The following is a 72,089-nucleotide window of genomic DNA, read 5'->3' on the forward strand; positions in this document are numbered from 1 at the left end:
CAACAAGACAGTATGGTATTGGCACAGAACCAGTCATGTAGACAAGTGAAATATGTAGAGCACCTTAATAAACCCACACTTCTGGAGCCATCAACCCTCCACAAAGGTACCAAGACACGCGTCAGAATGGCCTCTTCTAGTAACCTTAAAGCCAAATACAAAGATTGACGCTAGACTCTTTCCCAAACTAAACCCAAGGTGGATCAGAGACCTTGATGCAAGACCTGAGATTTTCAAACTACAGGAACACACCAAGATAGGCACAGGCAGCGATTTCTCAAACAGGATGAAAGAATCAAAGATGGATTGAGGAGCTTCTGCACAGCCAGAGAGCGAGGAGAACATGCAGGATAGAAAAGTCTTTGCTAGCTATTTACCCGACAGAGGGTTCAGATCTAGAATATGTAAACAAGCAGTCCAGTCAGTAAGTATGCAAGTGATCTGAACAGACTTCAGAAGTAGTTTGAGTGTCTAATGTGGAAAAGAATGCTCAGGTTTGATGAGGAAAATGCAAATCTAGTTACTTTGAGATTCCATGTTATCCCAGTCAGAATGGCTGTTGTCAAGAGAATGCTCGATAGGGAAGAGGGGACCCTTATATACCACTGGTGGGAATATTAGCTAGCACAGCCTCTGGAAGACAGCTAGTTCTTCAAGTCGAGAGTGGTTGTATCATGATCCAGCTATTCTGCATCTGGGTATGTTCTTAAAGTAAACAAAGTTAGCATACAGGAGAGAGTTTACCACCGCACTATTCACAATAGCTACGTTGTAGAATTGGCCTAGGTGCTCGTTGATGGATAAGAAAATGCATGTGTGCATACACAAAACGGGATTGCTGTAAAAAGTTAAGCGTCATTTGCAGAAAAGTGAGTAGAACTAGGTCATGATGTTGAGAGAAGAGAGGAGAACACCTGGTACTTGTCTTTGGCTTATGTGGAAGAAACTGACCCAGTGTAGGAGGGGGGCAGATGGGGAAGGAGACCAGGAGGTAAGGAGAGGCAGGAGTAGGTGTGATTGGCACATGATATGCACGTCTATGGGGATGTCAGTGGACAGATAGCCAGGGGCTGGACGCAACTCGGTGATGGTGCACTTGTCCAACACGTGTGCAGTCCTGGTTCCCATTCCCGGCACTGGGGGAAAAGGGTCAGTTTTAAGAGGGGATGAGCAAGACTTCAGTACCAGAGAAGGGCAGCTGTGGCAGGGCTAGCCTGGGGAATGGGACTGAAGGTGGCCACTGGGGAGGCCCAGCTCACAGTCTCCTCACCCTTGGGCCCAAGTGCCTACTTGGATTAGTACCCAGGAGACCTGGAGGGGGGAGAATTACAAGCAAATGTTCAGTTTCTCCTTCCGCAGCAGCTTGGGGCTGGGAAATTGCTTCCCCCTGCAGCCTTTCTACACCCGCAGCTGTGACTCTGCTCTGTCAGTGCCTCACCAACAGGTGGGAAATGAGTGTGTTTCCTGCAGGTGGCTGTGGGAAGGTCACACATGTGTGCTCACCCCCCTGCACCTAGGCACTGGCTGACCAGGAGGAGGCAGCCTCAGGGCTGACACAGGAGGCCCCTGTGGCCATCTGCCTGGTGAGGGTGTCCAATGCAGATACAAAGGGATGCAGAGCCCCTCATGTGCCATGGCAGGCAGTGCTAGGGTCCTTCATGTTGCGGAGGGAGAGGGGGTCGGACTATCTGACTTGTGGCTGTCCTTTTGTCCCAAGGTGAGCTGGGACAGTGGCACACCCATGCTGTGGCTGCCTTCACCTGTCCAGGGTTAATGATTGGCCTTGTTCTACTCCTGCATAGTCTGGGCGTTGCAGGCTGGGTGTGCAGGGGAAGGGTCAGTCTGTCCTGACCTTCCCGTCTGTCCAGTAATACTGCCCAACGCTTCAGCAGCAACAGAAGTCACTTGGAGCAGTGACCCAGCCCATTTCTTGTGTTCTCAGACAGCACGTCTCTCCCATTCCTGGGATCGCTGAGGTCTCTTACTCCTCTGCTGGCAACAGGTTGAATCCTGGTGACAAGGAAGCTCATCTCAGCTCGCAGGACACTCCGTTTTGATCCCTATGGCATGTACGACAATGTAATGCATTGATCTGGCTCTCCAGGGTACTGACTGGGGGGACAGCAGGGGCAGGCCACAGGAACTGCAGAGACCCCCCACCAATCCTTGAAGTCCAGAGCTGGCTTGTCCCCGCCCTCTGTCAATACAGAGGTCAGCCACCTGAGGCCCTATGAAGGGTGTGGAAAGGAGGGGAAGAGCGGATGGGGAAATGGTGAAGGCTCAGAAGGTAACAACTTGTTCCCCACCCAGAAAAGAAAAACAAACAAAAAACCACACCCAAGCAGGATGAATTTACTCTCGACCTAGGACCATGAAGTTCACATTGTTCACAGGGAACTTGGCTCCATAGAGAACCACACTGCTGTGAACACACCAAGAACTGTCCCAAGAAGTCCCCACCATGATGTCAAGGATGCTGCCCGAGTTCTCCCCTGTAAGGGCGAGTGCCAAGACCTGTCTCCACGGCAGTTTTTATAGTGAAAGACACCAAGGTCCTAAAGCAGTAATCCCAAGTAAAAGATCCCACGAAGCCACTGGCAAAACTTAGACAACCTACGTTCATGTTAAAGACGTGCTCAGGACGGAACAAAATCCTGTCCTAGTCTCCATTTAAGGCTGTTACCCCCTTGCTGTCCAGAGTTGGTTGTGCTGGACGTTAGAGCAGGATTAGGTGTAGCTGGTCTCGGGCAGGGGATCACAGTGGACTTCAGCGTAGCTAGCAGAGGGAGACGAAAACGAGTTTCCTGTCTAGGGACAGATCTGGGTTCTTGGGGCGGGGCACGGTCCAACACTCATGGAACTATGGATTGCACCAATGACCCATCCCATGTGGGATTGGTCGTCTGGGTACTGGAGTCTGATTTCTTCAGATCTACACCAATAGGCACAGAGCCATCACGATGTCCCCATCTGCTCTTCCTTCCTACACCCTTCACGGGGCCTCAGGAGGTCGATCTCGTGAGCTGCCTCCATCCATCTTCTTGCCCCCCCCCCCATTTGATCAGCAGGAATCAAGACTTATGAGAGGAAAGTCTGAGACCTTATTCCCCCAGTTCTTTTTCTAGCCTTCAGTTTTGGCAGGGACAGAGGACATTCTCCTGTCCTTGCAGTTATAGCTCTTGCTGGAGTCAGCCTAGGGGTGGCATTGCTCCCTGGGGTGCCAGCCCTCGAGTCTGCCACTCTGCAAGTTCCTCAGTCACTGCTTGTGTACCTGCACATGGTCCATTCACTACGCTGTCATCAGTTAACCCCTGAACGAGGCAGGCGCTTCTCAGGACCCTGGACTTTAACGTTCACTCAGGTCAGGTGTATAGCTCATGGGACCCCTAACAAAAGGGGACATGGGCCTCTTGCTCAAGAGGTAACATTAAGACACCAAGACAAGCAAAGGTGCCTTTGTGACTACACAGGTTTCATGTCCACCATGCGGCCTTGCACTCGAGGTGAGAGTCCCCCTATCAGCCCAAGGCCAGTCAGTGCAGCAACATGTGCAGGGTGGCCCCAGGCTCCACCAAGACCTTGGTAAGACCCACCGCGTGTAGTTGGGATTCCTTACCCGAGACTACCAGAGCTTATGAATTGGCCTGAGAGCCAAGATCTCCCCAGTAATCGGCTCACCTCACTCAAGGTGGTTTGAAGAAAAAAAAAAAAAAGAAAAAGCCATATGCCCCTTCTACAGCAGAAGGATTTCTCAGATTCACTGCCAGCAGCGACCTTGGTGGTAATGGCCAACACCATCCAGCTACAAGCTTTCTCTTCTTGCTCTATGCCATGCTGAGAACTTGGTAGGCATTCCAGGTTTATCCTGGATGGAAAGGGTAGTTCCATTATAACCAGCAAGAAAACCAAGGAGTGAGGGGGAGTGATGCGCATGGTTTTGTACAGGCTGAAGTGCAGCCTCTACACAGCATCCCCAGAATAAAAAGCCTTGCATAGCAGGTCTTTCAGTTTGAAAGAAGCATTTTATACACCATGTACCAAGTCCTAATAGCTGAGAATTATGTTGTAGCAATCTTAAACACCTCCTGGGTCTGAAGGGAGGGTTCCCAGCTACGAGGTCTACAGGCCACCCTGTGTTTGCATCATGGCCTGGTCTCTCCACTCAGCTCCCAACAGCGACTCCACGGCAGAGCTTCAGCCTGCCCCGCAGTCTAGTGTACCTCCCACTCAGTTTCCTTCTCTTCAGGCCCACATCAAGACCCGAGGCTCTCCTGGCCTCCTCCAGCATTTCCCCCGACATGTTAATCTCTCAACAGGTCAAATCCTGTCCTAGATCCAGATCAAGATGATTGGTACTCCCACTTTGGTCCTGGAGAACAAGACTCGGAGACCAAGCATCTATCCAAGGCCACAGAGCAAGGGGGTAGTTGAAGCCAGGCTTGGATCTGGAGCCTGTGGTTCTCATTGCTGTAGTCAGAGTAGTTCTCACTTAACCTCAAGCCATGATATGATGTCCAGGCAAGAATTCAGTGCTATGCCCGACTAGACCTAGTCCTCTAGGTCCTGGGAAGCTTAAGTTCTAGAACGATGGACGTGGTCATTCATGCAGAGTGGTAACGAGGGCTCTCATGTCAGCCTCTCCACTCCAGGTGCACAGGTGTGTCGAGACTTTTGTCTGATGAGGCCTGTGCTGCTCAGGAGTCTGTCGAGTAGCCTTTGTCAGTGTGCTATCATCTCATGACCCGCGAGTTCTGCAGAAGATGCCTGGCCCAGTCTTCACACTCTTTAGGGCCATAGACGCAACCGAGTTTTAATCCGTTTGCAAGTCTGGAACTGGTATAGGCTTTTGGTGTTCTCGTGTGGACTTTGTCACGAGTTTAATTTACTGACTTTTCCCCTGGTGTCCAGGACAGTTGGGCAGTTCAACCTTCAAGCATTTCCTGGTACATAATTGGGGAGCACCTAACGTAACGGGTTCATGGGCAACGGTCTCTTGATCTTTCCTAATCCTTTGTGAATGAGAAGCCCGCTTTTAGGTTCTAGTAACTCATTGCAGAAAGTCAAAGCCATTAAGATGTTTCCCAGAGAGGGGACACCTCTGAATGAGGATCCCACGCCAAGCATACATTCATGCCCGGTATCCAACCATCCCCCTTTAACTCCTCAAAGTTCTTTGTACTCCGAGATTCCAAGAGGGGAGGAAACTTTACACCAAGTTTTTCTTCAAAAGCCAGTTTTGAACAGAACTTTCTCCCTGCTTCAGTCTCCCAGATTTTCCAAACCAGCATCAAGCAGCATAGACCCATCACCCTGGGAAGGGTTGGCAGAGCCAGCCAGGAGCAGCAGCCAGCCCCAGGCAGCTGGAATTTAGCTGGGAGAGGGGACTCGACTGCTTTGGGCTGCGCCTGTGGTCAGGACTCTAGGGACATCCCAGCAGCAGCTGAGATCCTTCATATCAGGTGTTTCTCTTCCCCACCCCTCCATTACCAGCCTAGAGACATTCTCTTTAGAAGGAAAAGGTCTCTGGTTTTGGCAGAAGGGTGAGGGGATCTGTCAGTCCAATCTGGAGTCCAGTACACATCAGGGATCTTCTGTGTCCACTTGGTCCTTAAATAGTCATTTGGATCTTTTTTGAATCCTTTGAGTGCTGGTGAGGGATGAGATTAGGAGAGCTAAAGGTCAGTGCCCAGAAGGTTGGGAGTTTGCTCCCTTTTAAGTAGAAGCTCCGAGCACCTGAGCATGAAGATGCCAAGAATAAGGCCCCCTGGGTTGGAGGTGGAGTTGTCTGAGGAGCTCCCCTAGATACAGAAGGGCCTCACAGGGAGCAGCCCCTTGTGTCAGGAGGGACTTTGTTGGTTCGTCTGGGTAGATGCCTGGAAAGGTGCTCACCCAGGACCTCAGACCCTCCTGTTCCCTGAACATGCAGCACAGAGTAGGGCACAGGAGGAGGTCAGTCTGGGCTAGAACTGGAAACTGCCTCCATAAGCAACACCAAGCTGATCCAGAAGTGAATCCCACCAGCAAACACAGAGGGTTAGCCTTTGCAAGAAAAGCTGGGGAGTTTTATTGAGGATGACTTGGCTTTATGTTAAGCTTAGGAGAATTTGATGTTCCCGAATTGGTGTCTAGACCTAGAGGCAACTCCAATAACCGAGGTCTAATGCTCCCTAGGGTCGAATGGGCATGAAGATTTTTCTACTCCTTGAGGAACTACATCTGATCAGAGATCAGGTTAGAGGACCACACATGGCCAAAACTCCTTAGACTGTTCAGGACCAAGCAGCAGAAAGTTCTCTTAAAAAATCAATACCCTACTGTCTATGGTCTTGGTCAAGTCTTTACATAAGACTTGAAAACTAAGAACCTTAATGGTAGGCAACTCCAACTTGTTTGTCCAACAGAATTTGAATTTAGTCTGATTTATGAACCTGGTAAGTTTGTGTTGCTCTGTCCTGTGATTAAAATGTTAACAGATGTTAGTAAGGCAAGAAAGACATCTTGTTAGTAAGGCAAGACAGACATCTTAAGTATTTAAGATGCAGGGCCCTTTGCTTTCCGGACCTTGAGTACGGCAATATTTAAGTCGTTTCTGTGCCAAAGTGAAAACCCTGGAGTATTGACTATGCATTTGAATCATTTCCATTTCTGTGGGTGATTTGAAAATAATTTAGAAATAAGGCAAGTGTAGATTGGATGTTTATAATTATAGAAAACATCTGAATCTTCCTAAGTCAATTTTAATTGCCAAGTCCAAGTACTCTTGGGTTCAAATCTAAGAAGTTTGACTGTTCTGTAAGTTATGTAACACATACCACAAAGATGTGATGTTTGACCACTTCTACGTATGTTCTCTAGAAGAGATCGTGTAGAGTACATTATCTAACATAGGCCAATAGTTTGGAGGATGAGCTTTGGAATATAAAATAGGACCCCAAATCATGTTTAATACTCTGAGAGCAACAGCTTGTGTAGGAGGATCTATTTGAGTTGTAATGAGTGGTCACCATCTTAGATGGCGGTTTGGGGGAAGTCTTTCCTTTTCTATGAAGGTCCATTTGTAAGTTATTCCAGGTATAGTTGGTAGCCCACGGGCCTAGCCTGTCCACGTGTATCAACACCAACAGCTCAAGAGACTGGGGGGGGGGGGGTTGCCCGCTTCTCTGCCTAGGTGGGCTGCCCTTTCCCATCATACCCTGGCCTAGATCAGATTCCAGAGTCGTTAAAAATCATTTCCTGCAGGGAAAACTTGCCAAGATTCAGAAACAATTCTCAGCATTGTCACACTTCAATGTGTCCCCTTCAAGACTCACGTGTTAAGCAATGCCACAATGTTCAGGTGAAGAGATTGGGTTATGAGCTCACTTCAGTGGATTCATCCATTTGAATGGACTAACTAGATGACACTAACTGGGCAGGGGGTGGGGGTAACTGGAGGTGGATTGGCCCTGGGGGTGCAGCAACAGGACCCTATCCCTGGGTCGTTTCCCATCTGCCATGACCCAAGCATCTTTCCCTCCACCATGATGTCCTTCCTCACCTTGGGCCTAGAACAATGGGGTTGGCCAACCATGGACTGAGATCTTTGAACAGGCCAGTCGTAGAGTTGACCTCCATGTTATTCTTGTCAAGTACTTTGATAAGACAGAAAGCTGGTTAACATGCCCACGAGGCAAACTAGAAGAGTTGTGTGTCAATCCTACCAAAAAGTGATCGACACCAGGAACAGCGTCCCTGTGCATCATCACCCGATTCAGAGATCATGTCCTTCTAGGAGGCCCAAGCCTCCGTCTCCTTTGTAACCACACAACGGCCGATTCATGTGAGACTGAGCTTGGCCTTCTCATGTACTAGATTTCCCCAGCTGGAGAACCATCAAGCATTCCCAAATAAGCAAGTCAAGCCCCTTACGATCAAGGGAGTTACAAGGGGGAACAGTAACAGGGTAATTTCAAACTGTCCCTTGTCCCCCTCTGTGCCATCCCATTATCGGAGGCCTGTGTGCAAGGAACTCCACGGACCTCATGGAGGAGGCTGCACCCCTTTCCCTAGGTGATGGGTTCTGTCCAACAGTGTGCTACGTGGGTCATTTCAGCTCCCAGGAGGACAGTCTTCCCCGGACACTCTTGCTCTTGGCTTGTGTGGGGGATGGGGACAGTGTCACCTAGGAATCAACACAGGCACCATTGATGAAGACCCTGGACTCAGAACCCCACTGACCTAGGATCAAGTGGCGATTCTGCCATCCCAGGCTTCCGGGGAGGCGGAAGCTCAAGCTCATTTCCTCCACTGTACAATGGAGGTGCTGACACCGACCTGGGTCTCAGATTAGACAGGACCGGCTCAGTGCCCAACATGCAGTTGTGGTCCTCTTCACCACGAGGGTAGGCTGCGTGGGTCTAGTGAGACCCGTCAGAATGGTCTTGTGCCCAAGCCATCTCAGGTTTACAAAGCTCGTTAGTCACTGGAGACTACACTGTTAAAACTTGATTCTAAAATTCATGAGGAATTTAGTATTGAAGATCTCTGGGTCCATTTGTGCACTAGACACCCTGGTGGCCCATCTTGCTTGGCTTCTTTTCACCTTTCTCTAAATACCAGTTTGAATCTGATGCCTGCAAGCACTTCCAATTCATCTCTGCAGAAGCGTCCTGAAGTACCCAAACATCTTTACAATTCCTAGACTCATGCAGGTGTGGCCGACGGCACCAGCTTGGTGAATATCCTCCCATGACCTTGTCCACTATTGCAAGGGAAGAAAAACACCCCTAGCTTGGCTTCATCAGGAAAATTTAACATTTGGAAACTCCAAGCTCAGCAGCAGTTTTCTAGGGACAGTTGGTCCCTAGAAACCATTTAGTATCTACCACTATGTGTTCAGGCTGGGGTTTCAAAAAAAAAAAATGGTGTGCAGATAGAGAATCCAAACAGTAGCCTAGAGATCCAAGGCCAGTCTTGTTATATAGGATCTCAGGAGAATGACTGCCTTTTGAGCATATGTCACCATCTATAAGGATGACCCTAGCCCAGGTCAGCCTCAGAAGGACTACTCTGAGGAGCTAGAACAGTCTAGAGACCTGCAGGTAGGTCTCAGCAAGTCCCTCCCACAGGGCAAATGAAGAGGGTTGGGAAACCTCGATCTACCCAACAGGATAGAAGTTGTATCTTAAGATTTAAGATAGAGAACAGATGTGAGGCCGTAGGACCATCAAGAGAAAGCGATTCCGACAGTGCGGTTTCCATTTTGATAAGACTAAGGAATGCTCCGGTTTTACAGGGGGCTCCCGGGGACTGGGCCCAAGGAACCCAGCCTCCCCTACCTCCACTGTTTCAGGAGAGACTCAGCAGGACTCGGATTTGAGTCGGGCTGTGCTCAGACCATCAACCTGGTGGGCTGAAAGCAAGGGCGTCCATTACTGTAGGCCTCCCTGGCCATCACTGGCACGCCTGGTCACTGACCAGGGGAGCCCATGTTAGTAGAGCTGGTTCCGAGTGGAGGTCAAACCCTTGAAGTGGGCCAAGTTAGGGCTTGGGAGTGGGGGCCGACACCCCATCCCCAGATCCAGCACGGCTCCAGCAGCCCGTGGGCAACCCATTCCTGTGTGAGCTGCTGTTGTTTTCCAGCAACTTCATTGACCAACTTGGTGCTGGCAACTCCGAGATGTTCTGTCCACACCCCATTTCTCTGGGCTCACAGCCTTTCTGTCCAGTCTCTACTGTGGCCACAAGGGCCTGCTTCCAGTTGTCTTCTGGAATGCTCCCTTCTCCATGAGGAGACTCAACCCCGCCTGCTCACTCCTAGTTCAGTGTCCACCCTGGAGTTGTCTGGTGTCTCAGGCCAGAGCCCACGGCCCCAGACCCCGAGTACACTCATCTCTCATGGGACTATCACCCATCAGGTAGGGCGGGCATAGAGATGCTACCATGACTGGTCATCTGACAGGAGCCAAGGTTCAGGTTCTAACCAGTTGTTACCTTTCAAGCGTCCTAGGACTGTCACTGCAGAGCAGTAGCCGAGGGTCTCTACACAGCTGTGTGGTTCTGGATAGGTGGGGGAAAGACGACCCAGGCTTAGGATACTGCCAGACTCCAAGTCTGGGACCAGCATGCAGTCCCATCAACTAGGGACTCTAGGTTCACATCTATTTCCTCCCAGGGCCCTGAGGAAGGTAAGTGACCGAGACAAGTGTCATAAGTCTAAGTAGCACATGATGGGTCAACTCCAGCCTTTGCTATGCCATTCGGCCCTGGATGGCTTGTCCCTTAAGATCAGTGACTACTCAAGTTAGCTTATCAGAGCCAGGAATCTCGTCCCCCTGAAGACATGGCTAGCATAGTAGGCCAGGAAGTAGAATATAGATCAAGAGTGTTGCACCAGGCCGAGTTTGAGCTTGGCATGGGTCAATACCTCAATCCCCAGTCTCCGATTTGTCATTCTAGAAGTTCCAATGCTAAGGCCCTCCTGTTTGAGCTGCCATAGGTTCCTGAGACCTTCCATTAAGCCACTCCCACTGGGAGCAGCCGAACCCATGACCTGCTCCCCAGGGCGGCTTTTTAACCACATCATTCCATTCACCATGGGGGAGGCCCAAGACCCTTGAAATGGACATGTCTGCAGAGGTCTGAGAACTGACAAGCTCAAGTCTGACTTGAGAAGGTGGAGCTCTTGGCAGCGGGAGGAAGAGGTCTGAGGACTAGAGGGAGAAAGGGAGCCATGTCCTTGGAAGGACCTCAGAAGGGGTCCAACTGAGCCCTGGGGCTTAGTTTTCCCAGTTAAAATCCACAAATCCCTCGTGACCACAGTGAGGACGTTCTGTATCAGAGAAGTCCCTTCATGTCCCAGCACAAATCCGTCCACCACATTCCTCTTCACAGCCATGACCCTGGTACCTCACACTGGGCGTCCACTCCAGCCTCATGTTGTAGGTTGCCTTAGTCAGCCTTTTCATCTCCGTGACCGAAACCCAAGACAAGAACTTAGGATTTAGGGAGACTTGTGGCTTCAGAGGCCTCAGCCCATGGTTAGACGAGTCCCTTGCTTGGAGCCTCAGGTGAGGCAGAACATGGCGGCAGGTGTGGAGGAGGAGAGGCCCTCACTGCAGAACAGAGGCCAGTCAGGGACAGTACAAAGGCACATCTTCAAAGGCCCACTTCCTCCAGCCACACGGCCTGCCTACAGTTACCTCCCGGACAGTAATCCTCAAGTTACTCATTGGTTCAGTGGATTAGCCTACCGATTAGGTTACAGCTTTCATGGTCACTTGACCTCTGAACATTGATTGCCCCCCATGAGGGTTTTTGGGGGGCAACACCTCATATCTGAAGCCAAAACAGGTCTTTATCAACTTCCTTTGTCTTTAGATATAGGAGACCAAGTCCTGATGTTCTCTAGGTTCTTAGTGACACCTAAGAAATGCTATCAGATGCTGGCTCCCGAGTCTCAGAGTTACACTTAGTTGTGTTTAGTAGCTAGTTAGCCAGTGACAACAGCCAGGCATCACACTGGTATGTGCCCCTAACTTGGCCCTCACTCAGCCCTGGCCTGGGGGACCCCTCTGGCTCATGGCATCCCGAGTCTCCCAATAAGCCAGTCTGCCTTCATGGTCTCCGTTTCCTCTTTGGAGTTTAGCCCTCTGTCCTTCAAGAAACAGGCACCTGCCCTCTTGTGAGCATGACTTCCAGTAATGCCAATGTTCTGCCTATTTTTTTTTAACTCCCCTTTTACAGAGAGATTACAGTCAATTTATCTCAGAAAGCTAGTGTCCCCATGAAGATGGCATTGGAAGCTCAAGGGACCTCTGGTTCTTCCCAGAGCCTAAGGCTTTGGGCCTTGGGTTGGTCCCTGGGATTACCCCGAGAAACCCAGATGATAATTCCCCTTACATTTCATGACAGGATCTCCCCAGTTCTGGGCCAAGCTCTGAGGTCGCCTTTCCCAAAGGCCCCATTAGGTCAAGCAGAATAGGAGACTTGAATCGGCAATGGCGTTGGAGCTGCGTCAACCATGACAAAAATCCAGAAACAGACTACAGCATCCTTGGGTGCCCACAGCCACCACATGGTCAACACTGCCCTCAAAATCCTTCTCCAGAGGCCTCTGCATTCAAGGCTATGTTCACGGGCATCTGCCAACAGCTACTGACCCTCTGGGGGCAGGGAGAGGCGAAGGGAGGCAATGGTCACTTGTGTTCACCTCCGTATACCCCTTTTCCTCCCTTAAGTCCAGGGAGACCAGCTCTGACCAACATGGCCATGCCACCAGGATACTTTTCCCTTGAGCCTTTGTTGGCTCTCCAGCAAGACGGACAGGTTGGCTCCACTGGGCACTGCTCAGAATCCTGCTCTACCTGGACACAGCCTTATGGGAAGGGCAGCCCGTAGACAGTTTCCTAGTCATTAGCACACTCCCCCTTTCAGTAAGGGCTTGGGATAGTTAACACCAAGAGAAGGGTCAGAACAGTGGCAGAGGTCCTCAACTGTCACCAAGCTTGGTCCTCAGAAGGGTCAGGCAGCCACAAGATCTAGGAAGTTTGACTCAATGCAACTAGAGCTCGACTTCCCTTTTCAGCGATGAAGTTTTTACCCGGTTCCAGAATCAGCTCTAGGACGTCAGGTTTTGCCAGGTCCATTTTCTCATCTTTTGTGATTCTTGACCCATTTAAAGGGTTCTGCCCATTGTGCAGCATATTCCTCAACTCGAGCCTCGGGAGGGCCACATGTTCCCATGGGCAGGGTTGTGCATCCTGGCCTGGTGGAGGTGGTGCACCAAGGTGGCACCTCACAGCAAGTACTTGAGGGCACTAGCCATTGCAGGTGACCCTGATCACAAGCACTTGATCACAAGTGGTTCCAGACTGGATTCCCTGCTGCCTCTGGGCACCAAGTATTGAAGGGGGCGATGCCCAGACTCTGCAGCTGTCTCGTTTCTGCTTTATGTTCCGTTCACCCTGTGGATTTGGTTATTCAAGTGCCTGGCGAGCTACAAGGCCAACAGCACCAGTAAAGGTTCAGTCTATCAGTGGCTTAGGTCTGCAAGCATGAGCTCCCAGCCTAACCCTGCAGGCTCATCTTCAGACACCACTCCCCCAAGCTGCCTTCAAGCCTAGAAACAAAAGAGGTTAGAAGACAGGTCAGTGATAAGCTTTATGTTGTCCTAGGAAGGTTCTAGAATGCCAGGGAAGCATTTTAGGCAACCATCTCAACTCCCAGAAACATCTAAGCCATAGGAACATTTCTGCAGATGAAACCATTCAAGCATAGCTGGAAATGTGGGTGGCGGAGCATGAACTAATGGAGTCATGTCCCCAGGGAGACATTTATTCAGGCACACGAGAACCAACTCGTTCTGTTCAATATTTGGTCAGCGATTTGGATAGAGACACAGGTCTGATCAATAATGGTGCAGTTACTAAGAGACTTTGACAGTTGTTTTGTTCCAGTCTGCTAATCTTTGACTCCCCCACAACCAAGATTAATTTAAGGTTTGATCAAAACACAAGTCTAAAAAGATCTCAGCAGAAGACACTTAAAATTCAACTCGCAACGGGATACCGTTAGTGTCAGGAAGGCCATGCAAACACTGACTGCCTAGACAGTCAGGGCCTCAAAACAATAAGCCAGAGGAAGAATAAGCATGCTAGGCCAGGGGATGCTTCGTCTCCCCGCTACCAGAACCCCGCCACTGTTGGATCAGGATATTTCCTCAGTCTGTGCAGTCGCCAGCTCTTCATCCCGACTGGCAGGCATTGGAAGCTGGTTGTCCACAGGAGCAGCACAACTTTGAAACCAGAGTTGGGGGTCCCCTTCCCCTTCTTTCCTCCCTAGGCAGCTTTGTGAACTTTGTAGAGCAGGCATTACTACCTCCCGCCTCCCGGTGTCAAGACAGAGCAGCCTGTTGGCCGTACTTGGTGCCAGGGGTGCATTGAGCCAGCACTTCAGACTACAATCGGGTGCCCAGCAGTGGAGGCCCCAGTTTGCAGCTCCCCAGAATGTCCTTTCCACCCTGTGTCCAGGCTGCAGTCAGTGGTCAGGGTTTAAGTCATGCATTTGTATTGACCGAGAACAGTTTCCAAGCAGCATGTGATCCTAGAATGGAAAAAAGCCATGTTTAGTTTAAGGTACCATGGCCACTCTTGGTCACTGGGGTCACCACTCTCACATTGAGACTGTATACAAGGCCACCAAGTCTGCCCAAGACCAGAGATTGTGCCTTGTTAGTGGTTAGGTGGTCACATGTTGCCAAGATCGAGTATTTGTCTAGTGTCATAAGACTCAGGTGGCATGGTGACATGGCTTTTCATGTCATCGTAGCCTTGAAGGCAGGAACCACGAAGATAGACACACTTTGATTTCTTACCAAAAGGGACAGTAGGCCTCCGGTGTCAGGTCAACAGTCATGATTTAGGACTACAGGGTCAGAGTTCTGATGAGGTATGAGACTGGAGGTCGTGTATGCCCTTAACTGATTCAGAGAATGCCCCCATTTGACAGAGTCAAGAATGGCCAGGAAAGTGGTTCAAGGTCATGTAGGGGCAAGATGAATACCCAGGTTCAATCCCTAGCAAGCGTTAGGAACAGCATCTCATCGCTGTGGAGAGGACCATGTGGTACCAGGACCAGTGCTCCAGGGCTAGAGAGACCAGCACTACCAAGTGCTGAGCATCTGTCTGGTGCCAGTGACGTGTCATCCCCGGGAAGCTGTTCCCAGCCAAGCAGGGGTCCTAGGCGAAGTCTGATTAGATTGACATCATTTTCTGGTCTTCACCAGCTCTCTGGAGGCTTCCCATCCCCGGCCCCTGTCCCGTTATCAGCTTTGGGCCAGTGGGTTGATATTAAGGGCTCTGATAAAGCTCCCTAAGTGGCAGCAAGCTGTAAACATTCCCACTGATGCCATTTGATTACCAGCTGGGAAAATTCCTGAAGGTGGTCCTGGCTCATCTCCAAGTGACAGGCAAGAGTGCTACAGAGAGCTGTTGAAAAGCTGGCAGAGACTCTCCCCCCACCCCACCAGTCCCCAAGTAGAGTTCTATGAAGCACCTGGCAACAGGTCTCTGCAGCATCTCATGTGCCATCTGCCCAGGTAGCTGTGGGTGTGGTGTCTGATAGACACATACAGCAAGGATGCACTGGTAATGCAGATAAATTAATCGCCTATGAGCAAGAGCAAGAATAAAGCCCTTGTACAAATCCTGCCCCGCATTTCAGAGCCACAGTTTTAACACTCTGGCTGTAATCATCCGAGTAGCTTCCCTGTTAGTAGGTTGCTGTTTCTAAGTGCACATCTGTTAAGGGCTAGGGTGCAGCAAGGATGCCTGGGAAGAACAAGGATTAGCTACTCGTTGGGCATGAGCCCAGGATGCTAAGGCCTGGGCCTTAAAGGCTCAAAGGAGGATTTGGTAAGGCCAGCCACTGAAGTTCAAGTTCAGGCAATCACCACAAGTTCAAGCATTTTCAAGGTAAAAGTACATCAAATACCAAGATTCTGGTTGCTTTTCCTCCTTGGCAAGCCCAACTTATACAGACATCTTGCAAGGAACACTGCTTAGATACATTGTGCCCAATTTAGAACTTAATTCTAGGACATTGATAGGACAAAGACTGTATTCAGACAATTAACACTTGCCCATAGGGCATGATTGGGTTCAAGGGCTCCTGGTGCCTTGGTTTAAAATCCCCTGGACAATTTCCTGGTTATGTTCCATCTTTGGCTCCAATGACTATGGTGCTACTTCATAGAGCATGTGTGTCCTTTTGGGAAGACTCTTCGGCAACACCAATATGGAACCTTCTTGAAGCCAGCACAAGTGCCTTCTGGAGATCCACACCATAGAGGTGCCAGTTCCTGAGGGTATGTGTACAACAAGGTTTAGGGGCCAAAAGCCTGAGCAAAAGCAGACTGACCTTGGTTTGGTAGTAGGTGAGTTAAGGGCCATTGCACCCTAGTCAGCTGAGCTATCGCCGGTCGGCTTAGTTTCCTTTATTAGAAAAGCCACCCAACTATGCTGTCTACAAGACAAGTCAATACAAATAGATCAAAAAACAGGTAAACATGGATTGCATTTTCAGAAGGGGTCACTGAGGCAATAAAAATTACTTGAAAATCAGAAAGGCCAGTATGGGATCCTCAGTGGCCCCTGACTAAAGAAAAGATACAAGCAGAAATCTGGAAAATGGAGATTACTATAAGATTTAAGAGCTATTAATAAAGAGATGGTTATCATAGGAACTGCTCAATTGGGGATTCCTCAATTGTCTGCTTTGCCAAAAACCTGGTATGTTTTAGTTATAGCTATTAAAGATTGTTTTTTTCCATTCCAATTCATCCTGAAGGATAGTCCACATTTTGCATTTACTGTCCCTGCACTGAATCATGAAGGTCCTGATCAGAGATATGAATGGAAAGTACTCCCTCAAGGGATGGCTAATAGCCCTACTATGTGTCAAATTTATGTTGACAAAGTAATCCAGCCACTTAGAAATCAAAAAAGAAAAATACCAGGTGTTTGCCCATGATGTCGTAGAGGAAAACATTGGGCTAATGAATGCCATTCTCAAACTACTGTAGAAGGTACTCCATTGCCAAAAAACAGACAAGGGGGCCCAATGCCCCGGGGCCCACAACCACAAATATACGGGGCATTGAAGGAACCCAGCAACACCATCAGGGTAGTGCCCAGGACACATTATCCGTTAACTCCCTTATCAGACAAACTAGAGGGAGCACAGGATTTGACATCTGCACCTCCGCCAGAGCACTACTAACTCCAGAGATGGGAGTTCAAATCATTCCCACAGGGGTAAAAGAACCTCTTCCCCAAGGAACAGCAGGTTTATTATTATGAGTGCCCGCTCAGTTCCCACTGAGTTTCCTTGCAATAAAGCAGTTCCCACTTCAACCTTCAAGTTGCTTGTCACCTCTCGGTTATTTTTCCCAGCCGGACTGTAGCAGTTTCAAACATGGACACCCTTCTATTAGCTGTTGGCAGACCCACAAGAAAGCCCATGATGACAGTTGAGTGGAACAGTCAACTTCATCTGGAGAAGACTCGCAGTTCGTTTAGCATAGTGCACATTCAAGTTCACCTGGGACAATTGCCAAGGTAGAGCACATCTTGGTCCATAGGATGGCCAGGCCCAGAGAAGGCAGCAGATGCCTTCTTGATGGCGTTCATATGAGACATGCACCTTGCTGCCCCCCACCCCCACCATGAGCAAAGACCAGGGTTTGTGTTGCACAAAGCATCTGTTAGGACTTTAGGTATGATGCTCCACAAACAAGTCAGGGTTCTCGAGTCAAATGGCCACATCTAGTCATGGCCCTTGAGGCCAGGTACATTGCCTGGTACAAGGAAGGCCCCCTGCTCCTGAGTTTGCACTGTTTAGACACTTACAGGGATGACAGTGTTGAGTATCTTCCCGACTACTCCTCAGAAGATGCTAGGTACAAGTCACCTACCTACTCAGGACTCCTGGAGCCGAAACTGCCTGTATCCCACAGGCCAACCAAGCCATGTCTTCTACCACATGACCTCACCCTCCAGACTCAGCCAGGCATGGCCCAATCTGCTTGTCATCAGACCTGAGACCCTGGCACAGAGGAAGGTGCTGGACCAAGTTCAACATGTGTGTGAATAAAACACAAGGCATCTCAAGGATAGAGGTTGAAAGTTTGTTTTCACTTAGAACAAGCTCAAGGGATTCAAGCCCTGGGGATTTAGGAAGCCAGGCCTGTGTCAAGCTGCTTCACTGGGGTCCAGTTCCCCCAGGACCCTTGACACAATCCCTTCTACTTGCAATTCCGTGCTTAGGTCCTTCCATAATGGAGCCCATTATCACACTTCTGCCATGTGCCACTCCCCTTAACTACAAGGGTCTGCCATGTTGGGAACATGGAGGACACAGCCAGCTTCCACGCCGTCAACCAGGGTGCAGAGTCAAGCAGGATATACATGGAGGACGCTTTTTACCCCTGGCACTGGTGTGCAGTTCCCAGGGAGGGAGCTTGCACCCTAGTTTGCCAAGCAGAGCTATTCTAGCAAGTGCCACATGGGTAATTGAGGACTGAAGCTTACTACAAACCATCCTCAGAGGACCCAAAGTTGCTACTATGTTGGACTGTTTTGAGAGATTGAGCATCTGCAAGAGCTCATGGAGTACTGTGATGGATTAGTAATGTCTGCCATGGATTCTAGGACTGCCCCTAGCACCTCCACCTTGAGGGTCAGAGAGTGGGAGCGGCCCAAGCATCAGACACTGATCCACCTGGGAGCTTCCCAGGAAGGGAAGCAAAGTCATCAGCTGATGAGTTACCATTGCAAGCTTTATGGTACAAAGTGTCATTTTCCCATCCATCATGGAATCATTAGGCCAAAAATGTTTCTTCAACCAACTTTCACCTTGGTGCTTGGCCTCACTGGATGGAGGGAGGGAGGGAGGGAGGGAGGGATACAATCTAGCCCAAGTCACCATCTGACCCACAGGGGGCAGCACCCACCCGATGTAGAGCTTTCCCTATAAGGGACTGAAGGGAATCCTTGCTCAAACTCCATTGTTGAGTTACTCCCAGAGCCACATCCACAGGGGGACAAGCTCTGAGCATGGAATCCGCTGGTGCCTGCAGCGCGAGCTTCAGGTAGCAGCAATAGAGCCTGAAGCGGGGCTTCTGCGCCTGCACCAGACTTCACGCAGACTTGGAGGGAAGGCAGTCAGTCCCCTTGCAGTAGGAACACGCGCCCATCCCACGGCATTTTGAAGCTCCACCCCCACTTCCACAGGATGCAGAATCAAGAAGCAGGTTTCATCCCTTCCCGATTAGTCCAAGGGGTCAAGACTCAAGTCCCCAGAGCTCCACCTTCTCCTATGCGCCCGGTGTTACTGGACCATGGGTACAGTTGGAGAGAAGACCCATCCTCAGGCAGGGGATCCCAGCTGCCTCTGTGGTAGGCAGGACGAGGCTCCCCGATGTGTGCACATGCCCCACGTGGCTTGGGCCAGCACCTGTGCCTGGGATCAATACACGGTTGAGGCAAAGACTGCCCAGGGTTGGCCTGACTTCATCTCAAGATCCCTCTCCGTCTACATGTTACAGGAAGGAAGACCAAGGCCCAAGGAGGCCTAATTATGCCATTGGTGGCTTGAAGGTCATGGGCAGGCCAGGCAGAAGGTTCTCAGGCCTTTAGGGGCTGATGAGCCCGAAACGAGAGCCAGGGTTGTATTCCAGTCATTCATTGCAAGGACCAGATTGCTTAGGAGTGGCATCACCCCTAGATCTTTGAGGCAGCCAAAACACCTCAATTTCATCTTTGGGAGACGAGGTCTCAGCCATTGTGCACCTAGGTTGTACAACCAGCCGAGAGTCACTTACAGAGGAAAGAGGCTCATTCCTCATGAGGTTCCAAGACGTTAAGTGATAGAGGATGAGAGCCATTGAGAACAAGGCTCCAGACCCAGCATGAATCCAACAATACGGCCCACAGAGTGGAACTCGGTCTTCAGTTGCTAGTGTGTGGTGCAGCAAGACGAGGCCAGGGCCGTGGGTCATGTATGCTGCCTCTTTCTCCCCAGCACTTGACACAAGTGACCCCAAGCTTGGCTGTGGAGATTTGAATCCCTTTGTGGTAATACCTTAGGGATAATGCAGATCACAGAAGCTGGGCTTCCATTCTGCTGGAACAGGAACAGAGGCTTAAAGCACAGCCAGGCTTTTAGCTCAGGGGTGAGTCGGGTCCACTCATCCAGGCCCCCGGGGAAAGGGACTAGGTACTCGATACCTCAGTTGACCGATACTCAACCACAACTCCGTCTTCATTCACCCAGGTCTGGGAGACTTGGACTGCACAAACCTTCTTGGTACCAATATTTAGGGCTGGCATCTCTCCGGTTTGAGAGAAGCTCACCCTCTCGTCAGTTCCTGCCATTCAGTGGCTGAACAGACATGAACTTGTCCCCTTAGAAGGACCTGTCCAGTAGGTGGAAACCCAGGGTGAAGGTCCACATTTGTGTGCCCATGGAGCCAGAAGTTGTGAGCTAGTTCAAAGGGCATCCCGATATGGAAGACTCAGAGGGAGGGAGGGAGGGTTCCATAGGGTATGGACCACACCGGACACCACCTGGCATCTCTTCCATGGGGCAAGGGCTGCCTGGAGACCTAGCTAAGGCCTCTAGGTCTCTGGTTCCCCAGAATGCTAGGGTTCTCTTGCGGTCTCTATGCCAACTCTAGCTGACCCCCAGGACTGCATGTGGGCTAGTGTAAGATTTTAACTCCAAACCTAACACAGCAGAGGCACTTGCAGCTGTGGTCTACCCCAAGAGACTCCTTCCATTCTGTAGCAGAGTAGCTGAGGCTTCTTGCCTCTCCTGGAGGCTTGGCACCTCGGGCTTCTCCCTTCTACTCTAGGGGAAACAAGGATCTCCGGCTTGATCACTTTGCTGACATCACTGTTCCTGCCGAGCTTAGTGCTGAGAAAGCCCAGCCAGCCCACCTGTGTTCCACCTGGAGACAAGTCAACACGTGATCTTAAAGCCCATCGCGATCCAGGAAGTGCAGTTGTCCCATTCCACGGAGGTGCTGATCACCCCTGCAGGACCAGGGCATCTGTCCCCTTCCCTGCTCCAGGCTTTGCTCCATCTGCCCCCAGGCCCTCTATCTAGAGAGCGTTCAGCTCTGTCACTTCTTGGGATTTAGTTCAGCAAGTCTTTGGCTAAGAGGGAGGAGGTCATGGAAACCTTCCTAGGTCTCCTATGGGTTCCCAAGTCCTGGTAGACAATGAACCACGTGTCCTCAGGCTAGACGTTGGTCAAAGGGAGGTCTGGCTACTGAGGCTGCGATTTCTCAGCAACTGATGCATGGTAAATGCCAAGTTCTAGAAGACATGAGCAGGGGCTACACTTTGTGAGAGCCTGTAGCAATGCTAAAAAACAAGGCTGGCATAGAGGGCCGAGTCTAAGGCTGGATCAGACTCGACAGATCCCACAGGCTGCCTCTGCCAAGGCCCGGGTGCCTGTGCCTTCATGTACTTAAGCCAGTGCCTTCTAAGTTGGCCAGACAGCTGTTCATCCTCCCTCCCTTCCTCCCCAATCAATGCTCCTCAAAATGAGGAGAGTGCATTATTTATTGCTAATGGAATTAGAGTTACTCAAGGCACCCATCATTCAATGCAGATGCTTCCTCAGGCAAGAGGAAAGGGAGGAGCTATACATTAGAAGCAAACACTGATGAGCCAGGATCTGGGCGGCAGTCCCAGCCCAGACACCAAGAGGCTGCCTCCCCAGGTGGGCCTCGGTTTCTCCTCGTAGTACAAAAAGGGATCAGGCCAGGTGGCTCAAGGACTTTCAGATCTGAGAGACCGGTAGGGAGTCTTCAGGAACTGTTCCCAGGACAGCTAGGAGTTGCTAGGACAGTTGAAACTAGTTAGTTTAACTAGCTCAGGCGCCCCCAGAAGTCGTTTGGGAAAAGCTGTTGCTTTTATATGAATGACTCACTTACCCAGAGGCGACTAATCTGCTTGCCATGATCAGCGCAGGTTTAGACTTTTCTGCCTCGGGTTAGGACTGATCTACTTCAGTAGAAGCAATTCATGCTCATTAAAAAAATGTGTGGGGAGGACAAGAGGGCAGCTCCCCACCTTCTCTACTCAGGATTTCGAGTATAAATCTCAGCTATTTCAGTCTGGGACCCTGCCTAGGAAGGGCTATGTGGTTCAACCACACACAAGTCAGGGTTATGAGACAGCAGAGTATGCCAACCGTTTCCATGACAGGGACAGAACTCTGGAGAGTTCAGGGTGCAGGAGAGTGGCCCACTGAGACCCCCTGCTGGCTGAGGTCCTGATCCAGGCCTAGTCCAGGGACAGTGCCAGGCTGCTAGTGGCCCCCTGGTGTGCCAGGGCTGGGCCTTGCTGGAGTCATGTCTGGGAATGCAGCCCATAGTGTCGGGTAAACTCCAAGAGAAGCAGAGACGCGACCTTGAGCATGAAGCCACAAGTTACAGAAGGACCTGGAGAAGGGTCCCTTACTCTGTTTAGGGGGATCGTTCAACAGTTGAAGGGCCAGTGGAAGGGACTGGAAACTCGGGTTAGGATCAGTCCCTGCCACTTCTCACCCTGAGGTTTCCATCCTTTGCTACTGACCCATCCTAGAGAGATGGGAATGTGCCTCCACCTCCTTGTGGTCCACCTCCAAGAAACCTCTTTTATAAAAACTGGTGCTATCACATGGACTTCTGGGTCTTTTGGGTTCGGGTTTTGCACCAGAGTCTGTAGAGCTCTTCAGTGGCTAGGGGTGAAGTTTCGGTGGTGGGGAGCTCCCTCAGCCCTTACCCCTTTATGGGCTGTGCTCATCCTGGGGGACCCCTGTGCCAGCTATGGCAGCCTGCATGCTCACTTCCTCTGGCCTTCCAGACCCCAATCCCCACCTTTGCCTCAGGAATGGCTGTGTGGTTGGCGTGCAGCCAGGAAGAGCCATCACCTGGTCTCATTATTGCTTCTGGGAAGGCACCCTTGGTGCCTTTGGGCTGAGCAGATGGTGGCAGTGCTGAGTTGTTAGCTACAGACTCGACTCAGTTCCCCACCTGTCACTCATACTTCCTGTGCCTCAGCTGTGTCCTTTGTTCCAGCAGCTTCCACACCTCGGCATCTCTGCATGGGCCGTCTGAACTTTGCTTTTCTGACACCTTTGCCTAGATGCCGGGTTCAGCCAAATGCTCAGGCGTCACTGTTCAGGTCTCCCCGGTTCAAACTTAAGGCTTCCAACAAGGCCCATGCTGGGTGGGTGGGGGGCAGCCCCATGTTCATCTATTCCAGAATTAGTCACATAGGTCTAATTCTTGGAATTCTTTCAAAAATCACCTAGACAGAAGTTCTGAGTCTCTAGGTCACTTTCTAAGGGGGCTGTTAGTTGAGGGATGACTCAAGTCAGCTGTTATGAACGAGGCCGATTCAGAAGTCATCAAAACACAAATGGCAAGGACCACTAGATCTCAGAGCCCCAGTCCAGGCTTAGATGGTTCAGACTATCGCTTGATGGTTCTCCCAGCGAGTCTGTGGCAGGCAGCTGGTGCTTGGGGTTCGACTTTCTGCCCTCACTTTGTCTCTGGAGTGCTTTGCTTCCATTTGAGACGCGAGTTGAAGACGATCCAAGTCAGGTCGAGAGACTTGATAGAGGTCAGCCCTGGGAGAGACCCAGGCTCCTCCATGTCCAGCAATGGCCCTCGTAGGGTTAAGAGCAGCCTGACTCCTGAGTTACTTTTGGTAACTTCCCAGAAGTCCCCTCATCCAGGACTCCAAGTCCCTGGTTGTCACATCTGGTAGCTGAAAGGTTTCAAGCCTGTGGCAGCAACAGAGCTGGTTGCCTGACCCACCTACTCAGGGCAAAGTTCCCTGATCAGAGAACCCAACCACCTGAAGTTGCGCCCAACACCTTGCACCTGGCAATAAGTCATGGGTCCGGGAGTCGGGTCAGCCCGGGTTAGACTGAGGTCAGGTTAGCTAGGGAAGAAGAGGGGGTTAAGTGCCGTCAGCAGGATGGAAGGCAACCAGCAGGTGACACCACCAGGCCAGGTCCCCACGTCAATTGCCCTGAGGAATTGACCGGCCCAGGAGAACCCGTTGTTCAGATGTTTGAGGACAGGACAGAGATCAAGCTGCGATTCTGCCTGGAGATTGACAGACACAGAACTTGAAGGCTAGTGAGGCCATTGAGTTCCGTGCAGTCAGTAGGTCCACGCCTTGCCCATTGCAGATGCAGGACCCAGGGCAGGCAGTGCCGTCCCCAAGCGCCTCAGCAGGACAGTGCGCCTGGTTGATACGGTTATCCTAGGATGTACCCAAGGCAAGTCCAGTGGGGACTAGACCTAGGTTTTCACGAGGTAGGAGTTGAGGTTTGACAGGGCAGCCCCACAGGATCCAGTGCAGAGCTTTGGCCTGACTGTGCAGATGCTCAGATGGGTGGGTGAGGACCTGGGACATGCCAGGTGGGCAGGTAGGGGCTGTGGGTGTGCTCAGGAGGAAAGTCTCCAGGGAGCCTCGAGTTGACTTGTTTTTACTGATTAGCACGGTGTCAAGGGTGACACCTGTCATGCCAGTCCTGCTTACGTCATTCCGTGTGGCTCAGGACATAAGCGATCCATAATGGAGGACTACACTTCGTGTCAGATTGATGTCCTTCTGTGCCCCACAGCTCAGTTTGCCTTCCAGGCCTACTTGGATACCTTTACTTAAAAAAGTAAAGGATTTGGGCAGGGTACTGGGGGTTGAACCCAGGGGCACTCGGCCACTAAGCCACATCCCCAGCCCCGTTTGTATTTTAGAGGGTCCTGCCAAGTTGCTTAGTGCCTCGCTTTTGCCGAGGCTGGCTTCCAACTGGCAATCCTCCTGCCTAAGCCTCCTGAGCTGTTGGGAGGACAGGCAAGTGCCACCGCACCTGGCCAGGCAGGATTTCTGGGTTCAGACTTGAGTGTTCAAGAGCTGATGCAGTACTTGGGGCCACACTCTTGGTGCCATTTGGCTCCTGATGCTCATTTCAGGCAGGTTAGTCTCTGTCCCTGTAGCCTGCCACCCACCCACCCACCCACCCTGGTTACTCATGTAGGTCATCTTCCCAGTCTGCCAGACGCTACCTCTCAGAGTGGTGCCAAGTTGAGAACTCCAGAGAGCAGCTTGGCCACGACTGCACACACACCATGCACCCGAGCACGGATCTGTGGTCTGAAGTCATGTGTCCACCCAGTCTAGTGTGGCTGTCCTGGGTTCAGTTCTGTGCTATTCCAGCCCCTTGAAGGCTCAGGCTGGTTACTACTGGTCATAGACCTTCCTAGGGTGAGCACAGGACAGGCGACCTGGGTCTGCTTCATGGCCCGTTCTAGTTGGAGTAAGGTGGCTACAGATGCCTGGACATGGCAGTCCCTGGTCTTCCCCTTACCCCGTCTGAAGCGCAGTGATTCCCACTCTTTGTCCTTGAGCTTATCAGGACTGCCATTTGGCCAGTCTGGTACCACTTATCACATTGGACTTTCCTGTTCCTGAGGAACTCGGCCCAGTTGAGACAAGGCCCAGAGAACAGGGAAGATGCATTTGCAGGCCTTGGCTCATGTCCCGACAGCTGACCCCCAGGAGACCCGTGTGTGACCCTCACTGGGTCATTGTCAGGGTGCCCTGCAGGTATGTTCACAAATAACTGCAGTAACTCCTCTTTAGGACAGAGCAAGCTGCCCCGGTGCAGCCCAGGTCACTTTACTCTTCCGCCCCTGAAGACCAGAAAGCTCTTTCCAGGGAGCCGCCCGAGGGTGTCTGAGCCGTCTCTTCCTAAATGGGAGCCCCAGTAAGCTTTGCCTGCACGTTTGCTCACCCGACTCAGGTTCGTTGCCATTACCAGCTGAAACCTAGTGTCCAGTATCATTTGTGATTTGTGACTTCGTTCTGCCAAGGACAGGGCTTATCTGGGCTCAAAACACAGATGTAAGCCATCCCCAGATGCAAGGTTCTAGGCTCAGAACCCAGATGCAAGCGGGATAAACGGGTCCTCAAGGGATACACTGGTCTGAGCCTCCAGGTCCTGGAGCCCACTCCTTCCTTTTGCTCTGTAGGTAGGGCCCCCGCACTCAACACCTCCTAAGTGACATCTTCTGAGAAGCCAGGCCCGTTCTTTCCAGCAAGGTTTTGTTTGAGACCACAACAGCTGATGGTCATTCTCCCTTTCGAAGAATACCTACTGGAGAGACTCCTGTGGCATATGCCCCTCTTTCTATAAGATCTGGATGAATCCCTGAAACTAGGCTCGTCTTTCCCCCCTACCTAGAAGGCGGCTAGTCCCAGCTCGTTACTGCACTAGAAATGAGGCCAGGATTTCAAGAGGGAGTTGGCCGATGTGTGTTCTCACCACACCCTAGGTAGCCATTCAAGGTAGGGAGTGACCACTTTAGGCTGTCACTCTGGCTGGACAGCTGTGGGGGTTGTAGGAGTGGCTGGAACCCTTTACCTGCTTAGCTGAAGCTATGCAGGTCTGTGGTAGTGAAGCCCAGGTTAGAGAGTGTCTGCATAGATCAGCTCAAAAGACTGATAGCCATGGGTGTCTTGGCCCAGGCAAAGATGTTTACAAAAGATAGAGAAGGGACAAACTTATTGCCATTCTGGTTCATGAGATCTTTAGGGTATCTAGGAGTGAGCCAGAGTTGGCTGGACAACATTTGGCTGCCTTAATCCTGCCTCCTTGTGGGTGACCCTAGGGAAGGGCCTCCTTAGCAGTCTGGAGGTCAGATAGCCCTGGGTCCCATTAGGTCACCTACTCCTATTGGCTGTCCCTGTGGCTAGGGACCTTCTGAGTGGCAACTCAGGCTAGAGGCCCTGTTGGCAATGGTGAAATATGGTGACTGGAATGGTGGACCCTAGCACCCAAACTGCTCCAGAGGAGGAGGGTGACCTGACAGTCATGTCAGGAAGCTAGATCAACAGTGGAGCCACCTGTTGTGTGTTGACTCAGCCTGGTTCGTTCTTTAGGTCAAGGGTGTTCTATAGCAGTAGGTGGTAAGCTTCCGGGTGATGGCTTCACTTTTCCCTCCTTGCAAGAAAGGGTCAAGTTGTATCCCAGGATGTCTTATGCCCGTTAGAAAAAGGATTAGCTAGGAGCAAGCATCTCATCTGCCAGCCAAGTTCAGATGGAAGTGTCTCCAGGGCAGTCCCTCATCCACTAGCCCTGTCAGGGACGCCCTATGTGCACCCCCAGGAGGTACACTAAGACCCCCCCCCTCCCAGGCATGCTTGTGACACGTTTCCAGGTCAGCTTAGAACCTGAGATGTGTGTACAGATGACATCCCTTAAAGTCAGAACTTCTGACTATGGTTTCTATTGCAAAAATAGACCATCAGGCTTCATTCAAGTCCGTCTCCTTAAACTTCCTGGTCAAGAAGTCTGTGGAACATCCCCTTGTATGGGATCAAGGCCGTGAGTGAGTGAAGCATCCCATCGTCCTGATCCATACCTGGACTCCCCCAGGTATCCTAAGTGATGTCTGAAGGATTTTTAGTGCACCATAGGTGGTTAGACCAGATGGTTTAAGCAGAGATCCCAAAATTAACCCCAAACACTCCACAATGTTACCTTTGGATTTAGCGATTATCGGCATCAGGTTTGCCATTTCAGGTCATTTGCCATTTTACGAGCCGTTTTATCTGGGGGTTCCGAGTTTAGATTCGAGGCAAGGATGCTTAGCTGACCATGAGCACGTGTGCCTGCCGTCAACCCCACCCCAGCTCAGACTCCCGAGCAGCTAGTGAGAGTCCTCTTGTGGCTATAAAGCTGCTGAGTGCAGACAAGCGGCTGCTCTCCTCGGAGGGAGGGCCTTGTCGGTGTGCCTCCTGTTACCCACAAGGAGTCCCTTGGTGACATTCCAGTGCGTGGCGGTCCTTGGACTTTGTGTGGACCTGACCTTTTAGGGACAGTTTATACTCGTTTGATAATGTGTTAGCCTGGGACTTAAGTGACAGCTTAATGGCATCCTGATATATTGATGGCTTGTGGCTCGCCAACATGGCAGAGTCAGGCTTTGACACTGTTTCTTTGAAGTGTTTCCCCCACGGTAAGCTTGCATCTCAAGTGATTTAATTTTCTGGTTAGTTTTTAGCCACAGGGGCTCATGCATTAATCCCTGACCAACGGCTGCCCGGCTACATGATCCAACCAAGTCCAAGACCACAGAGGGTTTGTGGGAAGGACAGGTTCCTATTGGATATGGATTCCCAGATTTAAAGAAAGGACATTGGACAAGGAAAGAGCCTCTTCATGATCTAAGATTAAGGTGTATTTGATAAATTCTGAGCTAGGACTGGCCCAGCCTCCTATACCCCTCACTGAGGCATGTGAGGTCTGGGCTTAGTTTCAGGGGTTCTAACCCAGGTACTGTGATCACAACTAGTCTATTATTTTCTCCAAAAAGAGCCAGTTGTGGCCAAATTTGAGAGCAATAGCTGCGACTACTTTGCTGATTACTAAGGCCTCAAAGTTAACCTTGAAACAAGGTCATGAGGTTCAGACACCAAGTCCGAGCAGTTTATGAAGGGTCAACACGGGTTCACAGGGGAAGGGAGGATATATCAGGCCGTCTTGTTAGGGTATTAGATTGACCCCACTGTGGTCCAGTCCTAGAAGTTACTTCTTTAGAGCTGGGGTTGAGCAGCTCTGGAGATGGGCATTTTGAAGAAGTCTTCAGAAAGGCCAGATGCACAGTGGTTAGTGGCTCTAGTATCATAGAGCCAAGTGCCCTCCCCCCATGACAACACCTGAAAGTTCAACTCGCTGACCTTGTTCAGGTCTTGAAGTCAGGACAGGAAGTCTTGAACTTCTACAGATTAAGTATGTTTCTAGAGAATATGTTCTAGAACATACCATGGTCATGCTATTTGACAATAAACATGGATGTTCACAGTTAAGCACTCTCCATGAAGTACAAGGATTTATAGCTTCTGGAGAGGACCAGCTTCTATCTCCTCTATGGAGATACAGAAACAGGATAAGTGGGGACACTACATGGATTCAGAACGGCTCACAGGTACAAGATTCCCAGTGATCGATGCATACATATCCCCATGACACCACCCCTTAAGGTGCACCCACTGGGACCCAACAAGTGCCACTCTCTGACGTGAGTTTCTGGGACTGTTTACAGGTTCAGTATTTTTCCCCAGGATAGATACTAAGCTTAGTTTGAATTAAAATCCATTAAGTGTCTCAGGACACGATTTCCACTTGGGCTCCCAAAGTCCTCCAGAGCGGTCACGGGCCACCGCTTCTTACAACAAGGAAGTTTTTACAGCTCTTGGAAGTCTTAACTAGTTTGATATCTTGCCCTTGGGACAGGAAAGCCAACTATGTCCTCTAGCATATCCTGGCCACATAGCACCAGGAGACTCGGAGTCCTCACTGCCCATTTAGGCGCCCAAGCGGCCCCAACAAGCAGCCCAAGTCATCCTTTTGGGGTACTTAGGTCAACCCTTCTTAACCACTGCTTGGTTTGGAGATACAGACCATGGCTTATGAACTTGGTCAAGCCCCAGGAGTTTAGGTGGAATTCCCTTTTTTGATGTGATTCTTATGAAAGAATAACCAGGAAGACAGGTCGTCTATGGAGAGTCACCAAGAGACCAACTTCAGCCTGAATAAGGACCCTCAGGGGATACTGGCCCCAACTGCTTTAGAGTTGGAGTTCTCCGGTGGGTTCACTTAAGGGTAAGACTTGTTCTAGAGGATCCTCCACAGGTTTCTCTAGGTTTCCCCAGGCACTGTGCCGAGGACCAAGTACCTCGTCAAGGTTGCTCCACCAGGAGACGCCGCCTGGTGATATAACTCGCAGGGGCCCCCGTTTAGTTATTCAGACACACGGGGACCTTTCCAGTACAGAACTCTGCATCACCCATTGACCCTTCTGGAGCATGTGGGGAGACAAGACTAGGACAGCCTCCCTTTATCAGCATGAAGCAGCTAAAGGTAGACCCTGGCCCGTAAGTGGGGATAGATTGTGTTGGGGGGGAACAGAGGGAAAACCTCATTGACTCATGGCCAGACAGCCGACCCCAGGAAGCCTGGGCTGTGCCACCTTCAGCCACTGTCAGCTTTGCGTCATTGATGCCAGGGTGCCCTGCAGGCGTTCCCTTAAATAATAAGGACTCATCTTCCACGCCCCAGGACAGCATTGAACTCATTGCAGATACCAGCCCACAGGGGACTTGGACAGATAGGCCGACCTGTGCTGACTCCAGGGGAGTGACATGGGTTCTCTGTTCATGGCCCATTCAAATCTGTCTGAGGAATGGCGAGAATTGCAGAGATTCTGGCCACATCCCTTCCCCCATCAGCAACTACCAAGCCTTGTTCTTGGACATTCCCACCTTTGAGAGTGACACCAGCTGTCATGCGGCATTAACTGGAGGGACAGTTTCTGCTTCTAAGGGACTCAGTGCACTCAAGGACGACCTGGCATGATGCATGACATGTGCACCCTCATGGCCATTGTCAGCTGTGGCCAAGACAGGCAGGCCAAGGCAGGGGGACAGGGCCTCCCCAGCCCCTTGGATTCCTGCCAGAGGTGACCTCCTATCTGGAAGGCTACGTGACTTCCAGATGCAGGAGAAAGCCTGCCTCTCCAGCTGTTTGGCAGTGGATAACAGATTAATGGTCCTCGTTGCACCTCTAGGGTACTTGCTAACTCCCAGATGGGGAAGCCTCCTTGGATTAATCCACCTTGTTCTGCCATTTAAGCCACTTCCTCCTGTGGCTCAAGGTCACCTTGACAAACCTGTATGCCTGACCCCTAAATTCTGGCCAGGTTTCACTTTCACAGGTCAAGATTTAAGGACACTTGCAGTAGGAAGCCAGGGCCCTGGTCCCCCTCAAGGGGAAGCACGATTCAGCATGGCAGACATTCTTCCTGTAGCTTGGAAGGTGCAGGTGACCTCGTTTGGTGATTGATGCATTGAAGGGCATCTCCCCTTCATAAGATTGTTCAGTGTTTTAGTGGACTGTCCTGATAGGTAAGAAAGCTCACTTACAGGGCATCAGGGTTGGGGAGGGAAGTCAAGATCAGGACGTCAGATGCCCACTGTCCAGTCCTGGAGGTGTTAACGCCAAGCCCTGAGGCTTTAGGCACACTTCTGCAGTAGCCAGAGAAGCCCTGGTTAGTCCTTTCAATGATCCCAGCTGATTGCTAAGAACTTCAACCAGGAGCTTGCTCAAGGTTAGGAGCAAGGTCAAAGATAATCGTCTTCCTTGACCTTTTGTAAGGCCAAGGGCTAGAGCCTCTTTAGGAGACAGCTCGGTTTAGAAAGATGGCATAAAATGTTAAGAGGCCCACATACCTGCAGATCCCACTCACCCAACCCCGTGCAGCACAGGTGGGGTAGGTATGCCTTCTCATTAAGGAAAAGGCTTCTAGGATTTGAAGCCAGCTCAGCCCAGGACTCGTCCTTACTGCTTGACCTGGCTTCTCCTTTTAGCGCCAGATATGAGATGAACTGAAATCCCCTTTAAGGGCTGCAATTGGGGGGAACTTATGACCTCATAGCTGACAGTCAGGAAGTGTCCAACAAGGACAAGTCCCAGGCACAACCACACCAAGTTGGTCAAGAGGTCCTCAAAGCTCCCTCCTGGCTCTAGGGCCTCTGTGGTGCTCAGCTTTTTCCATTGTCTGAGAGGGCTTATGTGGAACATTTGAGCATCCCCATCAGTCTGCAAGTTGCTTAAGAATGTCCTGTCATGGGCACCCTCATCCACGGGGATGCTGGCTTCCTTCACGATACAGAATAGAGCCCTCGCTGCAGCTGGGCGTGCAAGCCCATTGGGCAATTAACCCAGTACCTCCTGCACTGTTATTTGTTCTAGTTAGGATTGCCAGAGACCCAGGCAGGCCCCATGATGCTGGATGGGCATCATGAGCACCCCATAACACCATCTGCCACATCACCATTCTTGCGGAGACCCGATTCAGAGGGTCAGCCCCATGATCTAGAGCATTTAGAGGTGAAGATGAACCTCAGGGTTCCCCCTTGCCAAGGTAAGTTGCAGGTTTTTCTCCTGGAGCTTCTTGTAACTGGGAGTGATCCACAGGTGGGTGGAGGGGCGAGCATGAGAAGGAGCAAGGCTCCCAGAAGCTAGAGGGTTAACCCACTACACCTGCAGGTTTGTGGTCCCTGATTATTTACTGCATGTGTGGACCTCACTAGCAGGACTTGCAGTACAGGAGCCTTGAGCTTGGAGGAAGGCTAACACATTGACAGTCAACCACACTGCCCCCGGCCCCCAGGCCAGCTTCCCCAGGGGCTGAAGACATGGGGTTTGCAGCCCAAAAAGGCAAAGCTACCTCCTCCCAGAGCAGGTGCCCCGTGCCCAGCCCCCTCCCCTTCCTAGGGGAGACCTCACTTGCTACAGGGTCCCCTGCTGCTTGTAAGTGGAAGCTTTTAGTTTTGAGCCATCTTGGGCTCCCAACTCCCTTTCCAGCATATAAGGAGCCGAGATTGCAAGACGGGAGAAGATATTCAAGTCAGAAGCAAAGAGGCAAGTGGGGGGACTTAGGATCCAGCCAGGGCTTTCCCAGTAGCTGGGGTCACTGTGCAGACCCAGGAGGTGATAAAATGGCCACCTTAGGCTCAGCCCTCTGAGTTCTCCCCCAGGTTAGCTCTTGGAGATGAAGCCAGGCCTTCCCGGCTTCAGAGAGTCAGCCCCGTGATCTAGAGTGGACTATCATTGGAGCAGTACTGTCACTCAGGCAATGAGGCTAGGTACTACAGTCACTGTAGGGCTGGTGGACTGGCAGAGAGATGAGAACTCTCCAGAGGCCCTCGGGCAACTCAACTTGATTCTCCAGAGCAGGCCAGCCCTCCTCGAGCAGAATAAGCTTTGAAAGTTCCCCCAACCCATCAGTCCCTAGGCCAGAACCAGCTTCAAGTGTAACAGACTTGGGAAGAGAGATGCTTATGAAGCCAGCTTCATGGCTTTTAGGACAAACGCTTTTTGAAAAAGAAAAAAACCCTGCTAACTGAAGCCAGGCCAGAATCCTGCCCTGGGCCTTCTCTCTCCTCTCCCACTCACTGGCTCAGAGCCCAGTGTCCCTGCAAGGGTAGAGAGCAACAGAGCTTCAAGGCAAGCTGCATGTGTGAGGAGCCCAGGCTAGGAACATGGTGTTTGTGAGCTTAGAGCAAGTCACCTGGAAGATCAGCCAGAAGGGCTCCTGTTTGTCATCCAGCCTCCTGGGATGCTCCATTATGTCCCACAGGGATCCTGCAGGTAGGCAAGATCAGTAAGTCCCCCTGCAGGTTAGACTTTGAGCAACTAGACTAAGAAGCAGAGAAGATGCTTTTGAGAGTTGAGTAAGAGCCAGCTTTTACTAGCAGAGTGCGACCCCCCCCCCGACGGCTCAGCTCCCTCCCCTCTTGGTCCTCCCCCCTCCCTAGACCTTGGCTCACAAGGATGCCAGAGCCCAGGGAAACTTTGCTCCAGAGATAGACCGTCCCTCGAGTGCTCAATCCCCTGGATTCAGATTTTAAACGTCCCTCCCGTCTCTAACAACCTCAGTGTTCTTTTTTCCTTCCCTGGATCAGAAAATGTTGAGCTTCTCATTTTTCCCAAGCAGTAGAATAGCAAGAGAGAGAGAGAGAGAGAGAGAGAGAGAGAGAGAGAGAGAGAGAGAGAGAACAGCAAGACGACCCACACCCAGTCCCACCTCAGAGCAAGAGCAGAGCAGAGACAGCCCCCAAAGCTAGAGGGGGTCCTTTTAACCCTCCCCACTGGGTGTGACCTTCACGCCCACTGACTGGCTGCCCTCCTCCCAAATGCCCATCAGTTGGTCCCCAGGAGCAGCTCCTGGAGGTATTCCAGTCCAGGTGCTGCTTGTAAGCCCAGCTCCCCCTGTTGCCTGTGATTATCCACCGCATGGCCTTCCACTCTCGAACATATTCCATGTGGACAAATGGCCCTCGAATACAAACAGCAGTTGACTGGGCTCCCCAGAGCCTGACCAGCCCCCCAGCTAACAAAGCCATCTCAGCCCCTGGCTCCTCCCTGTCACCCCAACCATCATCCTCTAGCCACCTGAGTGCTGTTTGCCTCCTTTAACTTAGGGTGCTCTCTGGATAGCTGGAGGTGGGGGTTTTCATCTGTGCTTTGATCTAAGTCCTGATTAAACTGTCCTACTTTAATCCACACCACCCTGGCTCCAAACCCTGGCTCACACTCTATCTTTGAACTCTGGATTGGTCGTTTTCCTTTGCTTGCCTCAGTTTCCCCATCAGGAACCAGTGTAATCCTCAAAACCTAGGGGTGGCAGAAAGATCGAATGAGTTAGAGCAACAGGACCTGGTAGTTAAGTCCTTTCTGTGGGTGGGTTCATTGCGTCGTCGTGTTAATTTCCTTCAGGCGGGCACCTGGAGAAGGTTCTCTTATTATAGGAATAAAAAATGCTAAGGTTAAGACACACACAATAAGGTCACCTGATAAGAGAGCTAAAGGTCTGTTTTTGAACTTTGGTCTAGCTGTTTCCAAAATCCTTACAATACAGGAGCCCGTATTGTATTTCTGGGAAACCCCTTGAATTGCAAGGGCGTCTCCTAGTTGCAGTGCACAGGAATTTGCCCAAGTCCAGGTTTCCCCTATTTATGACCCTTCTGATTGTGTGCCCTTGATCACATCGCCTCTCAGGACGTCCTATTTCTAGACTGAAGAGGGGACTTGGGGACGTGATATAGTGGATGAGCCTTGTGGGTACACACCTTCCTAGAAGATGGCTTCAGATCCTTTTCAGAACTATGCAGGACACCAGAAATGTGGCCCTTCCAGTTCTCTTGTTGTTAATGATTAAACTTAAGTAGTCTCAGGAGGATAGGGAGTCTAGGGGAATATGCAGTAAATATGAGAGTTGCTACGGCTGTAGCTCTGAGAAGCAGACGTTTCCTGATTTTTTTATCTAGTCCTTCACTTATTTTGTCTCTATGGCCCATGGTGGTGCCTACACATAGTAGGTGTTCAGTAGACACCAGACAGATGTGAACTCAGAGTCGGGCTGCATCCAGGTTTGCCTGGGACCATCCCAGGGACATGACCTGGGGAGTCTTGCATCCCAGGAAAACCCTCAGTCTGGGTAAAAGAGGAGAGTGGGTCACCATATCCATGAACCACTAGATACTTGACCTTGTGACAGTTCCTTCCCTTCCCTGGCCTCAGTTTCCTAGGCTGTAAAGAGGGGAGGTAATATTAAGTACCTTGTGGGTTACAAGAGGATGAAATGAGATAATGCCCCTTAGTGCTGAGCACCTACTAAGTTCTAACAGGTGGTCATTGTTCACACCACCATTACTTCTATTGACTTCTGGGTCTTGGAAATGAATCTCGCTTCCTAGCAGATGCTCCTGGGCCTATTTGAATGAAGGTCCTTGGTTTTATGAGAGGAGGGAAGTGAGCCACAGGAAAGCCCAATACATCAGGGACGGTGTCTCTTGGACATTTTCCCTGCAGAGATGGGATCTCCCTGCCCCCAGCCTGGGCTGCGCTCTGAGCAATCATATCTGGCGGCTCTGTGCTGATTGCCAACAGATGTTCCTCTGATGAACCTCACTGTAATCTCGGGGCCTTAATATAGTGCCAGGGCGTGATAAGTTTGAAATGTCTGTCATCGAGGCCTGCGAGGACTGTCTGCTCATTGTTCAAGTCTGTCTTCCTCTGATGGTTCCCTGAAGGGGGATTTATTTCTTCCGTCCCCCCTTCGCCCCATACACCCCGAGCCCCAGTTACTGTCCAGATTCAAAGTCCGGCGTCAGAACCTTCTGCACAGTGCTCGGCCTCCTCTGATGGGGGGGATGACAGAGGGAGGAGCTGGGGAGAAAGTGTGATTCAACCTGAAATCAATATTTCCAGGCTGCAGGCGTGCAGATTGCTGACTTTCTGGTGAGGAGCTGACTCCTGGGGGACCCAAGGCAGATGTCTCTGGAGCAGGAGGCAGAGTGGGCATTGAGGACAGGAAGGGGTGGCGGGAGGCAGCTGGAGGCTCAGCGGGGAGCATCCACTTACAAATGCTCTGGGGGCCTGGACAGGAGAGAAGGAGCCAAGGGTGGAGAGACATTTCCAGGCCCTGTCTAGTCACGTCTGGTTCCTCTCCATGATCTCTGAGCCCCACATGGAAGGTCTCACCTGTTGGGCCCGGTCAACAAGCTTTACTGATGATTTTCTATGTGCCAGGCACTGGGGACATAAAGTGGAGTCAAACCCAGAGCCTACCATGAGGACCACTCAAAAAACAGTTCACAGAGAGGGGGTTGGACATCCCACCTGGCACGGTCAGTCCATTGGCTGTTGGGATCCTATCAACCTGCAGCCAGAGGCTGGGTGTGATTTCTCAGAATACAGGATCCCTGTCTTGAATGATAATGAGAACACAGGCTGAGCATTCCTAATGCAGATTTGACATCCCAAACCCCAAAACCTCTTTTGATTGACTTTTTAAAAAATTATAATTTTGAATGTACATTCATTGGACCCATTACTGGCTTCATTGTGACATTTTATTCATGCGTACATGTGCTTTGATTGTATCCACCTTCCAGTTTCCATCTCTCCTCCTACTCTCTCTAGTCCTCTTCCCCTTCCCTACGAGTCTCCTTTTACTTTTATATCATCTTGTTTTTATTTATCTTTCCCTATATTGCATCTAGCAGAGAAAATATAGTATTTTTTTTTCCTTTGGTCAACGAACTTTGCTTTACATATTGATCTCCAGGTCACCCCACTTTCCTGCAGATGACAGGATTTTTATTCTCCTTTATGGCTGAATATTATTACACTGTGCATACAGACCCTATTTTCTTTTATCAGTTCACCTACTGAAGGGCATCTTCACAGCGTTGCTATGAATACAGGTCTCTTTATGTTGACTTTGACTCCAAAACTTTCTGAATGATGACATGATGCTCAAAAGTTTAGGTTTTGGAGCCTTTCAGGTTTGGGATTTTTGGAGTAGGGATACCCAACCAATGTGATTTTGGAGACAGTAGGCTCTAAAACCTAATTTTAACATTGCCACTAATACATCCAAATGCTAGTTAATTAAATTTTCCAGTTGTTATGATACTAGGGGGAAACATCTATTTCCTTATAATACTCTTAAGACATATTTAGCTCCACACTTAGGAAAAGAACGGAGCTGGGGTTTTCATCATAGAATCAGAAGGACACCGAGAATTCAAAGAATCTGTTGCATAGAAATTTCTCATTTTGTCGGAATTAACCTGTGGTCTGTGGTCCTCCTCTCCACAATAAGCTCTTCAATCCTCGGATATTCACTCGGGGGAATTTAATCCATGTAGAATTCACACTGCCCGGCAGCCACCCCATAGAAATGACCTTAAAAGGACTTATTCCCGCATGGAAATATCATTGCCTGAGATATTTGAGGAGGACCGGGGCAAAGCTAAGAACAAAATGCTTCAATAAGGAGAGAGAACATAAATAACCGTCTTCATGCACTTTTCCTGAATTAGACCTGGGGTCGGCCATCGCTTTCTGCTGAGGGCTGCATAGTGAATATTTTAGCTTTGGGAAGCCCAACACGGTCCAGACTGCAACTACTGGGCCGTGCCCTTGGGAGGAAACAGCAGGTGTAGACAAATACCCTGATCTGGAGTCAAGTACACTTTGTTTACAAACACAGATAGATGGTGGGCCCCTGAATTTGTTGGTAGTAACCACCGGGAGGATTTGAACCTGTTGACCTTACCTTGCAAGGTGCCCTTAAGCTTTTTTCCAATGGAAACGTAATATCAATGAATAATCCTAATAAGGAGCATCAGTCCAAAGCTTCTGCAGTGCCCTTACCTACTGCATGCTAGCTCATGGAACTCTCTCCCACACTGGAAGAGGATGTAGCCTCACCTCCAATTTGGCCCAGGGAGCCCTGACAGATCGGCCTCAGTTAATAAATTCCCCTTCTAGGGGAAGATTTAGTCGTTTGCTCCAAGATATTGAGCATAGAAGAAGCACTCAGCAAATGTCAGCCGAAGACCAAGCCAGAGTTTGAAGCCATGTCGAACTCCAGGACCCCCTGCTGCTTTAGTATGGAGACTAAAGGAACCCAGCCCTGTTCCTTCCAGGTAATGCCTGAGTGACTACATCAAACAAGGACAGTAATGGCCCCTGCCAACCAGACAGAAAGCAAAGAGTAAATCCAGGCTCTGAGATCCACCTTGTGTCTGGCTGGTACCCAGCAAGACCTCAAAAAGTGTCTCAGAAATGATGTGGTTGTGGGACCACCCAGCATGTGGCATGAGAGCAAGGAGCTCCTTGTGGCCCAGATGTTGGGTTTGGGTTGAGGGACCGTGGGGCGCTATTCCCTAAAATGTCAGGTCACACAGAGGAAACACCCAAAGAACAGGTCTGTGACGCTCAGAGTGTAAGTAGCAAAGAACTCTTCTATAGTCCCTGTTGCCACAGAAGGGACATTTGAGCTGGAATTCACAGACCAAGGGAGCAGAGAGAAGAACAGCATGTGCAAAATCCCTGTGGCACTAAGTATAGCAGAAGCCAACTGGAGGGCCTGGAAGCAAAGAGAGGGGTCCACTTGTAGATGTGGCCAAATCTTGAAGTCTGTGTTAGGAGGGCCACGGGGAACCTTTGAGGATTTTAGAAAGAGAGAGGACAATTTCAGAGAAATATTTTGGCTGTTATAAACAATAAGTAGGTGTGGGTGGCAAGAGTGGAAGCAGGGAGACCCAGGTGCTCAGGGGTCCCTTCCACATACCAGATGGAAAATGGTAAAGGCAACTAGCAGGTGTGCAGGACATTCTTCTAGACCCTAGAGAGCTTTACCAAGATGCCACACCACCCTCATAATCCAATGAGGAGGCAGGCGCTCTTATTTCTCCCCATTTCAAGGAGGGAAAGATGGAGTCTCGAGTTTTCACGGAAGCAGTGGGTTTCTAACTCTCCAGCTCAGACTAGGAGAGCGGTAAAGGATGCTGAGAGTTTGAGAGTTTGATGTGGGGTGAATTCAGGTTCAATCATCTGTGAAAAGAGGAGAAAGCAGGAATGAGGGAAGGAGAAGGTGACTGTGCTCTTAGCTGGTCACAGTTTTGGCCAACCCTGAGAACTATCTGGAGTAAATATTCTCTATCGCAGGGTTTTGTGTCATAGAAAATGTTTGAATTTTTTCACCTCTTCCTTGCTCAGTTATAGATAAAGGCAACCTCTGAAAAGCATGGCCAGGGCCACAGGGGCCCTCACACCGCAGACCCTGGGAGGGCTGGCAGATGGTCATCTGCTGACCATATTCTGCATGGCTGACAGAAGAGCCATCTTCCACAGGGAAGTAGGAGGCATCTGTGTCCACTGCACAGAAAGATTTTTTTATCTCTTTTAACTTGTAACCCTTGTTGATATGGATCAGGATATTGACTCTATCCAACAGATTTCTGGGTTGCAAGTGTAGAAGTCAACCCTGCAGAAAATGCGCTTATTCAATGAGCACCAGAAGTTCTGGCCTCTACCTAGAGAGCCAGGTTGAGGGGTGAGCAGGCAGGGGGAGGCCAGGGACCAGCCACAAAGCTGGCCTGCTGGAAACTCTGCTGCCATCCTGGCTGAGGGACATGGCTGCCAGGCTTGCTTTGGACACTTTTGCATCTGGAGCGACTGCAGGAAAGGTAGGGAGAGAAGAGGAGGGGTCCCAAACTCCATGATCCCTGCAACTTGCATCTCCGTGCTCATCTAAAGCTCAGCTGGGGATGTCTGATCAGAATAGTGCCAGGGTCACCAGTCAGCACGCTGCTGGCAACGATTGCTGGAACAAACCCTGCCACTCATTTCCTATGAGGGTGGTGGTCTCAGACGCCCGAGGATCATGCAGTGCAGATTCCCTAGGCTCTGTTCAAGCAGCCAAAAAAAAAAAAAAAAAACAAGGACAAATGTCCACTCTGTGGTAAGAGGGGGCCCTGATCATCTCTACCTGAGGGAGACAGTCATCTACTGAGCTCTGAGCTTCCCTCTGCAGCCAGCACCCTCCCGACCAGAGTGGGGATGGAGTCCAGGCTTAATGGGGGAAGACTCTGGCTTCTAAGAGGCATTTGGATAGACAGACAGAATTTCTTCTCCTGCAGCCCAGGTTATGGAAATGCTGGCAGAGAGAGGAGGCCTCATCCCAGCTCGTGGGTAGGAATCTGGGGAGCAGATTGAGAGCAGGTGTCCATCTCCCCATTCATTTATTCCGTGGTTCCTGACTGAGCCTCTGCCATGTATCAAGCTTGGCCGAAACATAGGAAGGGCTCAGATTGGGCTCCTGATGCTCCTGGCCCAGGGGTTGGAAGTGACTGCTCTTTGTCACCCCTCCCCCAGGGCAGCATGGAGAAATGCTTATGTGTCTGCTCTTTGTCATCCAAGTGCCTGAGTTCAAAACCCCAGCTCTGCTCATTTCTAGATGTGGGGGGACCTTCACCTCTCTTAGCCTCCATCTCCCCTTATGTAAAAGGAAATTAATGAGACCCCCCACCTCCCGGGGCTAACAGGAGGATTTGTTGAGATCAAACAGCTCAAGACCTGGCACAGAATGTGTTCAAATTATATTGCTTGCTGTTGTCACCATTGATTGGGAGGAGGAGGGTCAAGTGGGTGCCACCCGTTCTTGACTTCCTGGCTTCTTGCTCTGTGCTGGGAACATGCCTTGATACTGTCACTTAGTGACAATGAAGCTGAGACATTAATTATGGACATAACAGCAATCACAACAGTAATAATAATCACAGCAGTTATAACGATCGAGCACCTGCTAGATGTCACACCCCTGGCTAAGTTTTGTTAAAGTCTTGAAACTCAAAATATGGTCCCCAGATGAGCAGCACAGGGATCCCCTGGTACTGGGTAGAAATGCAGAAGCCTGGGCTTCCCACAACCCCTGGGGAATGGAAGTTTCCAGACACTTCTGCTCTCTGAGAATTCAGGCCAAGAAGTTTCCAACACTTAAGGCTCCATCAGGGCCTTGCCATGGGAGGGACAGCACGAAGGGTGAAGTGTGTTCAACAGTGACACAGAGGTCTTTGGTGTGAGCAGAGGAACGATGTCATCAGAGGGGCGACCCTGCCTCTGAACTGAAGAGGAAGGGTGGGAATGGACTTGCTGTAGGCCAGTAGCACTGTTCAGCATGGAAGCCAGACTCAAACCAGCAAGTTGCTGGACAATCAAAATAATTTACAGCAGCTGTTTGCAACTGCTGGTTGTGAACAAAAAAGGGCAGGAGCCCTACATTAACACGCACACACTCTCCCCAGAAAGAGGGAGCCACACGGATGTACCTCTCCACGCTGGGCACACAATAGCCTTTTCTTTTTCCTCTCTTGATGCCAATCATTATGTGACTGCATTATTGTAACAACAGCAAACCACGAGTTGAAAGTTGGGTTTCCTGGTGATTTCTAGTAATTTTTTGGTTCATTCTTAAAAACACGGACACTCTAGAAGAAGCGCTTGAGGGTTGTCAGAGGTGGGCCCTGAGCCACCTTTCTCCTACATGGAACTGCCTGCCTGAAGCTGGACAAATGTGGCCTCACTACTCTTCTGAGATCAGAGGAACCGGCCTTTGAGGAAAGCCAGGCTGGCTGAGCGAGGGGCCTCTGCAGGACCTCACTGTTGTCCCAAGAGACCCCGGCTGCCCTTTTAACCAGCGCTTCATCTTTGGGGTCTGAAGCCCAGCAGCTGACATCCTTATCACCATCCTGTCTCTCCTCAGGCACAAAGAGGGGACATCCTCTCAGCTGCAGACTGTAAAATCCTGATCCTCCCTTTTATCATGATGATCTTATTTACCACTGTGGATGCCACCGAAGAAAGAAGGACAGTGGAGAAAAGGAAGCAGGGAACAGGGAAGAAATGAAGGGAGGGGAAAAGGAAGGAAGGCAGAAGGAATGAAAAAAAGAGGGAGGGAGATAACAAGAAGGAGCTCCCCATTCCTACCTGCTTGGGCTGGTCTGCACCTCAGAACTACATTTCCCAGGCTCCTTTGTGCTCCAGAAAGGTTTGACCAATGGGAGGCCTTGGTGGTGGATGGGAGGAGCATTTCTACCCACCTATCTCTCTGCTCCCAGCAGCCCTCACTGTTCCCAGCTCTTTCTGGATGGTTCTGGATTATGGTAATACCACTTCCTCCTGTTTCTTCAGTCCCAAGGGCAGAAGTAGGTTCTTCCTGCTGGTATTTGGGGAAGGTTAAGGTCCTTTATCAACTGTGTAACCAAATTCCTTTTACTAGATTCTCTGTGCTTAACAATTATGGAATGTTCTGCTGTGTTTCATTCTCTTTTCCTGAGTAGATCCTGACTGGTATGGATGGTCTCCTTCCTTAGCCCAGTTTTTAAATTGTGAAGGTCAGGTTGGTCTTCAATGTCATTTCCTTCTTTTCTGCTACCATCCTCCATTTCCCTGAGCACCTGATCTTGTCCCCACAGCCTCAATTCTGAACCTATTCCATGTTCTCCTTGAATGTAACCTGTTCTCAAAGAAGCTTCACCACCATCTGCTAATTCGGACTAAGGCGTGAGTCACAGATAGCTTGACTTTCGCTAGGTATCTCTGCATTGGAACTCTAACACCCAGGTGAGATGCTCTCATGCCAACAGGACAGACGGCAGTAGGTAGAAGTCTCGTCTGGTGCCTTTTAACCATGTTTTGGGGGCATGCCATACCACTGTGTCACACGCAATGGTGCTAACCTGCATTCTGCGGGGAGGGAGAGCCAGGGAGTCATAAAGACAGGCTCAAAAATTTGAACATGTAGAAGACTCAAGTGACTGGTGGATTGTTAAAACAGGTTTTATAGCTTCTGACTCTGTTGGAATGAGAGCAGGCCCAAGCACACAAATTTCTAATACATTCTAATAACGATGCGGCTGGTCTGGGGACTCCTCTTGGAGAACCACTGGGTTAAAATAGCAGTGTGTACTTACTGGGAGTTTGTGGCATACCAAGATCTGTTTTCAATTATTTTCAAATATTAAATCACTGAATCCCCAGAAAAACTAAATGAGGACACTGAGGTATGAGGAATGGACAGCATCTTCAGGTCATGCAATTCTCAGCCGGAAGAACTGGAATCTGGGTCTGGAGGGTCTGGTTACAGAGTCTGTTCCTTTAACATGGGACATGAGGCTTCAGGGTGTCCCAAAGCTCAGGACACAGAAAATGGAGAAACTTGGGTTCAGGTCTCATTCTAGCTATGGGGTCCTGGGCAAATCAGTGGGTCTATTTGTGCCTCTATTTCTTTATCTGCAAAAGGGGGATCCTAACCTCTGTCTCCTCATGATGCCGTCAAGAGAGTTTCATGAGCAAATGAGGCAGCTGCAGATTCCTTGCTCCGTGACCCCTCTACCCACTCTGAGTCACCCTCAGCTATAGTGGAGGGCTCCTGAGCTGGCTGTCTGCTCTCCCTGGCTGCAGCCTGCTTGGCCTCCCTATCCCTCTCTGTGAAGGTTCCCAGGTGCCCTCCAGCTGGCTCCTTGGAGGAGCTGCAAGCAACTGAGCCGGGGTATCCAGAGCTGTGACCTGCTTAGTCACGTGTCTGTTGTCCTCCAACTTTCTTGTCCCCTTCTTTTTCTTCCATTCGTCTGCTTCCCAGAATCACCTCCCAAATAAACCACCTGTACCCATGTCCTCATTTTAAGCTTTGGGGGAATCCACACAAAGACAGATGGCATGTGTCAATATTCAGCCCGATGCTTGCCACACTGAATAAGAGGGATACAGCCTCTCACACGTAAGGAATACTGCCCCTAAATGCCAGCCATGGATCTGCACTTGTGGCAATTGGGAAAAGGAGCTCCTATATGACTTTCTGTTTTGAAAAAGGGCTCGCAGTCCCTCTGAGGGCTTGGAAGCCGGGGTACAGCTCAGAGGCAGGGTGCTCAGCACGCACAAGGCCCCGGCCTCCATCCCCAGCATGGCAAAGAATACTAGCAAACAAACCACGAAGACCTTGAAACCCAGCTGGGTGGCCTACTAGGGCCTGAGTCCCCCACTCCGCCTCTTAGTTCTTAAAGCAGAGGGACAGCTTCCCCTTGTGCCCTCCGTCCAGGCTCTGCACCTGACTCTCACCTGCACAGGGCTCCCCACCTGATGGCCCTGGTCGCCTCCAACCCACAGTAGTTAAAGCCCAGAGCTGGCCTCTGGCGTTACCTACTGTTGCTCCACAGTGCTCTCCGGGTTGGGGTGCTGGAGTGCCATCCCCGGCCCTGCTCCCCAGCCCAGCCTTCAGCCCACGCCCTGGGCTCCTCTTCCTCTGTGCAGGTCTGTCCACCCCTCACCCACAGGCACCTCCCCGAAAGCCACTACCATCCAGTTCTCTCCTAGTTCCTGCAGGTGGAAGTTGTATCCTGCCACAGGCCACAGGCCCAGCACCCATAGCGGAGCCTGCACAGGGGACCCCCTGCCAGCACCAGGTCTGCCCTCTGCGGCATTGGGTGGGAAGACCACCACCTCTCAAGGCTGCTCTACCTGTCCCACTGACTTGCCCCCCATAGCCCCTGGGAGACGGGACCTGCACAGTCACGGGCATTGCTGTGCCAGGGCCTATCTGCATTAGGGGGATGGGACAGATGACATAACAGGGCCTGGAGGCAGCAAGGGGGCACCAGGTGTCACCAGAGCATCTAATGGGCCACACATGTCCCATGCGGAGCTTGGGAAGATCACCTGAAGAGAGGCACCCACTTCAACAGCCAGGGCAGCGTGGGGGACAGGCCACCAGGAAGCAAGGCTGTGCCAGGCTTTCATCACAGATGTGGCTGGAAGAGGACCAGATGCTCTAAGTGGATCCCAGCAGGCAGAAGGACAGAGTGCCCATGGGAAGGAGGGGCGCACCTTTCCCACAAGGTGCACCAAAGGGTTAGAGTCCAGGCTTCAGATGGCTGGGGCATGGAGCTGTGGGGGGATGGAGCTGCTGGAGGGGACAGAGCTGCTGGGAAGGTGACCTCAGCTTTTTACTATCAGAGAGGGTTTGACTTCTGCTGGGGACCTTCTGGGTGGAAACAAGAGCAACACATGGTCTCCTCGTGCTGTGCTGACATTCTCTGGCTGTGTGTGCGTGGCAGAGCACCCCCACGGGCCCTTGGTTGAGGCAGAGTGTGCCCCCCATCACCAGGCAGCTGCCTTCTGGTGTTGCTGACAGTTTTTTTCATACTTAAAAACAGAATAAAACCAACCAAACAACGAATTTTAAGCCTCTTAGGTGAAAGGCAGCGATTCCCAGCGCCCCACAGGCCCCTGCCTGGGCGCACAGCAGCACCACATCTGGGAAAACGCATGGGGACGATTTATGTTATGGATAGAGAAGAATCTTCAGGAAAGGAGGGAGCATGTGCGTCCCTCCGCACTTCAGTTAAGAGGGGGGGAGAGGGAGAAAGGAGATGAGAGAGAGAGAGGGAGGGAGGGAGGGAGAGGGAAAGAGGGGCATCCCTGATTGGAGCACCCCGCTCCTGCATCCTGCTTCCCTGGCCTGAGCACCCAGCTCCTGCATCCAAGAACCTTCACCAGCACCAGGCTCCTGCCCTGGGGGCTGCAGCCAGGCAGCTGGGAGCCATGAGTGGACACCTGGATAATTCAGTAAATGATCTCTGACAAGCCTAAACGGTTGTTTGGATGGATCCTCTCTCCTCCCACCTCCCCGGCTGCCCAAAACCTCAAATAAAATAAATAAAATAAAACACAAGACACAATCCCCGTCTTTTGCGGCTGCCTTCTCAAGCTGGAGTCAGAAAAATGCTAATGACTCTGGGCTGGGCGGCCTGAGCTGTTTTCTTTCCCTCCTGCCTCCTCCCCCTGGGGGCAGGCTGGCCTGGCCATTATTCCTCTGGCTGCCATAGGTGTCTTCAGCCAATCGGAGGCGATGGCAGCCGCTTGCACCTTGCTGACAGCTGCTGTCAAAACACTCTCACAAGCGGCAGCTCGATAATAACTCGAAAATGAGATACAAATGAGCGGCTCCTCCTGAGTGGCCGCGCTGTCCTGCAGCCCTCTGGCTCTGGGTGCAGCGGGGACCTCGGGGATGCGTAGAGAGGCTGCAGCAACCCTGGGGATGCGGGTTGAAAACCCACAGACCAACTAGCCAGACGTGGACTACTCTGCCAGGAAGATGCCTTGTCCCTTGAGGGACACCGGGACTTGGGGGCTGGTCTGAGGTCCTCCCCCAAGGGATGTGGCCACCCCAGGATGCAGCTGCTGAGATAAACCTTTGCCAGGAAATGGCTGTGGGGGCCCCTGAGGGCCAACGTGGGAGGCCCTGCCCAGGACACCCTGGCCCGGCCTGCCCCTCCCACCGCCCACTGCAGGCTGTTTCCTGTCAAGCCAACTCTTTTCCAGAGTCTTGGGCTGTTTCTCCCCCAGGGAGGTCCACATTGGCACACCTGTTCCCAAAGGCACAAAGCAGCCCCGGGAGCACTGAGCCAGCGCATCAGCACTCCTCTGCAGTTCAGGGATGGAGGGGGCTGGGCTGGAGGCCCCAGGGACTCGGGCTCAAGTCATGGCTGAGCCAGGAGTGTCCGCTGGAGAAGGACAGAGGGCACAGTCCCCTGCAAACAGCACACGTGCACACATTGCCCATCCAGGTTAAGGGACGCTAAAAAAAATCCACTGGTGCTTTTCTCCTCTGATAAACAGACTGCTCAGGGCTGGAGGTGCTGCTGGTTTCATTAAGCCAAGGTGGTGGCTCAGGCCGGGGTGGAAAGCCACGAAGGGATGTCATGCACATTTCAAGCCACAGAGCGCAACCATCCCAGGCTCCTGGGGCCACAGCTCTTCACAGACCTCCTTCCTGCTCCCCCCTGGCCTCCCTGCAGGGACCCTCGGCCCTTCCATCTGAGGGTTTGTCAACATTCAGCTTACCTGGCTTGTGAGTGACAATGTAAATGTGGAGTGACCTGGCCTATGTCACTGAGTCTACTTTACACAGTGAGCTTCCCTAAAGGACGCTGCAGGCCACAGTAGCTCACTCCAGAGCTGAGCTGGCAGTCTAGTGCACAGGGGAAGGGCCACAGCCCCTTGCAGCCTGCGGCCATGGGAGCGGTCAGCTGCGTGGAGACCCCCGCTCCTGAGCCAGGGCAGGAATGCAGAGTGCAGCCTGGCATAGGCCGGGCTCTCACCTCACCAGCTAGGAAACCCCGGAGACCTCCGGCAAGTCACCTCCCTCTCCCAGCGCTGTCTCCCATCTGTGAGGTGGTGACACTATCCCTGTGCCCCAAACGAAGCAGGTGGGAGGGAAGAGGGTGCTGTGCATGGTGGGGCTGGGAGCGGCATGGGTCCTTGTTCAACTTCCCAAACTCTCCAGCATGAGACTAGTTCCAGGAGCAGCAGAAAGGGTTCTAAAGAGCAAAACTGACTTGCTAACAGGGAAAGACTCGGGGCACTGCCATGAGCCAGAGAGCCCTGGAATGACAGAAAGTGCCAGGCCAAGTCCTGCCAGCAGGGTCCGTCCTGGCTGAGTAGAAAGGGCCGGCTTGGAGCTGGAGGCTGGGCTGCAGGCCTGGGGAGAGGACACCAGGCGTGGAGCAGGGCTGAGAGCCAGCTGCTGGGTCTGAGTCTGCACCACAGAGTTCAGGACACATGCCCGCCCTGGCCACCATGCTCAGGTGACACACAGCTGTCCTGCCGGGAAGAAATGCTCTCCTTCTGGTGCTCACAGCGTCCTTGCTGGGGGGCGGCTGCTAGAGGAGCAGTACAGGGCAGGCGAAGGGACCCATGTGGGCCACCACTGGGGAGCGCTTTCACCTGGCCTCACACACCCCCAAGTGTGTGCAGGTGTGCTCACCTGGTGAGGCACTCCACCACCCCAGTTCCTGCCCTGTCCCCCCTGGTGGATGGAAGCCTCTTCCCTCCTGTCACCCCCACCTGAGTTACTCAGCCCCTCCACCTCGCGGTCCAGCACTTATGGCATTCCCTTGCCTGTCACAAAGAGCCCTTCAGGCAAGATCCCTGCATGTGAAAAAGGTGGCCACATCTCAAGGACAAAACTCTAGAAGCAGGTGCCAGATCAGAGGATATGGGTGGTTCAAAGGGGCTTGCTGTGCTGAAGGCAGCCCTTGCCTTGTGGCCTTGGCTATGGGTCAGGGTAGCTTGTCCCCCAAGGTTCAGGTGCTGGGTGCTTGGTCACAAGGTCATAGTACTGAAAGGTAGGGGAGGAGGGACTGAGTGAGGAGGGACTGAGTACAGGTGACCAGGTCACAACCACCCTGGGGAAGGATGGAGGCAGGTCTGTGGGGCGGGGGTCTTGGGAGCAGATCACTGTCCTGGAGAGCAGGTTGATGCAAGAGGGAGCCTGGCTCCTCCCCCATGCTCTTGCGTCCTCTCACATGTGTGTGCCTCCTGATAGGGCTTTCATGTCCCTTTCAGGATAACACTGTGACCAAATGAGAGAAGACATGCCAAGTGCTCAAACAGTGTCCGCCATGTTGTTACTGATTTCTTCTTCCTCGAGCTGGTCAGGAGAGGATGGCGGATGGCATTCTTTCCAGATGCTTCTGTACCGGCTAATTTCCGGTGAACCTTTCCAGGCCTCAGTTTCCCCATCAGGAACATGGAGAACCACAACAGGACTTGGGAATCAGGCCAAGTCATTTCTTTGCTTTCAACGGATGAAGAAACTGAGGTCTCCTGAGGGCAGATTGCACAAGGAGAAAGGAGCCCAGCATTTACCCACCTGGGAGTGGCCCCCAGCATGTGACCTGGGCTCTCGCTCAGGGGTGTTGTGTGACCAGGACCCCAGGCAAGGCCCCTGGGGTCCTGGCATCAGCCAAGAGCGCCTCCAGCTTCTCCTACACCTTGGAATGAATGACATCACTAACAGCAGCAGCAGCAGCAGCAGCAGGTAATATTTTATTTTGCGTTTAAAAGTTCTTATTAAGGAACCACAGACGTCCTCAGTGGTCACCCACCAGACACACCCAGAGAGCAGCACCCTTGATGCAGAAGCAGAACACTCGCACCCCCTGCCACTCCCCGGGGCTCCCCTGAGGTCACTGCCCTCCACGTTGTTAGGATGCCCATTGCACAGAGCAGAATACCAAGATGCGGACAGCAGAAGCCACTCACTCAAGGCTCCTCCCGGGAAGGTGAGGCTTCAAAGCTTCAAGCCCTGGCCACAGCCGAGAGCACCTGCTGAGACCTGCTCTTGGGGCTGCTCTCAGGGCTGATGCAGCCCCAGGGGTGCCCTGTTTACAGGGTGGGGCTCCTGGGAGGGTGGCTTTACTTTTTTTTTTCCAGAGGACCAGCCCACTTCCAAATACTAGGTGGAGAAAGCCTCAGGGCTCTTGGGAAATAGAGCTACTCAGTGGCCCAGGGGATTCCCTCAAGCCCCTAGCCCATCTCAACACCCCCAAGGATCCAGCCTAGGCTGGGACTTTCTGAAGTCTCCCCTCTGCTGGGCTTCTCCCTCTCCATTACCTGTTTCTCCTGGGGACAGTCCGTCAACACAGCCCATGCATCCACATCCTGGTCTCAGGCCAAGTTCTTCCAGAACACACCCGAGGTACCATGGAGGATGGCCAGGCAGCGCCCTCCTGGATGGACGCCTCTTCATTAGCAGTCACCCAAGAGCAGCCAAGGGCCCTGGAACCCCCTGCACGCTGCAGAGAAGCCTGCCAGCTTCCTGCAGGAGATTTTCAGCATGGATCTGAAAGCTTGGGGTCTTGTCATCCAGAAATGTAACCTGAAATAATAGTCCCCACCGTCACTGTACACCGGCTGGGTATCTTGTAGATCTTCTCTAGACACCTTGGTTTCCTTGTCTGTGCACTAAAACAATCAGTACCTGCATCGTAAGGCAGTGAGAGTGAGGTACTGCTTTCCATGCTTAGTCCTGTGGTGCTTGAGCTGAAATACAAGGTCCGATCACCACAAGCCGCTGTCCGTGTGACCTTCAACAGCTGAGCTTCATTTTCCCCTCTACAGCTAGGGACAGCTACTTCTCTTGGGACTGACATGAAGATTTAGTGTCAGGTCAGGCTCATGGCCGTGCATAGCAAAGGCCCTGATCTGACTCACTTGGAGCCATAGCCAAGCTAGGAGGATGAGTCAGACACGCTCGGTGTTGGACCAGGAGAGAGAATTTGTGAATTCAGCAAGATGATGTTCATCGTCTAGCCTCCCTCCACTGTTTGTACAATTAAAATATGAATAAAGAAAAGTCTTTGCCACCCCCCCCCCCGGAGATGACCACTATGGGTTTATTCCTCTATTATCCAGTATGTTTGTTTCAAACATTTACATCTGGATGTTTTGGAAAAAGAGGATCATTTTCTAGATATTAGAATACTAGTTATTACATAGGTGTCTCAGAATGGGGTTGTGTGTCTTCAGCCTTGGTGAGCATGTTCACCTGCCCAGTCTCAGTTCTATTTGGCCACTCCCACCTTGCTGGACACACAGATTACTACCACTTTTCCACAAGCCCTTCTGTGCATGACCATCTTTGTGCTTATTTATCTTTGCACAAGGGCAATAGTGCTTCTGCAGCTGTGGCTTGATCTCTGGGGTGGAGGGATGTGCACTTCCTGGACCCGCATGGAGGCCCAAGTCCTACATGGAATGGGATAGTGTTTCCATAGATCCCACATTTCCCCCTCCCTTGTATTATGTAGAATTCGTCAGGCATTAAAGTAAATTATGAATTTGATTGTGACTTGCAAGAAGTCTGTATGTTTAGTATGCATATTTCACCCTATATGGTTTTGCCCTGAGGCTGATTGAGTCAACAGATGCGAAACCCGCAGGTCCACAGGGCTGACTGTTCATGCTTCCCTCGTCGACCCTTCAGAAGGGCCAGCAGAGAAAACTTACAAGTCAGGAGAGATAGGGGAAGGAGGCACTCCTGACCACAAGTCTAATAACCTAAGGAAATAGGGCAGGGTCTTCACCGGGTTTAAGGGCAGAGATCGAGGGCTTGGGGTGGAAGTCTGAAGGCAGGTGCCCGCTCTGCTCTGACATTGCAGCGATGAGGACTTGGAATCTTGACGAGTCATTAGTCTCAACCAGCAGGTCATGAGCCTCCACTTCTAGGGACAAATATTCTGATTAAAGCAGCAACATTCAACACTGGGATCGAGACTTGGGTTGGTTTCAATTTAACAGTTAAAAGTTGAATTTTCAGGTCCACAGTTATTACTGTTTAGAATTCCCTGCATAGAGCAACAATAAGCAGATTGATAATCATTTAATAGTTCTTTACAGATCATGCCCCCTCCTGGTATCTGGGTGGGCCGCCACACCCCTTCCTTCTGCTCCCCACCATATTTTGCTCGTTATATGGACTTATTTTGGAGGAGAGTTGGCAGGAGACAGTAGAATTTCAAACAGTGCTTATTCCTTCCTGTCATCTCATACTCCAAGAGGCCTCTTGTGCAATTCTTGTTCAAAGTCATGTTCTCAACCACAATTACTTAGTCTCCTTTTTATTTGGGAATTATTTTAGATTTACAGACAATACAGAGTCCTCAATAGCCCTCACCTCTAACGTTAACATCTTTCACGGAACCATCACCAAAACCAAGACCAACCACGGTACGTTCCCGTTAACGGCAGTGTTCAGTTGGAACCACCACTTTTTACACCTGTGTTCGGTCTTTGCTGTTATAAGGTCTCTTCCAGGACTCCTGTGTCAGTCAGCTTCTCATTGCTATGACAAAACACCTGAGAAAAAGCTTAGAGGAAAATGTTTGGACTCACTGTTTGAGGTTTTTGTCCATAGTCCACTGGCTCATGGCTGCAGGTCGTTGTGAGGCAGATCATCCTGGCAGAGCAGCAGGGTGGAGCAGAGCTGCTTAGCTCATGGCAGCCAGCAAGCAGAGAGGGGCAGGGACAAGATACAGTCCCCCAAGGCATACTCCCAAGGCCCACGCCCTCCCGCCAGGTTCCACCTCCTACAGTTCCCCTGGGGAACCAAGCCCGTAACACACTGGGGGACAATCCAGATCCAGACCACAACCACCCCACATGGTACTTAGTCATGTCCCTTGGTCAGGGATTTTGCAGGAGGCCCTTCTGTTGGGGTTGACGTGATGTTCACTCATGAGACAGGGGCAATGGGTTACCAGGAAGATGGGGGCGATGACTCTCAGTCACCTGCCCTCACAGGAAGAAAGTGGTTGCCACCACCCAGTTTTAAGGTTGCAGGAAGCGAGAGAAGGGGAGACTGAGCTCTACCCCTGGGTGGGGGGAAGCCGACTCTGATTATTTGGGCTTCTTTTGTAAAGAGTGTCAACCTCCATTAGGATATGCATCTTTCTCCAAGATGGATGAGGAGGTGAAACCCAGGATGACCCCACCCGCCATGACCATCTTCCCTGAGAGGCCCCAGAAGTTCCCTTACAGGATCCTCTGTCAGATAAGCCCTTCTCAGAGTCCTCCAAAGTCCTCCTTTGGACCAGGCACAGGGGAATTGGTGGTGTCCCAGGTGTGGCTTCTCAGTGTGGTCCCTGGCCGGCAGCACCACCCGGGAGCTGCTAGAAGTGCAGGATCCCAGGCCCCACCTGGGCCTCCCGAGTTGGACTCCCCAGTTTGGCCAGGCCCTGGCCCAGTGGCTACCAGGTGTGTCTGGGTTTGAGGAGCAGAGTCTTGGACTCTCGAAGAGTCAGGGGTTGGCAGCTCCTGCGGTCAGTCTCCTCCCTGCCGCCAGGGCACATGCTTTGTTCCATCTTTGGATCTTTTGCAGTTGGAGGATGAGGGAGGACAGAAGTGAGGGGCGTGGAGGGAAGGGGCGCGGCAGCAGTTGGCTCCGAGAGGAGTCTGTGGGCTGGGAGAAGTGGGCGAGGAGGGGCAGTGTCAGCACAGCTGACAGAGGAGCAGGCTCTGCTGGCCTGGAAGATGGATGAGAGTGGGGATGGAGGGATGGATGGATGCTGGAAAGCTGCAGGGAGCAAAGGGCTCAGCCCTCATGGACCTGCGCCGTGGGTGGCGGCAAATCCCGACAGCCCCCCACAAGGAGGTCCTAGATGCAGTGTTCACCCCATGTTCTCAACTCTTTCATCCTGTTAAACATGGTCCTGTGGCCTCAGGACGTTCACACCGGTGCATGGTCATGGCGACCATCCTCCTCCAGAGCTCTTGGTCCTGCAAAATGGAGGGGCAGCAGCTCCCACGACCCCTCCTCCCAAGCCATTCCACGTTCTCCCTCCGTGGCTGATGGAGCTCCTCGCAGGAGGCAGCTTACACACTACTTGGCTTCCCCTGTTGTCTCTTCAGCTGCTGAAGTAGGGGAGTGACAGTCCATTCTCCACCTAGAGAGGAGGTGGCAGATGACTTGCCCAGAGTGGGGGAGGAGCACGCTCCATGGGGAGAGCAGGAGAGCTTCCGGGGTCCACTGCAGAACACTCTTCCTTTTCCCCCAACACTGTATTGAAAAAGAGGTGGGGGCTTAGGCTGGGGAAGAAAGGAACAGGACCGAAGGGGCCCAGGTGGTGGGAAGGGAGCCAGCTGAGGTTCAGATTCAGACTCAGAGGAACCAGTGATTGTCATCTCCAAGTGTCCCCAGCATGCACCTGGGTACCCACCATAACAAGATGCTAGAATGTTCATTGAATGAACGAACTTGGACTATTTTGTTCCCAGTTTGTTTTTGACAAGAACTGGGGAATCCATAAAAGGAAGCTTTGAAATCAAAATTTGGCTTTAGGAAAAAAAAAAGAGAATCATCCACTGCAAATATAAAGACATTCTTGTTGAACACCCAGGACGGAGTATCACTGTGCACCAAGTAGATGGCAGGGTTACCTCTGCCTTGACTGACATTTTGGAGGTAGGGTCCAAGTTGCTGAGGCTGCCCTTGAATTTGCTGTCCTCCAGCCTCAGCCTCCCGAGTAGCTGAGCGCATTTATACACCAAACCTCCGAGAGCACTTCTCTGCAACACTTGTCACTTTGTGCTCAGATCAACTAAACAGGTGTGCCCCGATTCCTGCAGGGACCCCGATGTTAGAATTAAAACAAAACCCAGGCTTGGCAGGAAGCAATCCCCCCACAATGTACTTACTCAATTTGGAGGCCAAATGAAGGAGCCGAGGAGTGTGGTGAACAGGCTTCAAGAAGGTCCCCGGTGGCACTCATGTCCTTGTAAGTCCTTTCCTTGTTGAGTATGAGTAGGACCTGAGATTTACTTCTCACCAACAGCACATGGCCAAGAGATTGGGTACGACTACATTACAGACGACGATGATGTTCCTTTGCCCGCAGACTCTCCCCCTTGATGGCTTTGATGAAGCTGGTCATGTTGGCGACATTCATGTGTCAAGGACCCAAGGGCAGCCTCCACCCAGCAGTCAGCGGGGAACTGAAGGTTCCCAGTTTAAATCCTGGAGAGACAATCCTGCCAGTCACCTCAGGAGCTTGGAGCAGTTATGCACAAAGGTTTTTTTTTTTTTTTTTTTTTTTTTTTAAAGAGGGTACTGGGAATTGAACTCAGGGGCACTTGACCACTAAACCTCATCCCCAGCCCTATTTTGTATCTTATTTAGAGACAGGGTTGCAGTGAGTTGCTTAGGGCCTCACTTTTGCTGAGGCTGGCTTTGAACTTACGATCCTCCAGCCTTAGCCTCCTGAGCTGCTGAGATTACAGGTGTGCGCCACCGCGCCTGGCATAGTGGAACCTTCTGATGAGCCCCCAGCTGGCACCTTGAGTGCAGCCTCCCGAGACCCTGTTCCAGGCTTGGCTAACCAACGCTAATGGCCTGACCTACAGAAAAACTTGGGCTGTTGTGAACAGAGCGTGGTGATACACTGAGGAGAATTACCAAGACAGACAGCAAGATATTTACCTCTACTTTACAGAGGAGGAAAGTGATGTTCACAGATGTGTGCTAGCCTTCCTGAGGGTACCCCAGGCCACGGAGGCATGACCCCACCACGGCCATCAGGCCTGGAACGTACTGGGCAGAGTCCACCAGCACATGCCCTCTCGGGTTTCCATCCTTGGAGAATGGCCTCACCTTCCTGCTCTACCCAGCACCCCCGGGGTGTGGTAGGGGCCGGGGTTTGTAAAACAGTGTCCAGCTGTCAGCACTGGCATTTGTCAAAGGAAGTGGCTGCTCTCGGGCCCTGCCACCCTTCCCAAAGTGGACACTGCTTGGGAAAAGTGTGAACTAGGAGCCTGTCAGCCCAGCCTGGGGGAGGGGTTGGAACAGAGCTCCAACACGGGGGAGATAAGGGAGGCCACTGGTGCAGGAGGCTGGGCATCTTGCTCCTCGCCCACGGCCAGAGCTGGCGAGCGGGGCTGGGGGTTATAGGGAAGGAGGAGCACAAAACACCCTCCGTGTGCCCAGCCACACAGGGGACAGATGTGGCTAGAATAGCTACTCGTCTAAGCAGAAGCTGAAGGGTTCCTTCTGCAGGGTGGGGATAAGCATGCACCTCCCAACTGAAAGAACAGTAGCCAGAGTTTGGGGGAGATGGAGATCCCTGGGAAAGGGGGCCGACCCTGGTCAGGTTGGGGACGTTCCAGGTCACCTGGTCTACAGTGCTGTTGCCGCCCCCGATTATTGAGGAATAGATAACTCCAGACAAAATTCAAGAACACAGGTAGTCTCCAAGCCACAGCGGGCTGTGACTCTGGTGGAGAGGCCCTCACACCCGTGTGAATGGCTGTCACCATCTCTGAGCCATTACCGAGGGCCAGGTTGATTAGGCTAGGCTCAGGGACACGGTGGGTCAATTCAGAGGAAACCCTCACGTGACAGAGCTTACCTCCTGCGAGAGGAGAGAGGAGCAGAATGATTGCTACATAACAACTCACCCCAGAGCATCAGATGAAGACAACAGCAACCACTTGTTTCTCATGGGGTGGGGGTCTGCCGTTGGGCGGGGTTCTGCTGGGAGGTTGTTCTGTCCCAGGAGATTGTCAGCTAGAGTCCTTTGCCTGCTTATTTTTTAGCTGGTGATTCAGACACAGGGTCTCTGCCTGGACACTCGTCAGAGTGGTCTGGGCTTCCTTACAACATGGCATCTGGGTTTCTAGAAAGCACAGCTGCCAAGTTCTCTTAAGGGCTCAGCACATTGCTCTCCCCCTGCCACATACCCTGTTGATTCAAGTAAGGCCCAGGATCAGCCCTGACTCCAAAGGGGAGCATATCTCCTCCCCTTGCTCTGAGAGATATCAGGTGCATACAGGAGGCTATTGTGGACTGCAATATGCTCAGCAGTGGACACTAGCCTGGGTAGACAGATGATCGTTCAGAAGGTGAGCAATGCAATATTACAGTTGTGACATGGGTGGGTTTCCCCGTTTGGATAGAAGTTGATACATTGAAATGATATTTATAGGATTATTTCATCCTCATGGATTGAGAACCGTCTTCAAACTTGTTGTACAAAAAGATTAAAAAAAAATAAGACTTGCGAAACCCATGTCTGGTCTAGGAAATGGAAAAGAGAAACATGTTATGTATATGCCCCTCCCCCACTGACTCCAAGGGATAAAGGTCAGAGAATTTCCAGAATCTCTATCCAGAGAATGTTTCAGGCATGAGCCACACTCTGGACTGGTGGGCTGCAGCCAATAAACCTGCTTCCAGAAAGTTCCTCAGGTGTTCAGCCTCTTCTGTCCTTCAGCAGGGCTGAGATCTGGAACCAGGTTGTGACTTCACACAGCTGTTTTTTCCATGGTGCCTAAGATATAAACCTGGGATTTGATCAAAGCCTCCTCCGTTTCTCCATGAATTGACCCAGGAAGCTAAAAGGGACAGGCTTACCACCCCCTTCCTATGACCCCTAAGCCTCTAATCTATAGGTAAAGGTTTGATTGTCCGATGCCAAAGGATTGACAGCTTTAAAGCATCCTCTGGGTACTAAAGGACTACAAGACACGTGAAGCTCCATGCGCCCATTTCCAGGGGTGGAGTCATCCTACGTTGGCTTGATCTGCAATAGTCATCCTTGCTTTCTAATAACCACTGCATTCTGACCCCCCAGATCTCACAAGCTTATGTCAATTCTTGACAAGTGTTCTGAGTCAAAGGACTGTTTTTACTCACAGCACAGTGAAAAATGTAAGCAGCATAGTGTGAAAGTTCCTCTTGCATCCCAAGCCCCCCCAAGAGTGACCTTGAGCAACCCAGGGGAACTCTGTCCACGTGGCAGGTTTGCATCCCTGCTGAAAAACCCGGAACTTGGCAGCCTGAAGAAGCCCATGAGGAGCCAATCACACTGGAAACCCCCAAAGCCAAGTCAAAATACATGAGCCTCCAAGTTGATTATCACAGGTGGACATTACAGAATGACTAACAGGTTGACCTGCCGGATCTGCTTTCTCCATACCTCACAGCTACCCAGTGAGGTGGCTGTTACCACCAGGCCCCTTTACATGGGAGTTTAGGGAAATGAAGCAACTTGTCTGAGGTCTCAGTGGCCGAGCAGGGATTCCCACCCAGGCCGACTCGGGCCCGTGAATCCTCTGGATAGAATCAGCGGGCGTCAGTGCTGCCGGTTGCCCCCTTTCTATCAAGTCCAAAGACCAAAGTTAGATGATGCCAGGAGGGGCCGACTCCCTGGGGACATCACCTCCCAGCTGGACTGCACATTTTCAGACGCCAAGTCCACATCTCACGTCTCGGCCACATGAGAAGCCTTTATCCCGACAAGAAAAACCAGGAGGTGCAGAACTTGGTGGCACCCCGCCCGATCGGACAACCCACCCCTTCTGTACACCCGGGGAAGGGGAGGGGCTTGACTCCACTGGCCATTTCCAGAGGCCCTTCATGGGGACATAAGGGTGAGACGGGGAGCAGCAAAGGGTAGGCATGGGGAGCAGAGGCTTGGGGCAAGGGTGGGTAGAAGCTCCCCAGCTGTGGGTGGCACAGCCGGGATCCAACACCTGCGACTATCCACATGCGACATCTGACCAGAGCGTCCATCACTAACTCAGCCGCTTTAAGGATTGAGACGAGGCCCACAAGTGGCTTAGTGGTCCAGGCCACGTTTCCTGGGCACGTTTTCAAAGCTTGGCATCCTTCTCAGACTCCTGGTGGGTCCTCTTACCTCCAGGGCTCATCGGGTTCCCAGTGGCCCAGGTGGCCTGCCACACACACAGGGGCAAAGCCGTTGTCAAAAGTCCCGTGGCCCTACTGCTGTGTGCATTCCGGGGCACGTACACATCTAGATGTGACTGGTTGCTAGTGTCCCTCAGCTCCCAAGGGAAGGAGCAGGCCCAAGCATGGTCAGCAGAGCCCTGGATAGACTCTATGCCCCCAGACACACATTCCCATCTGCTGTCATCTGGGAGAAGTGTGCTGGCTTTGCCCCAGAAGGTGGGTTCTTCCAGGGAAGGACACTGTCCCCAGACTCTGGCACTTTGTGGGTTCTGCAAAGGAGCCTGGGGATGACTATGTTCAGGAGAGGCTCCTCCCTCGGCTCACAGGCCTCTTACCTGTGGGAGTCACATCTGGGCCTCCTCTCGGGCCTCCTCTCCTTTGGTCTCATCTGTTCTTGACACTCCCTCCTTCTGGCTGGTGGCCCGGAAGTCTGTTTGGGGCGAGACGGCCAACCTCAGAGCTGAGTGACCTTCAAAGACACCAGGATTTGTTTAATTTTCAGAATTCACCCGGTCCTCCTCATCAGAGGCAGCGAGGCCCGAGCTGGGGAGGCCTTTGGCATCTTTCCCTGAATTTTAAAACAGATGGGCTGGGCCTCCTCCAATGGGGTCCTTTCTTCACCAGGGGATGGAAAGGATGGAAAAACAGGGTGGGATCTGAAGGGGGCGGAGACGTCACCTGGAGGGAGGGGGAGAGGCACCAATATGCTAACTCAGCTACTTTAGGGATTGGCCCAGAATCCTGGACTCTCATTACAATCTGGTTCTTTGTCATATCTCAGTGGTGTTTCTGCACAGGATAGCAACTTGTGCCTACAGTTCCCATCCATTGCAGTCCTGGCATTCCAGGTTCATGGCTCATCTGAGCCTCACAGGGAGGGCTTGGTGCTACCTCCCTCCTACAGGGAAGGGAACAGCAGCAAAGCAAGGCAGCATTGTCCAGAGCCACACCCCGCAGGGAGGACGAGAATATGACCCAGCTCCCAGGACAGAAGTCTTTGCATGAAGCAGCATGGGGTCTACGTTGACCTCATCTGGTCCTCATGGTGGCCTTGGGGACAACACATCTCCCCTTCAGGTGTGATTGCACAATTCCCTTTCATGTCCAAGTCCACGGCCAGCAGATGGTGGCCACAGGAGAGAAAACGATAGCAACTAGTACTAAGCAGTGTCATGTGAGGTCCAAGCCCTTGGTCATCTGAAGTTACTAAATTCCAATGGCCCGTGAAAGGGGACTATGATCACCATCTCATGGGAGAGGAAGGATGAGGCTCAGGGTGAGATGTTCAGGAGGAGCTCTGCAGGAGACAGTTGTAGGCCAGAGTTCACATCCTCGACTGTGCAGACCAGTTAGCTGGACCCCGACAGAGGTCGCTCTGGCCTTCCCCTGCAGGATTCCTGATGCTCCACGGGGCAGACCCCAGGGATCACACGTCCCATAACTGCTTCCTTTTCCAAAAGTCTAGACACCCTCCAAGTTCCCCTAGACACCTCAGGGGCACTTTGAGGCTGGTGCAAACTGGCCCAAGAGGAAACCACACTCGGAGTAACTACAGGACAGTGGCGGCCCCCACTACCGGAGCCAGGGAGGGAGAGGGGCTTCTCCCACAGGAAGCCACACCAGGGAGTGCCGGGCGCTGACCTGTCTGTGCTCTCCACAGAGCGTGCTGAGGGGAGTCGGAGCTTGGCCTTGGGCTCAGTCTGAAGCACCAAGGGCAGAGTGGCACAGGGTCCCTGCTGGGGTATAAGCTAGAATGGTGACTGGGGGGCCTTTTGCCGAGATCTCCCGTCTTGGCCTCTGGCTCCCTTAGTACCAAGACACCCAGCCCTTTGCACCTAGAGGGTCAGCTAGGAGCAAAGAGAAGGGACCATGATCAATATCCTTCCTCTTAGCCAGTTTTAGGTTTGGCCTTCCAACTTGACATTGTGGTGAGCTGCTTCACCCTCTTTCTCTACCTCACATCCCCGTTTACATCTTCGCGTGGCCTTACATAGGCTCGCATGCTGCAGCGGGTCCAATTGGGGTGCAGTGTCTGGTGGAATCCATTGCAGGAAAAGGAAGTGGGCTTCGAGGGCATACTTTGCGTGTGAGCTGTGCTGGGAGTGGGGGTACAGCCTGGAGAAGTCCACCTGTCCTTCCTTCTGCCCCCGGAGGGTTCCCAAGCCTATGTCAACTGCTAAGGTGCAGAGCATCAGCTAAGGAGCCCAGGGCTCCCAGGAGCACGTAGCCAGCGTCTTGGATCAGCTACGGAGTGGCTTCACACTGAGGATCTGTCTTGTCCTTGGATTGGATTATCATCCATTTGGGATTTTATTCTTGCCTGATGCACTGGCAGGCAGGAAGTGTGGATCCCAGAGCCACCGAGACAGGGAAAGGCCACGCTCTAAGTGCTCCCTTATGCCTCAGTCTGGCTGCGCACAAAATCACGAGCCACCACACACCTTGTAGATTCAAATAGCAACTCTTTATTCCCGAACTCACATCGGCATTCTACACATGTTCTGGGGAAATTCACATTCTGGGCAAAATCCACGTTCTCAATCCCAAATTCTCTGGGAGCAGGCATGCCTGAGGCAGCAGGATATGCTCTATTCCCAGCAGGGTACACCTTAAACCTGGAACTGCCCTAAACCCAAGGAGCAGGATACTCCCTATTCCCAGCAGGATACACCCTAAACCTGGATCCGCCCTAATCCAGTAGGATCCTCCTTAAACCCGGATCCACCCTGGTCCTTGAGCAGGGTCACCTTTCTCAAACATACATGCAATGTCACTGCAAATGTCCAAGGCAAGTCCATTTCCACGAGTCCTTCCTCTAAGCAACATGGGGTACGCTGGCAAGGAAATTGTCATACCTACTTGGCTAATGGCTCTCAGCATCTCCCCTCTTCTGATTAATTAAACAACAAGCAATGTGGCTTAAGGACTGTGCCTGGTAGGTTGTCCAATTCAACATATGGTTTTTACCCGTCATGGGAAAAACTGACCTCTGGGCGTCAGCCTCCTGTCTTAGGTTGATACCACTGCAATTGGATCATACCCATCACTGACTGCCGATCCAGCATACAGCCATACTTATGGATAGGCCTATGCACCAGTGTGGGGGGGTGAGGTTCTTGCCTCACCTCTGTTGGCCCCCAAATTTTAGACCATCACTAGCAGAAGGGAGGAGGATACAGAAATGCCAGGACACCAAGCCAATTGACGGCTCCTTTGGAAAAAGTTGCATCACTCGTGACACCATCAGCAAAGATATGCCAGCACTTCCACAATTAACATGGGGTGTGCTGGCAAGGAAATAAAAATTGCATCACTGGTGACACCATCAGCAAAGATATGCCAGCACTACCACAATTTGCTGCACCAGACGATAGTTCACAATGCATACAACTGATATATAGTCCAGGCAAGTTCTGCAAGCAATTCAATATGTCCATTTCCTCCCAACGTAAATCGAGTCCTTGATTGAGCATTACTTGTTGAGTTATATTCATTGATGCATCAGTTTATACAGTTTACTGTGATAGCTATCATGGAAGCTGTAGTTTGGTTTTATCTTAGTCTTCATCGGCACTGGGATGGAGATGGGAATTCTGGCAATGATGCTAAAGAGACATTATCCTGAACAGAATTTTTAAATATAATGAAAAGGAAAGGTGAAAGTAAACAAACAGATCTGTTAACCTCCTTTAAAAACAATCCTTAACAGCTGTTTACCTAATTTAAATTAAACTATTTAAATCACATGAATAAAAAAAAATAATTTGGATCCATTTTTTTATGAGTGCTCCTCATATATGATCTATGGACATACACACACACACAGACATACAACACAAAACAGAAGTGTGTACACATAACATACAACACATAAGACAATAGTAAAGACCTTGTAGCTATACCTAGGTGAAATCTCCATTGCAATGTTTAAAAACTCCACAGTCAAAAAATAAAACTGATCAGAAAAACATTAACCTAGGTTTGTATGAGCTCAAAAAAATAAAATAGAACTTTATGATGTGGGAAAATGCAATAATAAAGTAGATATTGAAAAAAGCACCCTGGTTAATCACTGTCACAGATGTAAGAATAGCCAAGCTGGAGCCCTTGATATCAGCTGTTATGGATTTGAGTCAAATCATCTTTTTTTTGGTCTGTAGAAATTGCTTTAGTTAATCTCTCTGGAATCCAAATCGGTTGTTGTTCTCCCTATGGAAAAACACAAACAGAACCCCAACTCCAGACAATCACTGGGTCAGCACCTTTCCATTGTCCTGTTAGAATATCTTTCCAAAGCACCTTAGGCTTATGTACATTTTTTAGATACATATGACTTTCCGCAGCACTAAGTCCTCATGAATCCAAATTTTAAAAGTTTAGAGTTAAAAGGGTTATTTTAAGTTTATCTTTGGGGGATATATACCCCTTTCCAATTCCCTCTTTTTGCTTTAATAAGTTTGTTTTAATAGTCTGATGAGCTCTTTCAAGTATGCCTTGTCCCTGTGGATTGTATGGGATTCCTGTTATATGAGTAATACCAAATGATGAGCAAAATTGTTTAAAAGAGGCAGAGGTATAACCAGGACCATTATCTGTTTTTAACTGTTTAGGAATGCCCACAGTGGCAAAATTTTGTAAGCAATGAGCTATAACATCTTTAGTTTTTTCTCCGGCATGAAGGGAGCTCATCAAAAATCCGGAAGAAGAATCAACTGTAACGTGTAAATATTTTAATTTTCCAAGTTCTGGCAAGTGTGTGACGTCCATCTGCCAAATATGGTTAGGTATCAGTCCTCTAGGATTGACTCCAAGATTAACTTGTGGTAAAAAGGTCACACATTTTTGACATTGTTTTTTTATGTGTGTGGCTTGTTTGTTAGTTATTTTAAAACACTTTTGTAAAGTATTAGCATTAACATGAAACCTTTTATGAAAATTTGTAGCCTCTTCTAGTGTAGAGAAAATATGTATGTCATGTGTAGTTTTATCTGCTAAATCATTGCCCAAACTAAGGGCTCCAGGCAATCCTGTATGTGCCCTCATATGTCCTATAAAGAATGAATCTTTTCTGGCCCAGATTAGACTTTGTATAGTGGAAAACAAAGAGAAAACAGTAGAGGAAGGGGAAATCCTACCAGCATCTTCAAGGGATACAATAGCATTAACTATATATTGACTATCAGAAAATAAATTAAATACAGAATCTTTGAACATCACAAAAGCTTGTAAAAATGCATTAAGCTCTACCTTTTGAGCTGATTGTTTGGATACTAAAAATGTAAAAGTTTGATGAGGGGTAACTACCGCTGCTGTACCATTATTAGACCCATCAGTGAATATATTTGGAGCATTCATGATAGGTGTTTTTCTTGTCATTTTTGGAAAAACTACAGGATGCTTAGACCAAAAAGACAACAAAGGATTAGATGATAAATGATTACCAAATGAAACATTAGATTCACACATGATTATTGCCCAAGTATTTAACTCATTAGCTAACTCATCAATTTGATCCATAGTATATGGAGTAATAATTTTATTGGGAGAAATTCCAAACACTCCCTTTGGTGCTCTTATTCCTTTGAGTATTAATTGTCCTACAGCCTCAGGATACCTAGTAAGAATAGTGTTAGGAGAATAAGATAAATATATCCACAATAATGGACCTTCTTGCCAAAATACTCCTGTAGGAATATTTTTGGTTGGTAGTACAATAAATAATAAAGGAAAACATATCAATTCTATCCAAATGCATATTTTCCATATATGTTTCAATGATTTTTAATGCCTTTCTAGCTTTAGGAGTTAACATTCGGGGTGAATTTGGATCTGATGGACCTTTTAGAATATCAAATAAAGGTCCCAACTCTCCTGTTGGTATGCCTAGATAAGGCCTTATCCAATTTATGTCTCCCAATAACTTTTGAAAGTCGTTAAGTGATTTGAGTTGATCTACTCGTATTTGAATTTTTGGTGGATGGACCATGGTTGAGGATAATAGAACTCCTAAACAATTGGAAAATTTAATTGTACTTTATCTATTCCTATCTCTAGATTATAATTTTTAATCAGTTTGTAAGTGTGGCATAACATTCCAGCAATGTGTTTTTATCTTTATGTGCTAATAATACATCATCCATATAGTGAAATATTTGTAGTTCAGGATTTTGATTTCTAAGTGGTTGGATTGCTTTGTTAACATAGATTTGACACATAGTTGGACTGTTAGCCATCCCTTGAGGGAGTACTTTCCATTCATATCTCTGATCAGGACCTTCATTATTTAGTGCAGGGATAGTAAAAGCAAAACGTGGACTATCCTCGGGATGAATTGGAATAATTAAAAAAAAATATTTAATATCTGTAGCTAAAACATGCCAAGTTTTTGGTAAAGCAGACTATTGAGGAATCCCTGATTGAGCAGGTCCCATAATAACCATCTCATTATTAATGGCTCTTAAATCTTGCAATAATCTCCATTTACCAGATTTCTTTTTGATGACAAAAATGGGAGTATTATGAGTTGCTGTTTGAATCTACAAGGTGTGTGGTGGCTCGTGATTTTGTGCCCAGCCAGACTGCGGCATTTGGTGGTCCATACACGGAATGTCCGAAACTTGGAGGTAAATGAAATAGCTCGCCCCTGAGGGAAGGCGAGAGAATGGGTGACCATTTCAAAAAACAATGTGTTCTTGTTTTGATTTATTTTGTTTTTGTTTCAAGCTGCCTATCCCTAGAAATTTCTCAGGCAAATGGGAAAAATGGTTGGCTCAAGGTTTGAAGTTTGTCGGCCCTGAGGAAGAGAAAATTGATACAACGATTTTTTATTCCGTTTTTGTTTCATTCAGTTTCATTTTGTTTTGTGTTATCTTATTTGGTTGCGTTATCTTTATAGTACATTAGAAATTATTAAAAAACAAACTGAAAAAGTGTTAAGTAAATTGTTAGAGGGTCAGACCATGGAGAAAGACATTTTAGATCAAGCAAAAGAGAAGGTCTCTCGAGCTAGTCAGACAGAGGAAGAAAATTTAAAGGAAAAGGGGCTATTAGGAAAAAAGCTACAACAGGAGGCTGTTACTAATTCTGTTTTATCACCAGAGCACGTAATTCAACCAACAGCCCCACCTATGGAGACAGCTGAGTGGCCCTCAAACCCCGTAGTTGATAAATGGGATCCTGAGACAGGACCTCAAAGATTAGCATGCCCTGTACTTGAACAGGTAGGAGGGCAGCGAATTCACAGTGCTTTAGATTTTGAAACAGTGAAGCAGTTAAAGGAGGCTGTAACAACCTATGGTCCCCAAGCTCCCTTCACGGTAAGCATGGTCGAATCCATTACTAACTTGGATATGATGCCAGCAGATAGGGCTAGCATGTGTAAATCTCTGCTAAATGGAGGACAATATTTGTTATGGAAGGTTGCCAATGAGGAATTTTGCACGGAGACAGCTAGGCGAAATGCAACAGCCGGTTACCCTCAAAGAAATCTAGAGATGTTGTTAGGAAAAGGACCTTATGAGGGTCAACGGCAACAAATTGAATATGACCCTGCTATATATGCACAAATTGATGAAGACACAGTTAGGGCATGGAAGACTTTACAAGGACATGGAGATTTACAAGTTCAGCTATCTAAGGTAATACAGAGAGCTAATGAACCTTACGCTGACTTTGTAGATAGGCTTATTCAAATAGCTGCCAGAATTTTTGGGGATACAGAACAAGCAATGCCATTAATAAAACAACTGGCTTATGACCAAGCAAATCGTTGCTGCAGAGAGGTTATTAGACCATGGAGACATGAAGATTTAAAACACATATATTAAATTATGTAGAGATATTAATGAACAAGGGCAAGTCTTGGCAGCTGCAGTGCAACAAGCTTTAGATGCCAGGCCAAAAACATGCTATAATTGTGAACAAACAGGACATTTTAAAAGGAGTTGCCCCATAGGAGGAGGGTTTAACAAAACTAGATATCAAAGGAGTAGAATACCGGGTATTTGCCCAAGATGCCGTAGAGGGAGACATTGGGCTAATGAATGCCGTTCTCAAAACACCATAGAGGGTACTCCCTTATCAATAAATGGACAAGAACCAGGTATTTACCCATGATATCATGGAGAAAGGCATGAGGCTCCATTGCCAAAAAACGGACTGGGGGGCCCAATGCTCCGGGGCCCACAACCACAAATATACGGGGCAGTGGAGGAAACCAGCAACACCATCAGGGTAGTGCCCAGGACACATTGTCCATTAGATCCCGCATCAGACAAACCCGAGGGAGCGCAGGGTTGGACATCTGCGCCTCTGCCAGAGCAGTACTAACTCCAGAGATGGGAGTTCAAATCATTCCCACAGGGGTAAAAGGACCTCTTCCCCAAGGAACAGTAGGCTTATTATTGGGATGTAGTTCATCTACATTAAAAGGACTTATGATAAGGTAATTGATCCCAATTATGTAGGTGAAATAAAAATTATAGCTAGTTCTCCAAGAGGTATATCAGTAATTTCACCTTGGGCTAGAATAGCACAGTTGTTAATGATACCCAGCCTACATAATAATTTCTCTAGTCGTAGTGTAGAAAGAGGTTCCAGGGGATTAGGCTCCACAGGTGTAGATTGGGCTATGCTGTCATTAAATTTAGATTCTCGCCCAATGCTAAAACTAAATATTCAAGGACATGAGTTTAATGGGCTACTGGACACAGGTGCTGACCTTAGCATCATCTCTCGTCAAGAATGGCCAAAATATTGGCCATTACAACAAGCCACTCAAACACTTTGAGGCCTAGGAGGGGCGACTAATCCCCATAGAAGTGCAATGATATTAGATTGGAAGGATCCTGAAGGATGTGAAGGAACTATACAGCCATATGTATTGGATCATCCTCCTATAAATTTATGGGGACGAGATGTCCTAGATCAATTAGGTTTGACGTTAACAAGTAACATCAATCCTAATGTGCCCACTACTAGGGCTAGACAAGGTATTAGAAAAGAAAAAATATTAGGAGAACAAGAACAAGGTATAGCAACACCAATACAAATGGATCAAGGAACAGACAGCCATGGGTTGGATTTTCAGAAAGGGTCACTGAGACAATCAAAATTACTTGGAAATCAGAAAGACCAGTGTGGATTCCTCAGTGGCCCCTGACTAAAGAAAAGATACAAGTAGCCCATGATCTGGTCAAACAACAATTAGCGGAAGGACATATACAACCTTCCGTACCCTTAGCCGCCTCTCCACGCAGAGTCTTCAACCTTTGGGCTGTGGATTTCTGAGTTACACAGAACAACAATTCGTGAGTCTTTGCATATTTCTGCTCGAACTAGATTTCCTAGATATGTTCTGTTTCTTGGGGTGGTGGCAGATGGCGTTATTCTGTGTGTTCTAGAAGTCCTAATAGAGGGGTCAGATGCCATGTGTCATGAGCTCATCTCATCTTCCCCAGAGCTCCAGTCAAGTGTTCTCTGTTCCCATCTTCAGAGGGACCAAAACAGGCTCAGTAAGGTCAAGAGATGTTCCCTGGGTGACAGCATTGGACCACTCTGTCCCATTCTAAGCTCTAAGCAGCCTGTACCCTTAAGTTGGAGGCTGACCTTGGAACGGTCTGGAATTACAGAAACCACATGGCCAGGAGCTTTTAGGATGGAGTCCAACTGCTACAGGAAGCTATTCCCCACCTGGGGCAGGTGCCTCTCTGTGCTGCGGCGGGAAGGGAAAGCCTCACAGACAGTGGAGGAAATTCTGATCTTGGAGGTAATGTGCTACCAAGTTCAGAGGTGACAAGGTCTGGAATGGCCCCGTCCCACGGGTGTGACTTATGTGAGCCTAAGTTTGCTTATCCATGAAGCGGGGGGGTGTCCCACCACCCTCTCCCTTCAAGGGATAAGTTTGAGGATCAAATGAACATGAAAGAACTTAAGGAACTTTAGAACATTCTGGAATGTGGAAACAAGCCATTCCTAGGTAGGCAGATCTTGTCAGAGGTGTGGCCCTGCAGGGGTCCTTGGGCACTCTTCTTGGGAACATCTACACCACTCAGACCAGGTTGATGACAGTCCCCGAGATCAATGTGAAGGTCTCTACACCTCAGGCTGCAAATCCACCCCCTGCACCACAGACATGGCCGAGGATGAGCTCGGCAGCTTTGCTCCTTGTCATCGCAAGATGGAAACCACCAAGTCCAAGGTCAAAGGATGTGTCCTGGCCCATTCTTAGGATAGGGTAAGAATCCAGTTAGAAGAATCAAACTACATGGCCTGCTCGATTCTGGATCAGGGAAGGGCCACAGTGGAGGAGGATTGAAGGGCTAGCAAGCCCAGCAGAGTGATCGAGACCAAGACGGGCAAGGGGGGGGGTTCCATGGTTGCTGCGTCCTAGAGGATCACCGACACCTCCATCCTGTGGTTAACGAGTCACTCAGGTAAGATCCCCACCTGAGGCAAGAGTCTTCAGCAGCCTTCCCAGGAAGCCGTGCCTGATGCCAGCCCCTGTCCTTGGATCCCATCCAGTGTGTCTCGCCACCAACCCATGCGAGTCCAATAGTGAGAAGGTTAAAATCTGCACCCGTGCAGGTAGCAAAGACCCTCCCTGGGGACCTCTGCCCAGGGCCACTCTAGTTCTTCTTCCCTGGAGCCCCATGGGAAGCTTTGAAGGATTTGTAAGATGGCAGTCCTGGGTCAGATGGCCAGGTACAGACGTGACTACCTGTCCTTGAACGGGTGAGAACCGCCTTCAAAGGGTGGTGTTGGGGAATAAAATTGGGTTGTCATCTCTTTGGCCCACCATCTGACCCTTGAGAGTTTTTAAATGGTGGTGCCCAAGTTTTGCAGTAGAGTCACCTGGGGAATTTTGAGGTGTCCTGGTGCCCACATCCCACGTCACACAATGCCTTGGGATGGAGGTCGAGCATTAACGCTTTAAGAATCCCGACAAGCAGCACAGATCAGGAGCCACTAATGATGTTGATCTCCTCCCTACATCAGGGAGCCTGGTCATCGCTCTGTCTGGCCGTCCATCTTCCGTCTGCTTAGGCATGCAAGACGAGCTCGGCCCCTCCAGGATTGCCTGCGCTTCCTGGCAAAACCAAGAACACTGCCACCCTCCTTGCAGCCAGGGGCACCGAGCACCAGATGCTCAGACTTGGGAGGCTGCCTGGTCTTTTCCTCCAGGAGGCTCCTGAACTCTGGTAGAGTTCCTCCCACAGCCCCCATTGCTGTCTGTTAAGCAGAGAGGGGAGCAGCCATGCTCCCCCACGCCCCTGTCCTCTCCCATCTGGACAACTCCAACCATCTCCTGCCTTCCCAGCCTTTTCTCCAGTCCCCACTCCCAGGACTAGCCACTCAGGTCTTCTAAATGTACCTCTGCATTAAACCCCCAAGGGCTCCCCATTGCCACATGGGCAAAGACCAAACTCCCATTAGCATCCAAAACTCCACTACTAGCAGCTCTAGTCTCATTGTGCTTCCTGCATTTTGAATTTCCACCCACTAATGGTAGATTTTAATTCCTTGACTAATTCAGCCCCAGGACCTTTGCACCTACAAATTGATTTTACTCTCAGGTTCTTGAGGCTTCTGACTAGCTCACATACTTCTGTTAGCCATTTCTTGGGCTTTTTCTGGCTGTCTTGCCTGCTAACAGCTGAGAAAAGTACTTGTCACTCTGTGGAGTCTAGTATGTGCTTTCAGTGTTAGCTCATTTAATCCCATGACCCTTCTTACCCTACTTTACATATGGGAAACTGGGGCCCAGAAGTTAAGCCTTTCTCTTAAGCTAAGGTCACATAGCTAGTGAATGGCCGAGCTAGAACTTGAGCCTGGGCAGTCTGGCCCAGAGCCTTTGACCTTGGCATGATCTTGCTCTAGACAGTAGCTATTGTGCTGTGGCCAAGTCATGAAAGCCATCTAGGGTTCCCAGAGCTCTGGACATAGTCAGCATGTGATTCTTTTTTTAATGGATCACCCTCCAGTGAGGAGGGGTGGGCAGAGAGGATCTTTCTCCTCATCCCTATGTGGGTTCCGAACACACAGACTCAGGGGAGCAGGGGGCAGCCCAAGCTTTGGGAACGTGGTTGTGCCCACAGCAACATGCCTCTACACGCATGTTCACACGTGTCTACAAGGTATGTCCTTTGGCAGGGCCACGTCCTTGCCTCTGTAGAGGATGCCATCCCACCTCCGCCCTGCCCCCTTCCCAGCCAGCTCAGGATCTCGGAACAGAACAGCCCCAACAATTCATCAGGGGACGTCAGGCTTCCAGAGCTGCTTGGAACATAAATCAAACGGAGGAGGAGGCAAGGTTTTTAAGAAAAGTTTTAAGGGAAGGTAGCGAGGAAAGGAAAATCAGAGTACTGGTGGGGGAAGAGCGATGGGGGGGGTGAGATCAAAGGAGAAACTTGGTCAGAAATAAGCGAGTTATTTATTTTTCCTGCTCTGGTCTCTGGGCTTTTGAGGGCTCCACGCTGATGTATTTGGACGGCTCAGGGCCACCTGCTGCAGAGGCCACCCCAGCCCCGCCCTGGCCAGCCCTCAGCACACTGGTTCCATCACCAGCAGCTGCCCCTCCTGCAGGCCCGAGAGCCTTTTGAAGTGGGTCCTGCTGGTGTTGGTCCCCCTCCTGGAGGGGCATGCACGTGGGGCTGGCATGACAGCTGCCCGGGTGGGGGTGGGAGCAGAGGGTCCCCTCATCACTCATGAGTCTGTTTATTTAGGAACCAGAGTCCCCCATTTTCTGGTTATTACTTAAGTCCCCTACCCATGACACCACCCCATTCCAGGGAGTGGGGCAGGAATAACACACTGCCACTTCTACAGGAGGCGCCCATCTTGCCTGGTCTCACGGTGCACTTGACTTTCAGAGGACAGATGGAGGTGGAGGGCTGAAGGATTCGTGTCCCCAGAGGGCTTAGGACAAGGTGGCTGGAGGCTGTTGCTAATCTCTGCGGAAGATGTGTGTGGGGTCTTCTTACCCTGTTTGCTCCAACATCTCCAAGGGATTGGCTACTCTTCTCCATATTAAGTTGCCTTTATTGAGCTTCTTGGCGTGCTCCTTTGAGCTGGGGCCAGTGATTGACACCACCGGGCCTTCTGTGCCCACCTTGCACCAACCCAGGGCACCTCCCACATGGTATTCCCACTTTACGGAATATGGGGTAAAAACAGTTTTGCATCAGATAGTCACTCAGCTGCTGGAGATTTAGCAGACAGATGCAGAATCCCAGCCCTTGTGGAGCTCTGGGTTCCAAGTGGGGAAGACAAAGAAATCCTCGTTGGGGTGGAGAAAATAGAGGAGGTGGGGGGCAAAGTTACAGTGTTAATTATGATAGAGAAGGTCTCATGAAGAAGGTGGCACATGAGTAGAGACCTGAGGGACAAAGGGAGCCATGCCACTCTGGGGAACCACATCTAGAGGATTGAGAAAGGACAAAGCTCCTGCCATTGGAGACTAGCTGTCCCACCACTCCCTCCCACCCTGAGGTCCTGCCTCGTCTCTGCGGCCTGAACTCCGTTGAAAGCGAGACACGGGCTATCTGGCACAGGCCAGAAGTAAAACAGATCTGGTCTAGATAAGAGGGGAAGCCATGGAGACTGGGATTGACACCTGGCATCTTATAAATCCTAGTGAGTGTGCCTTCTCTCCTCCCCTTGGAGGACATGATTCCCTTCCCCCACATACCCCCACCATGGAGAGCAGGAAGACTGGGGTACAGCTACCCCCTTCTTAGCACACATGCTGGAGAGCAGTCAGGTGAACCTCCCAGACCCCTCCCAAGGGGATCTCACATGTAGATTTTAAAAATGTTGAACTCAGAAGCAGGGTAGAATGGTCCCTAATGGGCTGGTGTGGTTGGAGGGATGTTGGTCAAATACAAAGTGTCAGATAAGAAGTTCAGGAGATCTGTTGTATCACATGAAAAAGTCTATTAACATAGTATCACCTTTTGGAAAATTGCCAAGAGTTGATTTTGCTTTCTAATCACAGAAAACAAGAAAGAAAGAGAAATGCATTAGCTTGAGCCTGTCCCTCACTGTACACATATTTAAAGTCAATTTAAAAAAATCAAATCATCTTTCTATTTAGCTGCAGAAATGCCATTAGCTGAGATTCTAGGGTCAATCTCTGCTTTCAGGCTGAGCTGGGCTCTTCCTGGGCAGCCCCAAGTCACAGGCTGAACATGGAGGGGCACTTCTGCTCCGTGCAGGACTCTTCCATAGAGAGGCACTCTCGGCTCTTAGTCCCCATTAACTCATTAACTTGGGGTAGCTATCAGCTCTGCTTCTTGGGAGGAGGCTCTCTGCCCAGGTCCGCCTCCTCTTCCCATCTCTTTTGCAGAAACCAGTGACGTGCCGGCAATGTTTAACCTGCTCAGGTTATAGCATCTGACAGTTTCTGTGGTGTAAGCACTCTCATAGCAGCTGATCTCCCAAGACGAGGTAGCACTCAACACAATTGGGAATTGTCTCCAACTGATCCCTGGGAATTGTCTCCAACAATCCTCTTTCCCGTCTTTATCTCTGCATTTATTTC

This window comes from Urocitellus parryii, chromosome 3, assembly GCF_045843805.1.
Source record: "Urocitellus parryii isolate mUroPar1 chromosome 3, mUroPar1.hap1, whole genome shotgun sequence".
NCBI classification, from domain to species: Eukaryota; Metazoa; Chordata; class Mammalia; order Rodentia; family Sciuridae; genus Urocitellus; species Urocitellus parryii.